A 70,046-nucleotide genomic window follows, 5' to 3' on the forward strand; every position below is an offset into this window, starting at 1 on the left:
TGTAGAAAAGAAATCTCAATGCTCCTCACGTGGTGCTGTGTGTAGACTCCATCTCAGTAACAAGCTGTCCTTAGCATAAGATTCTTCTGCATCTCATTTGAATTCAAACACCTCAAGGAGTCTTGGGCTTCCTGAGCCTTGAGTTACTGTTTTCTTGGAGCTTTCAGATGGAGCCGGTCAAGCTGCCTGTTTAATGGCTCATCTGATGAGAATCTGGCAGTATTTTACTTCCTCAAGAGGTTACATTTGGGGCTTATGCTCCCTGCTCTGCCATAACTATTTAACGTTGAGTCCTTGTTGGATGGAATTGTGTGTGCGAAAAATGTTGTCGCCTTTGTCAAGCTGGCAAATTGGAATCACTAATTCTGACATGGGGCACCTGGCTCAAATCTTAATTGTAGTCTACTTAAATTTCACTCTTCAGATAAAACTACTGATCATTCATAACAGCGTAGTGAAATACATTAGGAGCTGGCAGAGGGCAGTCCAGTAGCTTCAGATGCAGGATGCATTTAGTAGCATCTCCAAAAACTCTCGTGATAAAGTGACTCCTGCAAATAAGGCTCCTGGTATGTGGCTTGTCTGCACGTTGGAGCCTTCCTCATGGCAGATATTCCTGTTTGCTGTGAAGTAATCAGTCGTTCCTTCAATTTGGCCGCGTTGCTGTCTCATAAGGAGTCTCAAGAGACTCATACTGGCAGAAGTAGGAGGTGCCTTTGGTGCTGTCTTCTGCCTCTGTGTGTCTGCAAGTCCAGTCTTGCTTCTCCAATCTGTAGAAAATTAAAACGCATAAATGGTGCCTTATCCAATCTCGTGTTTGAAGTTTTGACCCTTGCAGCACTTGCTAATTCCTTGGCAAGGCTGCAGGAGAGCGCAGCACTGCTTGCTTTGACGGTAAGCCTGGTAGATGCCAAACACAGGTCTCTGCTTAGGGAAGCTCAGGTCGGGCTTTATACCAGGCCAAGCTGAAACTGCTCTCTAAGCTTTCCCCCAGCTGGGTGTAGAAGCGCAGCCTCAAGCCGTGCCTTGAGAAAAGTTGGCCGTACCACCTCTTGAGGTCTGGTACACAAGGACAGCTGCCGGCGTGGCCAGGCGTGGCAGACATTGGTGTCTCCTGCTTGAACAGAGAGCCTTGGTTGGCCCTCAAGGCCAAACTCCACGTTATCGAGTGATGTTTGAAACACTCAGCAGTTCTTACCCGCTTCTCATACTCTCTGGCAACAGGAAAAGCTATTTAGCTTGTGAGTTCTGACACAATACCTTGTTTTTAGGCTTAATGGGCTTGTTTGAGAAACGCCGGTTCAGGAAATTCCTAGTGTACGTCGCCAACTTTGATGAGAACGACCCCCGAACTTTCGAAGGCGTTGATCCCAAGAAGACCACGATGCGCGACGTGTATAAGAAGTTTGACCTGGGGCAAGACGTTATAGACTTCACGGGCCATGCCCTCGCACTCTACAGGACTGACGAGTAAGTGTGGGTTCAGTTGCTCCCCCGAATCGGCTGGGGTGCTGGGTGCTTACAGCACAGGCCTTGCAAATTGAGGGTAGGGTGTCTCTCAAAGTGTGCCTGTCCCCGAGTGCTGCGTGAATCACGTGAATCTTGAAATACTGGCTGCTCTGCTGATGGGATATTTAAACTTTGTGGGTTCCTTCCTGGGGTTAATGAAGCATCTCCCTCCTAAATAAAACCCCTTGTGACACTAAGTGCTTCTAAAAGGGAACTTCCAGGGAAATACTTGCCAGGAGCAGCTAGAGGGTGGGGAAGGAAACTTCATGGGAAAGTAAATATTTTGCTCTCTCAGTATATTCTGCTGTAAGTCTTGGTTTACGATGTTGCAAATCATGTAACTGCCCTCTCCAGCTATCTAGATCAACCATGCCAAGAAACAATCAACAGGATTAAGCTCTACAGTGAGTCGCTGGCTAGATACGGTAAAAGCCCGTACCTTTATCCCCTCTATGGCCTCGGAGAGCTGCCCCAGGGATTTGCGAGGTGAGAACTTGGTTTTGGACTCCAGTGTTTTCTCAACCCTGCTGTGGGGGATCAGGTGTGTGGAGTCAGTGCTTGGGCTCCCAGAATGTGATGCCACATAAAAATACTGCGGTCATTAATAGTTCTCTCGCTGTCTTAATTGAGAATCGATTCCTCCATGTGAGATTGTTTCTTTCCGGGCTTGTTTACTGTGATTCCTGTTAGTGGTGATAATTCTGGGTTTGCTCAGAGATACTGTTTGCAGCATCTTGTCTATGAAAGAAGTCTGATTTCCCTACCTGGTGTAGCCTGCAGCTCTTACGCTGTAGGACTGTCTGGGTTGTGCCAAGCAGATTCTTCCTAGCTGGATCTAACTGCATCTATAATTTGCTCCAAATACCAGCTGATGCCTTGCAGAAAGACCAGCAGACAGCATCTGCTGCCTTAGGCATTTAAGCAGCGTATTTTGAAGAGGTTTACGTCTAATGTGTGGTTTCTCCAAGTGGAACAGAAACAAGGGGCTGGAAGGGCTGTTAAAAACCAAACAAGGGGCTGGAAGGGCTGTTAAAAACCAAACAAGGGGCTGGAAGGGCTGTTAAAAACCAAACACACACCTCTGGAACATGCTGAAGTGGCTTTACTCTTGCAGGCTAAGTGCTATATATGGAGGCACCTACATGCTGAACAAGCCCATTGAAGAGATTGTGATAGAAAATGGCAAAGTGGTTGGTGTGAAGTCTGAAGGGGAGGTACGGTACCCTCTACTTCTTTCCTTGCTCCCCACCCCACATCTTGCCTCTTAAAATTGAGGCTAGTGGTCATCGATCTGAACAAATGCAGTAGAAAAAAAGACCTCATCAAAGCCCTAGGACCAAAACTGCTTAGCCGGTGCGTTTTTTTTCCCCCTGCCAACTCATGTTGATGTTTTCATGGTGAGGAGTACGGTACAGTAGTCCTACTCCAGGAGTTGAAACGAAGTCTCCATGGGGTGGCAAGGTTGTATTCTGAATAAATCAGGCTGGCTAAACTTGGAAAGGAGCTGCTTGCGTCTAACCCGGGTATGGAACCAGCTCTGCCCTTGACATTAAGTACTAGCTGCTCAGACAGCTGGCGCGCAGCCTTTCTGCAGCTTCTTCTCAACCTGGCAATATAAAACTACAGAGAGTGCCGCGAGCTGCTTGGAAGCTATAAATGTGCTCCCAACTAGAGCGGGAGCTTTGCGGGGCAGTTTTGCACTTTGCTGGTAGGGTAACGTGTCCCTTCTGGGTAGGGGATGACATGTCCTGGCTAGCAGTGGAGGTGATAATCCATGCTATAGACTGATGTGCCCAAGTGCAGGCTGCCTGGAGGCTTCAAATGGGTCAAATATGAAACTATTACTGTAAAAATGAGTTCTAATGCAAAATGGTCAAGTCCTACCTGTTTGGTTCAGTCTTGACCGCAGCAAGTTATGGTCCTAGACTGGAAGGACTGGACTCTGTAATGGTTAGAGCTTAACTGTGTAGTGAATGACAAGGAGAAGATGTGATCGATCACGCAGCTGTGTGGTCTTTTAAGAGTAACGCACCAAGATTTCGATTGTCCAAGCTGAAGCGTGCTGCTGGCAGTGAAATAAGAACCTGATGCGGGAACAACGGCCTCAAATGGCTCTTGTTTTTTCCCAAAATGGGCTAGTTCCTCACCTCTGCCTGTGTACGCACCTCTGTGTGGTGGTGACTCGAGACCCGTCTGTCTTTGCAGGTCGCTCGCTGCAAACAGCTCATCTGTGACCCCAGCTATGTCTCGGATCGCGTAACGAAGGTCGGCCAAGTGATTCGGGTAATCTGCATCTTGAGCCACCCGATCAAAAATACAAATGATGCCAACTCATGCCAGATCATCATTCCACAGAATCAGGTCAACCGAAAATCAGGTGCGTGGAGAGCGGGGACTGCCGGGCCGCGTGCAGCTCTCATCGCGCTTGGCTTGGGGCCCAGTGGTCGTTAAACGGCCTCACACCAAACACGCGCTCCGACGGTCCAGTGAGAGGCGAATCAAACGGGGAAAATGCGCTTACTGCCGCTTCTGTGGCAGACTTCACGTCCTCATCCAGAAATCCTTTAGGCCCCAGCGAGGCTGTGCTTTAGTTTAGAGTGGCAGTGGGGAAGGTGGGAGAAGCTGGGGTGCCTGTGGTCGGAAAGCCATGTGAGGAACCCGCCGAAGGAAGTGCCCCAACCTGGGAGAAGTGGGTGAGGAGCACAAGGGTGCTTCGGGAGGGGGGTGAGGGCTGAGTGCAGGAGAGGAAATGTTTCCTCGCCCTTGAACAGGGGGGTGGGCTGGCTGCTGGGGACCCCGCTGGCTTTCGGGAGCCGTCCTAGCCACAAGAAACTGAATTTGGAGATCTCGCAGGGCTGCTCGTGTCCAGGCCCCTCAGCCAAGAGACTGAAAGCACGTAGGACTGCAGGGCAGGGACAGAACTCATTCAAGCGTGGTCTTAACAAGACAAGGAGGTACGAAGTGTCAGGGGAGCGGGAAGAGGCGCGTGAGCGTGCAGGCTAGAGGAGGATTTTGGGATGAGGCAGGCCTGACCGGGGCTGTTGGCTCGCCTGGCACGTACTGACCTGCTGCTGTGATGTGTTTCCCCAGATATCTATGTCTGCATGATCTCCTCTGCACACAACGTGGCAGCGCAGGGGAAGTACATCGCCATTGCCAGCACTACTGTGGAAACTGCGGACCCAGAGAAGGAAATCAAGCCGGCCTTGGACCTCTTGGAGCCCATTGAGCAGAAGTAAGCCCTCGATGAGCCCCCTCTCCCCCTCCTCACCTCTCTGCTGCAAGCACTCAGGGCTGAGGTGTGAAGGCAGAGGGGATCTGAGGCTGTTTGGCTGCGCAGAGGTGTTGAAACTGAATTTCCTCGGCACCTTGACTGCTTACGCACTGGGCAGAACAACGCCCTTTAATTCAGCCGTTTTCACACGCGTACTGATCCTCAGCGATGCTCTAAAACCATTCTGAAGCTCTTTTTCCTCCTTGCAGGTTTGTTAGCATCAGTGACCTGTTCGCGCCCACCGACTTGGGAACCGAAAGCCAGGTTAGTAAGCGCCAAGCTCGTGTTTGAGGGGGTCAGGAGAGACACTCGATGCTAAACCACCGCTTCTCTTTGCTAAACCACCGCTTCTCTTTCCAGATCTTCATTTCTCGCACCTATGACGCCACCACTCACTTTGAGACGACGTGCGATGACATCAAAGATATTTATAAGAGGATGATGGGATCAGAGTTTGACTTTGAAGAGATGAAACGCAAGAAAAATGATATCTATGGGGAGGAGGAGCAGCAGTAATGAGAATCTCTAATTAGGAGAAATTTAAATCGGCTAATATGAATATATAAGGAACTTAATGAACACTGTATGAAATTCAATATTGTAAGGCCTGCTTTTGTAATCCCATCTCCGAGAGATTGAAGAGTACTGCACTGGTAATGTTCCCCTTTTGGATATCATGTGTTAATTATTTCATTCTAGTAGGGCTGCTGTCCAGAATCTGGCAAATTACTGACTGATTTAATGACTAACCTCGTAAGCGAAAGGCAGACTGAACCTTTTTTTTCTTTTTTTGCAGACGTAGACGTTGGTGCAGATTTGAAATAACTCATTGACAGCTGTGTCTTACCTTGTATTTTTAATCATTTGTAAACATCCTTCACAATTATGTGCTTCTGGTGAGCTAGTAGACGTGACGGTTGTCACTCAAACCTGATTATCAAGGAAAATAGAAACTGAGCACTCCATTATTGTGGACAGCATCCCTAAAGTCTCTTCCCATCAATCTAACTCTGTGGCAAGTTGTATTATGGACAAAGCCCACATCTATTGTAGCAGCAAATGTTGGCTTAGTTCTGGGCACAGAACTTAACCTCCACTTAAGCTTCTAAAACTGTTTACATCGGTTGGGACACAGCTGTGCCTAAGGCTCCTTTGTGTTTTAATCTTAATAAAAATTGAGAGAACAAATTACAGAGCAGGCAAGATGTGGAAGTATTTTCTGTACCCTGGTGGCTTCTCGGATGGACCAAACGGCACTGCGGTATTGATATGACAGAGCCTGTGCTTCTCGTGTCTCCTGAAGGCTCCAAATGATTTCTGTACTGCGAAGTAAAGCCAAATTCTGGAAACCAGTCCTGTGCTCTGGTCTGATTCACTTCAGTTGTACGAGCAGCATCTCCTTTCCGAGATCCCTCGGATCTCTGCCCGCCAGGTGAGTGGTGCAGAGCATTTCCTAGTAGAAAACAGGCTCAGATTTCCTTGGTCGGGCTTCCCTGCCCCTGCTGCTCTCAGGGCAGCTTTTGGCAGGGGAGAAGATGCTGCAGCACAGGCCCTGTCGCTGTGTCTCAATCTGTGGGTAGGCACAAGCCTGCTCGCTTGCTGCAGCCACCCCCTAGTGCCGACAGCCAGGAACAGCACTTGCTTGAAGCGGTAGTAAGTAATTCTTGCAGGGCATTCATTGATCTCACTCTGCATAAGAGCTGCTCCTCTTCAGAGTGAGCCTTACTGATTCCCCCGACTCACATCTTGCAGGCTGAAGCAATCCTGCTGTTGGGCAGCAGGCGCACAGCAAGGAGCGGGGCTCGTGTTTAGGCACAGCCATGCCAAGCGCCAGGAAAAATGAGAAAAGGCTTGGAATGGCTTTATCCTGCTCTTGGCTGCTGTGCTTGGCCAGGTAGGGTCGCTGGTAAAGGGTTCAGCCTTCTCTTTGGCTGTAGCTGTGCTGGTCTTACGCTGCTGCTGAAGAGGAACTGGGTCTCTGCCCAAGTCTCGTTCACAAAGCGGTGCTGTGCTAAACCTGGCTGTGGCTGCCCCTTTCCTTCCTCCCTCCCTGGGGTTAGGGGCTTTTGGCACTTCCTCTCCCCGGGAGCTGGTTCCAGGAACCACCTTTCCCTTTTAAGCTGCTGGGGCCTGCTGGGAGCCTGCTGCCCATATTGCCAGAGCAAGGCACAGGGGTGGCTGGGGAAGTTCTCCCTTGCCTTGTGCTTCCTCTCTTGAGCTGCTTCAGTGCTCAGTATCACAAAGCTGAGCTTTTTTCAAAGGCAAGACAGATGTAATTCATGTGGAAAATGAGCTTCTGTTACCCCTCTCTGCTGTAACCTGGTTCTTCCTCTGGCTCCTGGTACACCTCTCCTGCTGGGAAGGAGGAGGGTGTTGATCCTGCAGCCCTGAGGCTCCATGAACCAGCCACTGTTGGAACCAAGCAGTCCAGCTCACTCTTTCCTTCCTGCATGGGCTTCAAAGTTGGGGCTAATGCAGAACAAAACTGATTTCTGATCTATGTGTGAGCTGGGAAAGCTCTGCTGCCTTCAGCCACTGCTGCTGGGAGAGGCTGGGTGCTGAGTGGGAAACCCCTCTCCAGCGAGCAGTGGTGTGTGAAACTTAGTTTTTAGGATTTATTAATCAAACTATAAAAAAATCATCCTGTACACAATGTCTCACATCCTTTTATTAAAATAAAAAAAAGAGGACAACCCTGTCCTTCACATCCATAGGTAGGGTATCTTACAAAGGTCTTTAATGTGGCGTTTTCGTCCCGGCACATGTTTGTCTGAGCTACCATAAATAAGAGCTTTTTTTTTTTGTTCCTGCATCCTGTCATCTGGCTATTTACAAGGCTTCCATGTGCTGGAACACGCTCAATTCCCAGCAGTGAAATGGTACCAAGAGGCAACACGGGCGAGTCAAAATGTAGTGTAGAGCAGAGTGCCACAGGCTCACCGATGCTCGTTTAAAATGTACACCCACCCCAGCAGCTAATGCATGCATCTTGTGTACAGTACGTACAGCAACAGCCATGTGGAAAATGCATTTATTATTGTGAACTCGTATCGCTCCTAACCTTCAAGTAAACGGCTTATTTATTTATTTTCCTATTTCTTCCACTGTCAGCTGCACTAATCACTTGAAAACACTCCAATAATTTAAAACTGTGTAATGTTAAAATAACCTCTTTCCTATATGCAACTTGATGGCAGGGAGTAAATCCCCAGGAGGATTTGCATTAGCCATCTTTAAATAATTTCTATATACAGAACTAGAGCTAACCTTCCCCTGTCACCTCTCCATGCACAGCTCCTATGTGCAGCACCCAAAACCCACCAGGATGTCGGGGCCATCCCCCAGGGGACTAGGATGCCCAAACCAGCGCCTCGGGGAGGAGCCGTGCCACGGCTTCGCTTCGTCACCTGCAACACAGAGACGTGGCCCAGGTTATTCCTCTGCTACCCAACTCGCTCCAGGCAGCACCGATGCCTTGCAGAGCTTCCCCAGGGCAAGCGCCGGCGGGTTTCCCAGTGCCGGCGGTGCTGAGCACGGCTCTGCCAAGCACGGGCCTTCCTGACTGCGGCTTCAGGAGTCGGCCCCAAGTGCAGGACAGCCAGAGCAGATCCTGCAGCCAGCCCCTGGGAAAGGTCCCTGCTCTGCTGCAGGAGCGGCTGGACCCCAGCACCCTGCCTGCCACCCCACAGACAACCCAGGAGCTGCTCCTAGAGTTTTGGGGAAGAAGAGGATGATCCTGACCTCCCCCCCTTACCAGTAGCTTCTTCTGAACGGGGCAGCCGCTTTCTGCACCGTCCCAAGGAAGGTGTTGACGTCGGCCACGAGAATTCCTTTGCTTTCAAGGACCTCCCTGCTGACACTGGGCTTTTCTGCAAAGGAAGAAACAGCACCATAATTCAAACAAGCAAACGAGGTTCTTCTGAAACCTACAGAAAACATCCCCAAATCCCACTGCAGTTATTCTGTTTTGCAAATGCGAGCAGATTAACAGCACCGCTTTGCAAACAGCCTCAGCCCAGCAAGGCCAGAATTGGAGCATGACGTAAAGCCATCCGCAGGCTCGAAAAATTTGCCAGAGCTCAAAAAATCCGTTCATTTTGCCTTTTACTGCGCTGACTCGCAATGAATCAACTCACATCTTACCCGTGATTCCACGATTCTAGCAGAAATGGGAGCAAATAATGGGGTGTCCCTCCCAGGCCAATTTAAGACGGTGCTTATGGGGGTTGAGGGTACCAGCACAGGGCAGCGTCCAGAGTCCATCCTTACCTGTGAGATACACAGCGAACCTGGCGCTGATGTGCTGAACCTGCAGGTTTAACAAGCAGTTGATGTACTCGGATTTGGGGGATGACCCGGAGTCGCAGGTGTGGTAGTGCAGCACCTCGATGAGATCAGCTCCCTGGCACGATTTGAGGATCAAGTGCTTCTTGCGGGCGTCAGCATCCACCCTGCCGGGACAGGGGCAAGGTGAAGCAGAGAGGGGTAACAGAAGCTCATTTTCCACATGAATTACACCTGTCTTGCCTTTGAAGGCATTCCCCTCCCAGGGAATGAGCAGGTATGATGGGACCTGCCTCTCCCCGATGCGTGTTTCTTCCAGCCTCATGGGTGCTTTTATGCTCGCTACCCTGCACTAAATGGCGATGGCAGGAGAAAGCATCACCGTACAGATCATGCATGCGGCAAAAAAAGAAAATGACCCCTTGCTCGAGGCAGCGCCAGCAGACCGTGGCTCATTATCCCACCACAATGCAGTCAAGAAATGCTACGCCGGTGCTGCTGATGGAGAACAAGGAAAACACTTGCTCCTCAGTGGCATCTGCTCCGCACAGGTCGAGTCCTCATCTCACAGACTGCGATGAAATACCCGACCCCGAGCTTCTGTGACATCTCACCGCTCAAGGACTGAAAACCCGGTCTTCAGAAAGATTACTTTGTGCTATCACCATAAAGGCTGAGTGTGGAGAGGATCTGAGATTTCTCCCCCTTTCTTGTAGCATTTTCTGCTGAGGCAGAACAGAGCAGTTTCCTCTTTGTTTGCAGGTCGTTACTAGAAAGCCGTCCTTTCTGGCCTGTGGTCTGGCACTAACAAAGGCAGCCTGCCTGATAAAAACATCCCTCTCTGAGTTCAAGTGTGATAAAAGCAGGACATTTCAAAGGATAGTATTCGCCGTCTTTTCTTTTTTCAAATTGCATCATTTAAACACATGTTGTTGCAAATAACCTAAAATAAGTAGCAAATAGCAACAGAAGTTCTGCTTTTCCCAGCAGGGTTTGATTTTACACACCCCTCACAACACCCCGGTTCCTCTCCCACATTATAAACTGAAGAGCTCCTCATCACTCGCCCAAATCACACACATGATGAGACAGAAAAAGAAACAGCGAAGAGACAGAGGGGGAGAGAGGGACCCAGGAAAGTACCCCAAGATCCTGGTGTGTGTGCGCAGGAGCTGGGGCGAGCTGGTGGGAAGGGAGCTTGGTTTGCAGAGGCAGCTTTTGGAGCGTGCAGCTCCTCAACTGAAAATTGTGCCTTTCCTCAAGCCCCTTGCAGGCTGTAACGCTCACAGAGGGCATCTCTGCCAAAGAGAGGGGGGGAACTGCCTTATGGAGATACAGCGGGGTGCAAGAGGCAGCTGCCAGAGCTCTGCCTCATCCAGGATCACGTGCAAGACACACCGTTTCAGGCCATCTGATCCTCTCCAGGTCCCATGTCCTGCTGCTCCATCTCGTATAAAGTATAAAAAAATCCCTCTATCGCACTTTACTTGCTAGTGCGCAAATGCTGACCTCCGGCAATTCCAGACTTGAGGCACAAGGTCTCTCAGTGGTAAAAAAAGTTCTTATTTAAAGAAAAATCTTCAAATTCATCTTGTAAGAGGCCAAAACGCAACCAGAGGCACCTAACTCACCCTGTGTCCCTGCACTGAGTGTACAAGGGGACACCACACTGCACCACGGTGGGTACGTCCTTGCTGTGGTGATGAGGACAGCAGGGACGAGGGAGCTGCCACCACAGAGCTGTTACCTGACGTCTTCTCTGAGCTTCTTGCTCTCCTTGTAGTGAAGAAGCCACTTCCACCTCCCGCTTCTGTTCAGCTTCTCCAGCACCTTCACCACCTCTTTCAGTTGGCCTAGGGAGACAGCAAGAGCCGGAAGTTATCTGAGGGTGGAAGGGGTGCCTGGGGGGTCTCTGGCCCAACCCATGCTCAAAGTTGGGCCACCTGAGGTTGCTCAGGGCTTTGTCTAGGTGAGGTTTGAATATCTCCAAGGATGGAGACTCACAACCCGGGTTGCGAAACCGGGATCCTGTCCTGGTGTTTGAACACACTTGCTGTGAATTTTTTCCCCCTAATATCTAAAAGGGTAAGTGCAACTCGTCCCCGTCACCTCTTGTCCCATCACTGCACAACTCCAGGAGGAGTGTGGCTCTGTTTTCTCTGCCGCTTCCCATTAGGCAGCTAAGGACAGCATCAAGGTCTCCCCTTTGTCCTTCCTTCTCCAGGCTGAGCATCCTTGTACAATCCCTGCTCCAGCCCCTGACCATCTTGGTGGCCCTCGCTGTACTGAGATGTTTTTGGAAGCCCGCACCTGGACCCACAATCCAGATGGGGTCCAAGGTGTCAAACAGAGGGAAAGAATTGCCCCCACTAAAGCAGGAGCAGAGGACACCAACGGCAAGTTTTTGGAAGGTGTCGGCAAACCGCAGACAAAGCTGGGAGCCGACACTGTGTGTCTGCATCCAAGCGAAAGGCCGCAGCAAGACTCACCTAGTGTTACCGTTTCCAACACCTCATTGTCTGACACCACAAAGCCCCCGGTATGAAACAGCTCCTGGTATGTGCGACCTGTTAGATCTTCAGGGCTGTCCACTCCGGCAAACACAACGTTCGGACAGTGCTTTAGCTTCAGCAAGCACGGGACCTGCTCAAGGGAGACATGCTTTTGCACACACAGCTGTGTTTCAACAGCATTTGCACCTCTCTGCAGCTCACATCTGCTCCTGGGAGACCTGGGGAGCCCACCCCGTCCTCTGCATCACCCCGACACTCGTGTCTCCATAGCCTGACCCCAAAGCTGTGGACGGTGATACGGGGAGCTACGGGTGGCTCAGTCTGCTGCAATACTCACTGGAGCCCTCGAGCCAAAGCCTGGCTGAACTGCTCCGTTACACAAGATAAGCCCAGCCTGACTCCTTTGAGCTGGGCTGCTCCAAGTGATGTTATTCAGCGATCAAAAATGGAGAGAGAAGAAAAGCAGAACTGACAGGCTTCATGTTTTTGAGATTTGTTTTTAACAGTTCTTCATGAAGCACTGTTCTTTCAGTAGAGAGTACAGTGTATCCGCAGAGACTGACAATTAAATCTACAGCTATATATAGTGTAAAATTTAAAAACCTTTAAAATGGATCCTGATATTCAAAAATGGTGCTGGTAGGAAAAAAGGATGGACTCAGGCCTTACGTTGTGGATGTGCGAGGAAATGTCCTCGTTCCTGATGACAACAAGCAGCCTGTCGGTGTCCGGCTGTTTCGCTTTGCAGAAGCTCAGAGGTTCGATCTCCACGCAGCTGTCTTTCTTCAGCAAGGTCTGAAACAGAAATAGTTTAAGAAGGTTTGTACAAAGAATATCTTCTCAACAGCAGTGCCACGCTCCCGGCACACACGTGTCTGGGGACAAGGAGGGAGGAACAAGACAGCGACCCCAACCAGGCACCCCTGTGGTGTCCGTCTGTCAAAAGCACAGCGTGCTCCAGGCCGGGGCTCCAGCCAGCGGTGGAGGAAGCAGCCATTTACCTTTGTTGGCAAAAAATTTTTAGAAAACCACCTCGAGCATCTCACCATACCATGCATCGGGCCTCTTTGCTATTTCAGAGTAGCAAGTCCTCCCATGCAACCACCCTCCCTGAGTTTCCAACCCTTTAGTGACAGCTCAAGCAAAAGACACCTTGAGGGGGTTGAGTTTGGGCTGCTCCTGCATGAAATCCCAACTGTTTTGGCCCGGGGGATGTTCAAGTGATAGAACAAGAAGAAACGGCCTCAAGTTGCATCAGGGAAGGTTTAGATTGGATATTAGGAAAAATTTCTTCACTGAAAGGGTTGTCAGGCATTCGAACAGGCTGCCCAGGGAAGTGGTCGAGTCACAATCCCTGGAGGTATTTAAAAGATGTATAGACGTGGCACTCAGAGACATTGTTTACTGGGACTTGGCAGGGTTAGGTTAACGGTTGGACTTGATGATCTTAAGGGTCTGTTCCAACCTAAATGATTCTGCGTTTCGAATTTCTGGTGGTGGGAGCCGAGATGAAATAGCAGAGGTGGCTCCTGGCTTAAGGGAACCAAATGCCATCCATGTCAGGTTGAGTAAGCTTGCCCTGCGCCTGCTCCTGCTGCCCTCGGTTCTCACCCCAGGGCCACCTGTCCCCATCCAGGGCAGCAGGACCCGCCATTACCTTCACTCTTGCAAAGAAAGGGTCCTTGCCCGTCTCCACCAGGTAGAACATGCCGGCACGGCCACAGGCCTCCTTGGCCACGCTGTGCAGGCGGAAACGCAGCGTGCTGCACAGGTCCGTGATCATCTCCTCAAAGGCGGTCATCCTCCCGGGGAGGGATGTGCACATCCACTTGCTCGCGGCCTCCCTGTGCGCTGGGACTGGCCCTCTACCCTCGCTCCCCACGTCAGCCCTGCTCAGCATCACCCTGTTGAACTCGGCATACTCGTCGAGGATGACGGCAATATCCCCCCGTGAATCCTTTAGCTTATTATCATATTTGAGCTTGCTGAGGTGGAAGGGAGCCGCACGGTTCTGGCTTGCGGTTCGGGATCTCACCCTGCTCCTCTCATCGCAGAGGGTGTCCTGCCACGGTGTACACAGGTCCCCATGCCAGCCGCTTTGCCGGTGCCAGCCGAGCCTGCCCGGCCACGTGTCCGAGGGCAGGATCGTCACCTGCAAAGGGCTCCTGCTTCTCGGGGAGAGTGGGATGGGAGCTTCTCGCACAGGCAATGTCTCAGACATCACCTGGGGAGAAAAATCTTTTGGAAAGATGCTTTTGGAGGTAGAAAAGAGTGGTTTCCCACTCCTTAGGATTTGTTTTAGCTTATAATGGAAACGGAGACACTCCATGTCCAAAGTGTGCTGGGTGATTTCCTCAAAACCCCTCCAAGTCCCCATCAGTGACCTTAACAAATGAGACTGCCCCGCACAGTGGCTGCACCTCTTCGAAGGCTGCAAATTTCCCATCCTCTCCTGGCGCTTTTTGGTCACCACAAAGTTCCGGTAGTCCTTTGCGACTCCCTGGCTGTCCCTAATATTGACATAAAGTGGAATGTGCCCGCTGCTGGTTTCCCCCAGGCCGATCGGCCAGCTGCGCTCAGCCCGCAAGCAGCTCCCCTCCGCGCCCAGCGAGCCCCAGTCCTCACTGCACCCCTCCGCGTGCACTGAGCTCACGGAGGAGGAGTCGCAGTTAGTCCTTGTGCCTGCAGCATCCACGGATCTCGTGCTGTTGGAATCCCCGGCTGTACGCAGGGACCGTGAAGTCCCCCCAAAATACTCCTGGTCTGAGTCGCCAGAGGAAGTCTCAAACAGACCTTCAAAGGTCAAGCCCACGTGTCTGTCTTTGCTGAGGATCTGCTTTGCCCTCGGGAACATGTCTGAAATGTCCTCAGCATCACTAAGCTCCCGGCTTTCTCCAGAGAGCCCCCTGTGCGCATGTAACGGCAACATTGGGAAGGGGAGAGTGGGGATTTCTTCCTCTCCCACCTCCATGCTGGCATGGTGGAGATCAGCAAACACGTCAGATCCCTCAGCCTCGTGCTTGCCCTGGTTGCACACAGACTGGGGCTTGCACAGTGGCACGAGCAACTCCCCTGCTGAAAAAGAGGCAGGACTGGCAGGAGTGACGCTGCTTCCTCCTTCTGAATCCTCAGACAGGATGGGTTCCTTCTCGTGGCTCCCTACCGCATCCGCTGCTTGGACCCCAGGGCTGGCACACCTGGGGCAGGTGCCCATGCAGCAGGACCATGGGGCACCGTCTGGAGCCAGATTCATGCCAGGAGAGAGCACCTTGGGGTGTACACTGAGGACCAAGTCAGGCTCAGCGCTTTGCAGACCTGCCTTGTGACCATGTGGAGGAGAAGGAGGCATCGATCCCGGGTCACCTCCCACAAGCACATCCGTGGGGGAGCTCTCAGCCAGCTCTGCATGGCACAGACTCGTGTCTTTTTTCACCTCTTCTGCACATCTGGGCTTTACGGAGCCGTTCAGGCTCTCGGCAGCCACACTCACCTCTGCAGCACCTACTTGCTTGCAGGGCTTCCCGTGTTGGCACAGGACAGGCCCCTGATCGGTTTGCTCTAACAAGTGGTAGTGGGCATCTGTGTCTCCGCCACAGGGGAGAGGGTCCTGCTGGGGGGGAGAAGCAGGAGCTGAGCCTGCGCGGATAGGTGGGGACAGCCCATTTGGGGAGCTCTGCTGCTGCCTGGCGTGCTCCTTCACGGCAGACATCCCCTCTCGCACTGAGGAGGAGGGCTCTGATTCCAGCATGTCATGAAGAGAGGTCTCTGGTTCCTGCAGTGTGTTAGCCATCATCCCTGTGTTCATTTCATCGCTCCCAGGGGACTTCGCTGCACTGAGGCACACATCATCGCTCTCCTCAGCTTCAGAGTCACCTGCTAAGGCTGTACAGTTGAAGGCGAAGCCCTGGCCATCACTTGCTCCTGAGGACTCATCCAGCACATCTGTGTGGTTGACAGGACGGCTGCTATGCTTTTCTTCCACCAAAACCTTGTTCCCTTCTTGGTTTGATTCACCAGTACTCAGCGAAGTGAGGTCGGCATAAATGTCGCCTCCACACCTTTGGGAAAGGCAGCTGCTCCCTCCTAGGTCGCTCCGCGATGGAGACTGGATGCTTGCCATGGCCTCCTGGTCCTCTGGAGCAGCCCCAAGATCTGTTGCTCCATCAAGAGATGTCAGGCAGACAGAGCTGGAGTCAGGGGACAAGGTTAGTGACAGTCCCCGGCCACTCAGCGACTCGAGGCCAGCTGTGCTGGCAGCTCTGCTCACAGCAGGCACTTGCATTTCTGCAGAGGGCGCACGATCCTTGTCTTTCTGCTCCAAGCCATCCCCGAGCATCTCTCCAGCAGGTCCCACGTAGCCTGTAATACTGTCTGGCTGTGTCCCACAGACAAGGCTCAGGTCAGATGGTAATGGCAGCATCAACCCGCTGTCACGGGACGACCCCACATCAGCTGGACTGCCTGCGTGAGCCAAACCAACACAGTTTGTCTCTGCATCTGGGGTGGCCAGAGCTTCCCAGGGCTCTTGCAGCATGTCCAGGCTTGGTGCTGTCTCACCAGGAAACCCTTGAGGGTCAGTCTCAGTCCCAGTCCCATCTGACAGCACTGGCGTTGATCTGCCTGGGCAGGGGGAAGCTAAGGCAGCAGGGCTGGGCACAAGGCCCTCTCCAGGAATGCCAAAGTCCTTCAGACATGCCGAATTCACTGGCTTCTGCTCACTGCGTTCATGCTCCATGTCGGCATCACTGCTTTCAGAAAATGCTAAATCAACAGGCCCCAGGACTGTGCTTTCATATTCAGAGTCCTCTTTCTTTTTTTCTCCCTCCTCCACCTCTTCCTCTGGATGTCCGAAGGGGTCTTGTAATTCCCTCCCTTCCCCACTGGCTCCATCAGGCTTTGCATTTTTGGGACGCGCTTCTAAGGTCATCAAATCACAGGCACATTGCGGTCCGTCGCTGGTGGCCCAGCTGCCGTCCACAACATTTGTACAGTGCCCAGTGTCTCCCATGTTCTCCTTTTCCTCCGGAGGGCCAGGGCCACTCCCTGACCCTGCTGCCCACCCGCTCTCTTGCTGCTCTCCACGTCCACACAGCACACTCAGTGCATCACTCCAGGGAGCTGTACTGGAATTCGGGGCTTGGCTGCATGGGTTTTCCCTGCCCAGCGCAGCTGGGAGCGTGCTGGCATCGCCAAGCTCATCAGAAGGGCTGGGGGTGATTGTAGGGTCTGGCAGTCCCTCCTTGGGTGGCTCCTCCTGAAACAAGACAATTCAGAGGTTAATCTTCAAGGGAGGGAAATGCAGGAGCTGAGACACCCATGCACGAGGCCATGGATATTTTAAATGCTCAAACTTTGTGAGTACAACCATTCCAACAGCATCTCAGGACATTAGTTTGAGTTTGTCTCTAAAATAAGTCCAGGCTGAACCCTTACCCCACGTGAGCTACTACCATCCCCACTGCAGCCAGCAAGCAGAGTCCCACAGACAGCCAGGGAAAGGTTTTGAAACTTTCCACCTTCTTTACACAATGAAATGGCTTAAAAATAGGCCAAACGGTGCAGGGACCATCAGCCGATGCCCAAAGGTAATGTATGTAGCAGCATCCTCTTATCTCTGAGTTGATCTGTCCAAGCAAGCTATATGGATGCTATGAACACTGATCCCACATTTCCTCCCAAAACACTTCTGCCTGCTCCATAGCACTAAACCCAGGTGGTAAAAACCACTGGGATATTTTTTTCCTTTGTGCAAAAGTGTTGGAGCCCTACGGCAGCTGCCCGTTTGTTCAGAGCAGAAGTTTTAAAGGAATTACTTTAACTCAGGCTTGAAAAATGTCATCAGACACACATGTTTTAATTTTACCCAAGTACCTCCACTCCTGACCATCTGTAAACTGTAGAAACTATAAAAAATAATTTAAAAAATGCTACCCAGAGTGGAATATTAGCTAACTTCACCAGAGGGACGAGGGAATGTTGCAAAGCCCTGCACTGCTATCTGTGTGAGGGAAACCTCTCCAAGCCAGCAAACCTCAGCTCTCCCAAACCAGCAGCGGAAAGGCTGTGCTGTGTCCCGTGACACGTTTGGGCTGCTGTGAGCATGGGCAGAGAAATGCAGTTGCCCACAGGAGACAGGCAGGCTTCTGAGTGTCAGTCTGGGGTGTTTGTGGTTCTTCTCCTCCCTCAGTTAAGTGCAGGTCTGAGACCTTGGCCAGGCTTGCACAGCTCGCAGCCGAAACCTGGGACAGATGCCGAGCTCGACACTTTCCTTGCTCTAATTCTTTGGGATTCCTCCCCCATGGAGAGCATCCACGTTGAGGCCCTGCTCCCTTGGACAGGGATAGATACAGCTCGTGCCAGAGCCCGGGAATGCCAGCTCAGTCCAAGAGGACATCCAAACCTAGATTGAGGCCTGAAAGCTTCTTTTTTATGGTGACTCTAAGCACATCTGCACGGCGGTCACTTGGGGCAGCTAAATGCTGGGGGACATTTCTCTGTCCTGCTTTGGGGACCCCCACTACTTGGCTCTAAGAAAGCCCACAAGGACATCTGCTCCACTCCTCTCAGAAGATCCTACTCCTATAAGCGCAAAACACATTGTGTGCCCTGTAGACTCCTATCACCCAAAACCCAAGCTCTTACCGCAGTGACGGTTGAGACGTCGTGCACACACTCCTCAGGAATGATCGCCGTCTGCCCATCTTTCACAGCCAGGCTCTCATCAGCATGTTCAGCAAAGGAAAGGCTCTCAGGACAGCTTGTGGAGGAAGGCTCCTCCTCCCCACAGGGCAGCTCCCCTGAAGAAGATGATACTGTACTATTGACAACACCAGGAGTCCCATCAGCATCAGTCTGAGAGTCTGCAGGGCTCTCCTCTGGGCGGAAAGGTCCCTGGCAGTGTGTGCTGTGATCCAGAGAGCTGCTGGGAGTCTGGTCAGCATCTGACCGAGAGTCTGCAGGGCACGTCTCCAACCCAAAACAATCCTCACCATCATCACTCAGCTCAAGAAAGTCCCCAGTGCTGTTTATTGAGACGTACTTCTCGGGGTTGCTGTGCTCCACCACCTTCCTCGTGCTGCTCAGGAGTTTGCTGGGTTTGCTGTAGAAGAGAGCCACCCACATATGAAGTATCAGCTTCATCTCTTCCACGTCGTCTGGCAGATCAGGGTCCCAGGGCCTGGAAGGGAAAGCAAACACAGCCTGAAACATCTTCATCCTCCCTCCAGTTGACCAGCACAAGATAACTCATCTCCTGGTTCCCGAAGGTGCTAAGCCCCAGTGCAGGGGGGCTGCAAATGCCCAGCTGCAGAGACAGATCACTTGGTGCTGTGTCCAGCTTGTTGAAAAAAAGAGAAACTCATGGCTGCAAAGGAGGACTTCTGTTCATGGCTCTAGGTACCAATTCTAGCTGCAGAGCCACGGGAATCATATAATGGTTTGTGTTAGTAGGGACCTTTAAAGATCATCTAGTCCAATCGCGCCCTGCCATGGGGGAAGATGCCAGGGACATCTTCAACTAGATCAGGCTGCTCAAAGCCCCCTCCAACCTAACCTTGAACATTTCCAATGATGGCGCATCCACAAGTTCTCTGGGCAACCTCTTCCCCATGTCTCACCACCCTCATCGTAAAACATTTCTTCCTTATGTCCCATCTAAACCTTCCCTCTCTCAGTTTAAAACCACTGCCCCTTGTCCTGTCACTACAGGCCTTGGTAAAAAGTCTCTCTCCATCTTTCCTGTAAGCCCTCTTTCTATATCAAAAGGCCACAATAAGGTCTGCCTGGAGCATTCTCTTCTCCAGGCTAAACAACCTCAACTCTCTCAGCCAGACTGGGTCGTGTCCAATTTGTCACCCACCAGTATCCCCAAGTCCTTCTCTGCAGGGAAGACACACCAGCTTTAACACAGCAAACTGGGCATCTGAGCATGGAGAAGGCAGCAATTATCATGCAAAGCAAAACAAAGAAGAAGAAAGAGAGCCCCTCCCAAAAGCACCCCAGACAAGAGATGTCCCCTGCAGACAGCCTTCCAGACTGACTTACCCGTGCAGGGCGCGGATGACTGTTTTCTCCAGGGCATCGTTGGTGTACCTGCTGTCCAAATTGAAGAGATACTCTGCCTCCCAATGGCATGTCACCTTCATGGACTTGCCGCAGATGTTCACTGCGTGGGACTTGGCGAAGTCCTCCTTCAGCCTAGTGGGGAGCAGGCTGCTCCTGCGCCTCATTGCCACAGCCTCGAAGGGCCGCTGGTGGTGGGTGCTGTTCTGCTGGTGGCGGAAAGGCAGGACTTTCCCAACCAGGGGTCCTGCTCGGGCGTTCCTGGTCCCGTTTCTGGAGGGTGCTGGTCCAGGGTAGGGGGCACCTCTGGGATACATGTGTTTCTTTGAGTGCTCAGGCATCTGCGAGGCATACGAGTGCTCAGCAGAGATGAAGGAGTGCTTGTTCACCTCGGCAGCTTCTTGAGTCTCTCTTGGAGGCAATGCTTGGGGTTTTGCAGGGCTGGGGCTCGTACTGTTCTTCTTGCTGAAAATCCCGGGGCTTTTCTCCCTGGGAACAGAGGCCAAGTCATTTAAGTCTATTTTTTCAGCAGGAGGAAGCTTCTGGTTTGGCGATGCTTTGCTAGGAGAGGTGGCTCCCTTTGCAAGCTTGTCTACCCTGTGGTATTCGTGGTCAGAAGCAACACGCAAGGATTTTTGCTTGCGATGACTCTGCTGCTCCTTTGCAGAGTCGCTGGAGGGGCCACAGGACACAGCGATCATCCCACTGTCCCTGGGGATAAACGAAGGAACACAAGAACCCAGAGCCAGATCAGCCAGCAAGTTCAAGGCGTGGGACTCATAGTCATTCCCCTTCAGATTGAAACTGGGATCAGCAACCCGGCCTGGGTAAATCTCACTCGTCTGGCTATCCGCTCCATGGCATTGGGAAGAAACTTCGTTCGAGAGGACAGAGAATGGCTCCTTCCACTCTGCATGAGAAAAACAAAGTCAGAGGATAAACAAAGGCCACACAGCTCTGTCTTGAGAAGGGGTTCAAAGCAGACTTTCAGTTTGGCAGGAAGAAGGCATCTCTCCAACATGGAATTTGCACACTTTAAAAAAAAAACCAAACCCACTTACATGCTACAAAAGGATCCAGAGTTGGGATCTATGCGACTTCAGGAAGGGGCTTTATCTTCAGAAATAAAAGGCATGGGTTCGAGAGTGAACAAAATTTCCCTTGGCCTCTGCGCATAGGGTAGTTTGGGCACTTAAATACAACCTGAGATATTTTAGGTGTTTCCTTAATCCTTTTTATTTTGCTTTAAATTTTTTTCTAGTTTGAGTATTTGCAATCTTCTCAGATAAAACCATCCGCTATGCTTTCAATAATCCACAGCTAGAAAAAAACCTCCCCTCTAAACCACAGAGAAAACCCACCCGGCCCTCATGCTTCCCACTGCACACCCTCTCAAGTGCATAACCTGCTACTGAGCTGTAGCTCAGAGCACACACAGAAACCCGGGGGCTTCCAAAGGCAGCCAGAGCACAGCAAATAAGTGTTCATTTAGTTTTCAGCGTTAAAAATGCCCCTCACCATGGCTCGAGGCCCACGATTGTAAAAACAGTGTGAAGTCATTAAACAACGTTAATGCCTTGTACTAAAAACCAGCACAAAAATCTCTCTTCAAGTAAAACCTTATTAAATTACGTCTGTGCTAAAGTCCTATGTGTTACATTTGATTTCCTTGGGAATGGCACAGTAAGACATACAAATTGAGTATTTCTTACTCCTGAACACTCTTATTTTGCATTTTTGGCAGATGCTGGCGTTCAGCGGGACCCATCTGACACCCTGCCTGTGTGACAGCACTGGCCAGATCCGCTCTGGGAACACCCATGTGCCAGGGGCAATGAGGGGTGGTGTTCGATACACACATGCTAGTGAAAAGTGCCACGTTTCAGAAACATGTGGCAATAAAAGACCAAAAAGAATGGATAAACTGAGATAAGGTGGCTAAACCAGTCTCCAAAGCCTCCATCCTGCCCCCAGGAAGGGGAAAAAGAAAGACCAGAGACAGATCTGAAAAAGGACATCAAAGCATGAGTGTGAGAAAACACGACAATTTAACAGAAAATTAGTCTCCTGTTCCATCATTTATTTTGGCACTGTAATACTGGTTCTCAGTTTAATAGCAGAATCCCAGCCAGCACCTGCAGACGCTACACTCAGGGGCTGTCTACACTACCTCTTAAATCCACTGCAGTCTGTCTGCGAAGGCTGCGACAATTTGACTCTTTTTAAAATGACCAGATTTACAACATAATGGACTAAAAACTTAGGTGACGAGCAGAGGTTATAAAGCTCTGTGCATGAGCTGCCTCAATGCAGTTTCAGAGCTCAGCAGTTAAACATCAAGCATTTTAAACTATCCCAGCAGTTTGCCAAGGATGCAAACTGAAGGCTTAGGAAAGGACTCAGAAGAGACCCCGTGTGGTTTGTACATCCTGTAACGGTGATTTTCACAGTTGCCTTCATGTTTTACACTATGAGTGCATAACTGGGAGCCTGCAGGCTATGGGGCAACAGTACCCAGACCCTACGCAAGACCCTCAGCACTAAATGTCGTAAGGCCAAACGTGCTGTTACTATCATCTAGTCATGACCTGACTGTGCCGTTTGATGGCTCAGCTTTTAAAGGAAAAATTTCCTCAGGGAACAGCACTCTTACCACTTTCTGCTTGCTTTTTGGCTTGAGGTTTTGATGGGCTGTTAGCCACACTTTTTAGCATCTTGCTTTTCACTGGCTTCATGATGGTCTCAGCAACAGGAACCTTTTTCATGTCTGGGTTCTTCAGTGTCTTTGGTCTCTTTGTTTCCAAGCCAGGATCGTCAGGAGCTGAAGTTTCCTTCTGAACAGGTTCAAACTGTGTTTTGTGCACAAATTCTGCAGACAGGACCTCTGCACCTGGGACAAGGAAAAGGGAGGGCATTTGTTTTGGTTTGAGACATATTCAGATTAAAAAGGAGTATTTTCAAAATATCCAGTTAAGGAATGTGGAAGGACTGCTTTAGAAGTGATTGGCAGCAGCAGAGTAGTCTTCAATTACTTGATTTATGCATCTGATCTTACAAATGGGTTTGTTACTGATGCGAGTGATCAGTAAGCAGTTATTAAAAATAAAACATCACTTCTTAAGCTCATTAAAAGCTTGCTTTCCTGACCTAGAATAGGTGTTCTCCTGGGATAAGTCACTCTAATTCCTGCCTGGCACGCTTGCATCCTGAGGGTACTTATTCACCTCTCCAAGAAGCACACAAGAACCTCTCCCAGATCCATCAACAATGTCCCCCAGGTCCGAGGCGACGTGCCCCAGGTCAGACCTTGATGGACTGTGAATCAGAGCTGACTTCAGCCCACAAGCGGGCAGATGCCATGCCACCCCCTGTACTACATGACAGCCCATCTCCGCAGTCGCTGCTGCTACTTGTGATGTGTGTAAGTGCCAGGGGAGGTTGATGAGTATGACACCGCCTTTGTAGGCAGGTGGATTCTTTAGGTGTTTTCAGCCACGTTTTGTCACCAAGGTTGGGATTCTTCTCAATCCACTTTGAGTGTCTCTGCAAATCAGGTGGAGGCTCAGGCTGGCTCAAAAGGACAGGCTTAGCCTATCCTCCGCAGTGAGACAGGAGCCTTCAGAGGACAATTTACGCCATTGAGACACCTCGCACGAGCAGCTCAGGCCACATACCAGCTTTCTGCAGAGTAAATTGGGTGCGATCAGTCTCACACTTCTCGTTTCCTCAAGGCTACAGCAAGAAAGTTGACTCTCAGGGAGTCACAATGTGACCATGTAGAGTGGCTGGTTATCTAGGCAGCCTGTAATGACCATGGCTTTGGCAACTGCTCCTTGCCTGAGCCATCAACAGCTTGTGGACAAGTGATGAAATAACCATGACCTGGCTGATGTCTCTGTGCACAGTCACCTGTAAGCAAAGGAAGGCAACAGCATGGACCACTGCACTGGGTTTCAGGCAACTTCACTGAAATCCACTATCATAGCCTTGGGCTCCTTCCCACGTTGAATGAGAGACTGTGGCGACATTGCCACAACCCTATTTGGATGCTCTCAGGAGGTGCATGCTTGCTCTGTGCACCCGGGGGGATGGCGAGGGGACATGGCTCCTAGGGAACACTAAGTATCCCAGCTGGATACCCCAGAGAACCAGGAGAAAGTCAGTCCCATTTATATAGCACTTACCTCTTTTCCTTCTGTGTGGAAACTGCAAATTGGCTAATTTAAGCATGGGCTCGTTGGTATTGGCTGTGAGCCCTGGCTTTTTAGGAAAAGAGAAAGCGATGTTGATTTTCTTCTTCTTGGTTGCTTTCCTGTTCCTGCCGCTCTCCCCCATCGGATGCATTTGCATCTTGAGGGGTGACCATTTCTTCCTGGTGCTGGTCACAACGGCTCGGCTGGACTTCCTCCTGCTCTGCTGCACCCATAGCTTGCTGGCCGAGTTGACGTCTTTTGTAGGTGCTTCACTACTCTCGTCCAGCCCCACAGTGGGCTTTGGGTTTTCACTTTTGACTTTTATTTCCGCTGCTGTGTTGGGAGGAATAGGGTCCGGTGGCACAGCTGAAGAGAAGTCCACTTTACGATCAGCCTCTAAATTGCAGCAAAGAGACTGAACAGCACCAGTCAAACATCCTAAGGCAGCCGACATTTCCAGAGTATAGCTGCTGGGATTGGAGAGGTAATGCTGCAGCTGGGAGAAGGACTGCTCCGGGTGTTTTTTGAAGGGATTGCTACATTCATCCTTGGTTGGTGAGAGGAGAGAAGAAAGGGGAACTTCACTGGTTTGGCCAGAGGTGGGCTGTGGATTTTGATCAAGCTTTGTGTATTCCTGGAAGTGCTGTTTGATACGTACGCTGGTACTGACTGTGTCCCCCCATGAAGAATGGGTGGCTTTCTGTAAGGCATAGCGAAGTCCAGGCAAAACTGAGGCTATTTTTAATGAGATGTCACTATCGTCACTATCTTCCCTTTCATCTTTTGGATCGTGCTTTTCAACTGCTAAAGGAAAAGAATAGAATTTTACTCTTATCAAAACAGGATTAAATCCCCCAAATCACCTCACTGTTACATGCTAAGAGAACATGAAAGCTATGAAAAAGTCCCAGAAGCCAACCTACAAAAAGCTAGCCCCAGGGGTGATGTCCTGGTTTGATGGATGCTTGTAACTGCTGAAAGTAAAAAAGAAATGTACATGGGAGTCAAAAGTGGATTAAACTAAGATGAAAGACTGCTGTTGTATCAGCTAGCCCCATTCTGCAGGAAAATACAGGGTGAGATTGCACACATGGTAGTTTAAGTCCCTTCATGCCAGCAATTGTTGCTAAATCCAACATTTAGGACAGCCAGAGCTCTGAAAATACATGGGGTTTGTTGGTTTTTTTTTAAACCTGTTTAAATTCAGGGTTGCCCATGCAGAGTATTTAGACTAGCACCATTTTCAGATCACGTGTGTTGTTTATGTCCCTGTTTAGATGCAACTTCCAGCAGCTCCATCTCTACCTGTTGTCAGTGTAGGTGGACGCAGTTCACATGAAGACACCACATTAGTGCTCTGGAGTGGCATGGGGAACACAGACTTCCCCAAGTGGACGTGGGGACTGTATAAATAAAGAACATGAACCCCTGGGTGATTTTCTAAAGCTGAAGGACTGATCCTACTGAAAACAGTTGGTGTTTCTCTTTTCAGCAGGACTAACGCCCTACCACAATGCGCAGTATCATAGAAGTTTAGTTCATTTTCATCCCTATTGGGAGCAAGTCCCAAAGCTCAAGGGTGCCTGCCCTCGCAGATGTCACCATGGAACAGGTTCTGCTTGGCACAGCAGCGTCCTCTCAGTGTCTGGAAACGCCTGGAGAGCCTGTGTGATATGCAGAGCCTGTCGGTGGAGCTCCCTTTCCACACAAGCCAGAGTTTTCCAGCTTCATCCACTGCAACCCAGCAGTCTCATGCTGGCGCTCTGCACTCGCAGGCTTGGCCCATCTTCGTGTTATGATCTGACTCCGAGGTTTCTTTTGGCTTCAGTGCCAGGCTGACAACCCCAGTGCCCCTCCCCATCACATCTCTTCCCACCAAGGCAAAGGCGTTTCTCTTCCCCTCCCAGATGTGTGATTTTCTTCGCCTACTGGCCCTGCTGCTGCCTTGCACTGGCAATGCTGGTCCTTGTTACCGGCAAGTCCAGGCATCTCTGCGAGCCAGATCCCAGCTGCCTGCTTCCGCTGCTGGCTCAGGAACGCTGCGGCACGTCTGCACAGCGGGCTTGTTACGCCTGCCCTACATTCCTTCCGACGGCTGTCTGGACAGGAAGGGAACAGCTTCAGAGGCTGCTTGTTTCAAAACGGGAAACATTATTCATGCTTCGAGCCCGAGCTGAGCGACTTTAAATGCATACGTTCTTCACCCCCCTTTTCTCTTTGCATCTCCCCTGCACCCCTGCCATCTTCGGTGACCGTCCCTTTTCAAACCCAAACCCCTGCACAGTTCTGCTTGTCTTCATAGAAAGGGGAAGCCCTAAAGGAAAAAGGGCTTATAACCCCAGTGAAAAGAGGTCTCAGACCCAGGGGACAGGCAGGGCTGGCTGGGGTAACGCTGCTCGTGTAGGCAGAACGGGACAGCGTGTGCAGGAATCCCGCTGGCACCAGAGGGAAAACATCTGGAAGCCATCAACGTTCAGATCACAACACGTAACAACATGGAGTGTTTGCTCAATGTTATCCTCTCTCCCTGCCTCTTTGCTTTCCAGCAGCTGCTCTCTGGCTGCCCAGGCTTTGCCTCCTCTTTAGCATCGCCACCAGCCACAGGCAATGTCTGATACAGTCCCAAACCTTCCTACGAACCGGCTGCTTGTACTGTCTTTGCTCCAAGATGCTCCTTAAGCCTGGTGCCCTCTCCTGTCTCCACCACCTTCTTCCACAATAACCTTCTTCAAGATAAATACCTCCTTGCCCTGTTCTCCTCTCCCCCAGCATACATTGCTCACACCCAGCCTTTCAGGAACAGATCCCTCTGCTCCGGAGGGTATTTTCTGCCTGTTGTGCGGCTGGTCAGCAAGATCTCAAGTTCCCACCTCCAGTCTGCTCTCCAGGCATTCTTCCCCTTCACATCACCCAACTTCAGGCCCTTGCTTCAGGCATCACAGCAACAACCTGATCCCAGGTTTGACCTGTCACTTTGGATCTTCAGCCTGCCTCAGGAGGAGCCTGTCTCTCTCCTGTGCCTAGAAAAGAAACTAGAAAAGTTTCCACGCTAACGCAGCCACCAGCAGCACGTCCTTAAAGTTAGACTGACTGAACTCAGGCATCAAAGACATTCACATCCCACACTGCCAAGTTATCATCACATCTTCACCCGACTTACAAGCCCACTTCGTATGCGGATCCTGAAGGAGAAAGTTTATAGCTGGAGGTTAAACACCAAAAAGGACAAAGCAATCCATGCTCGGATGTGCTGGTAGGTCCTGTCAGCCCTTCTGCCAATTTTATCTTCTGGGGAGGGGAGATAGGTACGTCCTGTGCAGCTCCATCGGCAATGCCAGCCATCACTCGCACAGAGGCGGACTGAAATACCAGTGTGTGCTGGCATAAACAGTCTCTTGGCTTGTCCCTAGGATGACTCAACAAAAAGCAAGCCAGAAGTTACGCAGAGCAAAAGGACCCTGTTTATATGTTGCTTGGGGATCAACAAGGCTACAAGTATTACTGGTGGAGTGGATGTAATGAGATGCACGGATGAAGCTGTCCAGAGGAGGCAGAGCAGTAACATTCTTTATGTCCACAAGAGGAAATTGTAGTGTGAATATTTCCACATAGTGCAGCTAAAAGTCAACAGATACAGAGAAAATTTGAGGCAAATGCAACAGAGGTTGAAGCTCATTCTTATTTCAAGATCTGCAGGTTCAAACTGTGCAATCTTTATTTTCTCTTATTTAGTACCTCTGTGTTCTGCATGTAAAGAAGCGTGTTTTAGGGATACAAACAGCCTGGACTTACCTCCCAGGTCCCAGAGCTGTGACACACCTTGATGGCAGCAAAGCACCATGGCTCTGCCCAACACCATCTCCCTGCCTCCCTCCCTCAACTGTCACGCACCCTGACCAGTTGTCACAGCCCCACTACCAGCATTTACAAATCCCACAGCAGAGAAGTCACACAATACAGCTGAGCCTCCAAACCCTCACTGCTCCTTAGGGAGCAGTGCCCCTTCCCCCGCTCTCTCCAATCCCTCCCCATGCCAGCAGCAACCTTTCATGGAGCCCATTTTACTTGTTATCTCAGCAAAAACCAATTAACTTATTTTTTGGACAGGCTGTTTTCCTGCTGGCTTAGCAAATCACATCAGCTCCGTGCAGTGTCCAGAGCGTGCCATGTGTTGTTTTATCCCCTGAGCACACCTCCAGCGCACCTTTAGAGATGTAAACCAGGCTCTGCAGGAGTCAGATTCCCATATGCACACATAAGACAGTTCAGTGAGTGGATACCGCTGAAAACTGACCGAGAGGGAGAAAAGTAATTATTTGTCACCCCCATCAACGTCCTGCAAGGAGCAAGGGTGTGCAGTGAGTATAAGAGGCAGGGAACCTGGTTTAGATCAGCTTAAAATGCAGCATAGCTAGAGAGTTGGGATTTTTCTCTCCTCTTTTAACACCCTTTGTGCTAAAGCTGTAGACAGTTCTCAGCAGATAAATCAGCTCTTCAAGAGCAATGTGTCTGTGAGGACCCTCTGGTGAGGATCCCACACCCAAAACACAGTGTCCGAAGCCAGCAAAGGGAACCTCCCTACCTCTCAGGCACACCGACCGGGACGAGGCGAACAGAAACAGGGCCAGGAGGCTGACAGGCTCCTTAGGGTCGAACCCTATGGAAGAAAGCAACAGGTTTTGTTTAGACTGAGGGTGCCTGCCCTCTGTCTCTAAAACAGAGCAGGATGTTGGTTTCTACGTAGCCATGTCTTACCATCATCTCGTGCCAATGCAGAGGACGTGAGGAGGATAAGGACTCCTTGATCTTGTAAATATTTGATGATTGCCTATAACAAACACATACAAAGTTAGAGCAACCACTCCCTTTCCTCCTTAGCACACTTTGTATCACTCAGCGTGACTGTCAACAAGCCCTGATTGCTGCTGAACACATGCCAACACCACCAGTTCATTCCCTGCTGAGGAGGACATTGTTCGGTCCATGCCACTTGGGTCAACTGGGACCTGTAACCCAAAGTGTTCCATTTATGCTGTTATTCAGCTCTCAAATTCCTCCTATCTGTGCCTTAAAAATTAAATATGCTTAGCCAAGCTGGCTGCAATTAATTAACAGGTTAATAATTTCAGTCAAGTCCAAAAGTCCCTGGGCATCTCTGCCAGGAACCGCTCACAGCAAGCCAAGGGGAAGTTTTTCCCATCAGGGAAAGCAAAGCTGGACATCAGCATCTGACAAAATACAACTGACAGTTCCAGCCACAAGCCTGACTAAAGTTCAGGCCATGCAGCTTGCTTATTAGCAGCATCAGTATCAATGAATATGTGAAAAAATATTTGCTGAGTCTAAGAGACTCCTGCGACTCTGTCTCAGAACTGGATGACCGCATGTCTGAAAAGATGTGTGCACTTATCGAGGCTTTTCTCTTGTTTGGGTGTTGCTTGATGCCTCATCGTAGAGCTTGGCTTGGACTGCCTTTCCCTCCGTGGGGACACCCATTTGGATCTCTTTCTTCCATGCAGACACATCTTTTCAGGAAACGTACACGAACTGAATCACCCTATGGCTTCTAATGCTCTGTGAAACTTTGCTGATCCCATTCAGTATGTTCAGACATAACAGAGGACTGGAATAATGCCCACAGCCTCATTTCTCCAGGACAACAGAACAACTTTGGAAATGCTGAATAATTTCAGTGTAATATTCACTATTCAGAACAGTAGCTCCCTGCTTTGGTTGTCTCCAGCCAGCAGAGCAGAAGGAGTAAGAGCCAGCACCTCCACTGCATAAACCCAGCTCAATAAAATAGCTGTGGTTTCTCACTGACACAATGATTTTCAGGCAGGTGAGGAGGAAAGCCAAGCCATAAGGCGGCAGCCACCTGACACAGAGCTGAGAGACATCACTCAGCACCCAGAGGAGTGCAGCTGGCCGCAGGCAACCCCACCTAGCCCCAGCTACCCTTTCATTTTCTTGTGGGCCCTGCACAAGGTGCGTGCCTGGCCCATGCACCACTGAAAGGGAAAGGATACGGAGGGCATTTTTCACTTGCACTTTTGGGAGCTGCCTCCAAAGCAGATTCACCCATGGGTCATTCAACAGCACGCTAAGGGGAGGAAGAAGCACACCCAAAAGGGGCTGTGGCTGTTTCCTCGCTGAAATAAGGGACATGTATTAACGCAGTTTGACAGACATATGAGGGTGGGGAAGCTCTAGGGGAAACGATGCTCCTGATGGCTTTCAATACCAAACTGCTCATGGCCACAACTCAACCATCTCATCTTTGCCAACCCCTCCAGAGAGCCCAGCTCTGCTGGGCTTTAAAGGATGCATGTTATAAACCTCAGTGGCTGCAAACATGGCGTAATGCACCAGAACAAGCGGTTGTCATGGATCCCGGTAAGACAGGCGCTTGGACTCTCTAAAGTATTGATGAAAGTATCTTTTATTGGTGAGAACAGGAGAGGAAAAAAGGGATAGCATAGATAAACTTATGTCCCTTCAGATGTTGGGAACCTCAAGATGAGCTGCAGCATGGACAGATCCGTGCCCCGACCAGAGACCCAACTCATGCTGCACACTTCAGGACTACCTGCAAGTGAAGGGGCATTAAGATTGTCTTTGCTATCTCCTTTTCTCTTCTCATATTGTTACCAATAAAAGATAGTTTAATCAATACTTTAGGGAGTCAGAGTCATTTTTTTTATAGCGATCCACAACAAACACTTGCTCTAGTACGTCAAATGTGGGAAGCTGCACATTGGTGGGCAGCTCTTCAGCAGTGCTGCACAGCAACAGCACTTCCAGGCAGTTCGTGGGCCACTGCCAACTTATAGTGGGGGAAGGACGTGCCCAGCCAGCTGTGAGTTTGTGGCCATGAATTTACAACCCTGAATCTACAGGAAGCATCAGATGTGAGAGAACAACCATCAGCAGCAAAGCCAAAGCCAAAGCAACCACAAATCCCAGCAGAGACGTAGATGCTGTGTGCCACAGGGGTGAAGATCATCCCTTGGAGTCACAAGGAGATGTGACTATCACACTGGGAACAAAAAGACCCCAGTGTGCTGGAAAAAAGCCTTATCAGGTAATATATCGCAAGGGAAATTCCCCATAAAAAAAGGGTAAATCTCAACATCTTGAGAGCTCCCAGAATCCCATGAGGTTTCGGCAGCATAACTCTGAATATCTACCTGAGTAGGGGCTATTTTTCAGCCATGAGGGAGGAAGGCAGGCACGTGACAGCTTATGTCTTTTGCTTAGTAATTATAATTTTGGCATTGGGGGACTTTGCTTCTGCTTTCTTAATATCTAAGATCCCCTTGCAGTCCTTGTCCACCATGCTGTTTGCAATGCAGGGGGGAAATCATTAATAAAGACAATAAAATAATCCACCTGGCATAAACATAGCCAAAGAAGAGGTTTGCCTGGTATAATGCCTTCTGCTCAACAGGGCATGCTCACCCTAGAAATCAGTTCCCAGCTCATAGTGGGTAATCTTCAGTCAAGTTATATACAGGAAGACTAAACTATGTTTGAGAATAACCAAGGAGAAAAATAATAGTTAAAGCAGGGAAATTAATTCCATTTTGCATTAGTTCAGAATCTGTGAATAATGTTACCAAAAGTTTCAAGAGATCATTTAAAAGGCCACTTTCCTCCCAGAATGACAATGTTTTAAAATACTTACCAAGTCCTTTTCCTTTAGATTTTCTACTAACTGATCCATTTTATATTGATCCTTATTTGATATTTCTACTTCATATAGACTGAAGTAAACACCCTGAAAACAGACTGCAGACAAAAGAGAGAGAATTTGACGTTGAAATAGTGCCTCTTGCATGAACTCTGAACAAACAAGTGCTCCTGTACCAGGAAGATGGGTGTGCAATTGGTGGAAGCACTGGGTTTTGAAAAAAAAAAAACAACCAAAAATAACAACTTACGAAGATTTCGTAAGTTGGTATATGCATTCATATCGCAGTGAGTTTCCTCTTCAAGACATGGTTCAACAGGAGATGTTTCCTATCTTATCTCTGCAGCTAACAAAAGCTATTTAACCAATGCTGTGTGCTTCAACAGAGACAGGGAGACTTTCAGAGGGAAATACCTCATTCAGACATGCCATACTCTCTCCTGCTATGGAGTATCCTTATTCTGCACTCTGATCCCCAGGGCAGTTTAACAAAGGAAAGATCTCGGTCCCACCTTACCCCCCTGAATCTCACAGCAAAATTCTTCTGTTCAAGTATTTCGCCTCTTTCATCAGCCGACTGTAAGACTGTGGTTCTATGGCACGTTCCTCAAGTGTTGCTGTGGCCTCCCCCACTTCTTCCGCCTCCTCCCCTGCCCCTGGCACTATCCTGTGTCCATCTGCACTGTAAGCTGAATGCTAACCCCCAAAACAGGCTTGGCTGTCAGCTGGTCCGATCAGTGCTCCGACCTGGCTCAGCAGAGCTGAAACACAGATGGGAGGCAACACTGCAGCAGCCCACAGTTATTTTGGTGCAAGATGACATGGAAATGCACCTGGAGCTTCTGCAAATCACATTCAGAGCTCTCCGTGTGCAACCTGTGGTATCCGTGTCAGTAACTGTATGTCTGCTGCAATGCACAGCCACTCACAGCCATCGGGATCTCAACACCTTGGGGCTGAGGGCTACCAGGCTTGTCAAAACTCCAACCCAAAAATCAATCCGCAGTATGAACCCCAAAGTGTAATTAGACACAGGTCCCCTTCTCCCCAACCTGCATTGACCAGGACAGAGAGTGGTTGACTATAGGCAAGTGGGGTCTCTTAGCACCACTAAGGGGACAGTAGAGCCCTTCTCTCCCTTCCCCAAATCTGTGCTTTTATTTGCTGATTGCTGAGCACTCCCTGCCTCTCCCCAAGGTTTCTGGAGTCCTCTCCCCTCTCACGCTGCCATTCATTGTCAGTCCCCTTGAAGTGACAAGTAGGCTACCCGTGACCCAAAGCTACTGCAGGCAGCCACATCTTTTGGCTCTGGCTGGCAGCTACCCCCATCCGCGCAGATGCGGGAGACACTGAGTCAGACCCCAAGAGGCGGAGAGTCCCACACCTCGTAGGAAGATCATGTAGGAAGGGGAAAGTTTGTCTCCCTGCATTTGCTCTCAGTTGCACCATGTTTGGCACCTTGCAGGATGGGAGCCCAGGTCTCAAAACAGGGACTCCCACCCTGTCCTGTCCCAGGAATGGGCTGATTAAAAGGCTGCTTTGGGAAGAGGATTATAACACACCAGGAGACCATAGGAAATGTGGACAGAAAAATATCCCTGTGCTGCCTTGGCATTTTTCCTCACTTATCTGCAATCAGCCACCCTTCAAGACAGGACCTAGTGCTACGTGGACTTGAGCTCTGATCCCCCACAACAATTCCTACAGCACAGCACAAGCAGATGTTACCCATCACGCCAGCAAGTTTTGCACTCACCTTCATTCTCAATGTAATTCCTTTTTCCAAATGCAGCTTCTGGTAGCTTTTTCTTCAAGTCGGACAAACCCATGACATGGTTAATGTCCAAGTTGGGAGGCCTGTGGGGATAATGCAGCAGAGGGTGAGATCACAAGCATAAAAGGCTCTCAGGACTAAGCATAGCAGAGAGTCCTGGTTGCCCTGTCACTGTGAAACCAGAGAAAGCAGCTCTGCAGAAGGCTTGCTTAGCACTTTGCTGATTGAGGATCCTGTTTGGAAACACCTCCAAACACTGGCTCTTTCAGATTGCTGCCTGCTGGTTGGCTTCTGACTCCTAAAGATTTTAAATATCTCATTTTTTTTAAATGCTAGTTACCCCAATACTTTATTTGCCATCATGCCGATCTGTAAACACAACTGGCTGATCGTACATGCACCATCAGGAAGCCCACTTCTCACAAGGAGAAAAATCCCAAGCAGGAATAATTGATTTAGAATAAACATCCCAAAGCAGTTAACAAAAAGCGATGACAAAACACAGCCGTTTCCAGCTGCAGTTCAGGGCCTGATCTCATGTCCTCATCCAGCTGTTGCTGTGACACTGCACCGCTGCCTGCCCAACACCACTTTCCTGACACTGATGATTGCCCCGACAGTGCAGGTGGTAAGTTGGTACAACTGCAAGAAGATGCTGATCAATGAAGGGATGGGGCAGGAGAGACAAAACTGGCTTTCACTGATACACGGACACCCAAAGGTGTAATGCTTCACACTCCACAAATTGCACAGAAAGAAGAAAAGGGGCAACTTACAGCTGGGCTGGAATCGTGGAGCTGTATGGGGTCCTCAGGGCGATGTTGCATACAAGCTGGCCCTGGATGGACAGCTGCCCCCTCCATGGACAGTACAATGCTACAGGCAAAAGGGAGAATGGCTCAGAGAAAGCAGGAGAGGAGAGGAGGGCAAACAGAGAAAGGTAAGTTTATAAAACAAAACCATCTACCAGATGCTCCTACCTTTGTGGTTAAGCTCAGGTCTAGAGAAAAGGGAGAAAAAGAGGAACATTTAGCAATGGGAAAAGGAAAACAGCCCACAAAAGCAACCGGGTGTTTTGGAGTGGTAATAAGTTGCTTACAGGCTCTCTATAGCTAAGACGGGCATTTCCTTCGGCTCCCTGTACTGGCAGGTGATCACTATGTATGGGCAGATCTGCCTGGGCCGCTCGGCAGTGCTGCCATCAGACACTTCATACACGTAATACTGGGGTGAGAAGGGAAACACAGATGAAAAAACACGTTGAGGAACGAGCGAGGCACCTGGGCCAGCGCTGTGCTCCCCTGCAGCCCGCAAGTGAGCTGTCTGCACAGTCCTGTTGCAAACCTATACCTGGCTCTGCTCGAAGGCCTGGCAGTGGCTGGTCTTTGACGGTACATTGTTTCTGCTCACGGCGACGTGGCAGTCATAGCCAGGAGACGGGCAGGTATAGCTGGTTGTGTAATTCTCAGATACCACCTTGACCTTCCCCTGTGTCAGAAAATTTACCAAAAAAAAAAAAAGAATACATAAAATTGTTTGCAGAAACTTATTTTAAAAGACCCCTGAATCCTCCTTTTCCTCAAAGACAGCGCTGCTGGCAGCCCCACGTTCCCCACTGCGAGGGTCTGTGTGCATTTGCATCCTTCCAAACAGGAGGGCCTGACTTGGCTGAACTCTGCACGGCAGACAAATCAGCACTGCTCAGGAGAGCCAACAGGAGCAGTTTTTCTGTGCCAGCTACAGAGAGCAGGAGCACGTGGGGAGGGGAAAAAGGGGCCACATGCCAGCCCCATGGAGGAATAGAATGGGGCTGTGATCTGAGCCACCTTAGGGTTCCCCCTTCAAATCTCCAAAACGCAAAAGGTGACCCTATGGGGAATTTCTGATCTCAGCGGCGGAATTTGGAAAGTCCTCTGAATCCTCTGCCCCCCTGCAGGCCTCCAGCCAAGCACAGTCTGATCTCTTGCTTTCTAGTCTGACACATCCCATGGTCAAAAGTCCTGACAAGCTCTCAGAGCTGATTTTACACCCCACCCCACCACAGTTATGGGTGACAACGTCTCCTTAAAAACTGCTTGCACTGTATAGTGGCTTCTGAAAACCACTCCACATAAAAAGAAAGATTTACATTTTACCTTAATTAGCTTACAAATGACAATATAGCCTGATTTTCCATGATACCAGGGTCTCGGATGAAGACAGTCTGCATACTTGGAAATATAAACCCCTGTGAAACCAGAGCAATGTAAGATAATGTGAATCATCTGTTGAGTAAAGCTGACTGCCAAAAAAACCCTGTAAAGAGGATCCTCCTCGAGGAAATGGGAATCTCTGCAGAGCCAGTGCTGCAAACCAGAGTAGCACTTGCTGCCATAAAAAGGGTGAAACTCCTTCTGACTCTTTTCCTTTTTTTGACTGCTAGTATGCAACAGCATTATATGTTCCAGGGTCAGCTCTAGGAAAGGAGTTAACCTGGGTTTCTCCTGGGAGAAGTAGCCCAGCTAACGTTAGTTTTGACCACACTACATGAAAACATGCCGAGCGAGGGCTTGTCTCTTACAGGAAGATCTGGTGAAGGGCTTCCAGGTCAGACTGCAAGAGGGGCAGGTACTTTGCTTGATTTGGAGTCATGCAAAGGCAACATGGATGTTTATACATGGGGAACACATGCTGCAGGGGCACAAGAGCAAGCCCTTGGCAGGGCATAGGCACTCCCAGGACCCTTCCTTGGCTCTTTATGGTCCTTCAGTGTCCCAGATGCCAACATGAACCTTCTACCCTGTGACAAGGCCCATTCTGACATGGCTTATTCCCATCCCTTCTCCATGCTCAGGGCGTATCATATGCAGATTTATTGAGGGGGTGTTGGCTCTTCACTCCTGCTTTATATTTGTAGACAAGATGTGTAGAGAAGTACACAGGGGGGAAACAGGGACTGGGCAGGGGACGGGCTACAAAGATACACACCATAATATTCATCTCAGTCCATCAGGACTAAGATATACAGCCAGATAAATAAGCAGTTCCTGCTCGGTTTTGCATTCACTGCCATTGACTGTTAAATAATTAGGTCTCTTGGCCTGCAAAGACTTGCAGGATGAGCACTGGGAGACGTTCTGCTTCTGGCAGAAGGATTTCTTTGAGTAACGTGTCTTGAGGCCCCAGACCTTTGGGCAAGGAACAAGCACAGACTGAAAAGGGCTTCAACACGTCATGATCTGCTCTGGTTATTAACAAGACTTCTGGCAAAAGCTCAGCAATGGACTCTGAAGAGCAAACCAGTGGGGAAAGCTGCCAAAAAGCCATTTTGGTGACAAAGGTTGTTATTAACAAGGGAAAACAACCTGAAATGGAGAGGTGAAAAGACGGTAACATTCTCTGGGGAACTTCCCATCCTCATCTGGTTGAGAAGGCAGAAGGAAAACTGCTGCTTGCTTGATCCAAACAAATGCAGTTTCCCATGTAAGAAACACGGGAGCTTCTGTGGATCTTTGCAGTAAGTAACAAGGCAATACCAGGAGTTTGTGTGGGCTTTTGCTTTTAAAGGAGCTGATACCCCCAGAACAGCGAACAGGTCTCTTGGTCCTCTGAATGGAAATCTTACCTTTTGCTGGGTCACCAAGCGTGGAAATAGAACTGCTGTTTACACGGAGGCCTGTCTGACACACCTCTTTTGCCTTCAAAAGAAGAGACAGCCTCTTTTACCATCTACTTTCAAAGATAAGGGACACAGCTACTGAAATCCATTGCAAGTATTTTACCAACAGGTGAACACCTGCTGAAAGTCTATTACAGGTTGTTACAGTCCCAACACACCCGTGGCGTAAAGAAAACTAAACGCAATGTCCACAGGAAGAATCAACAGGAAGAAAACTTGATGTTTCAGACACTAAATACTTGTATTTATCATTAATTTATGTTGTTACAAAAACCTCCGTGGAAGCAAAAGCTTAGAAGAATCTGGAAAAAATCCAGCATCTCCAGAAACCACTGCAAGCGCAAGGCTGGACTTTGCACTTTCTTTATCTGCGTGGGCAATTTGTGGAAAAATAAACGCAATAGGGCTGGCATGAACGCAAAAGACATTTGCTACTCTGTGCTCACTCCGCCATAGGCACAATGACCGCCTTGGGAGCATCTCACCATCTTTGATTTAATCCACGTCCAAAGCAGATTCATCAAAGTGTGCAAAGTCCAAATGTGAATTGACCAAAGAGTGACAACAGGAGCAGTTTGAACTCATTGTGGGTGAGAAATAAAAGCAAATCAGTCAAACTGTACTCAGTCCTTTATAAGCAACACTGGGAACTCATCTCGCCTAACTTTTGCCTCCAAAAAGGCAAGCGTCTAGCTTAGACTAGCCAGCTAGACTTCCCCTCTGAACAATGGAGAGAGAGGCACCTCCAGAAAGCAATTTAGCCTGAGGATTTTAGATGCCTGCATTAAATGAGGTCCAGCTGTCCTCTGGAGAGCTCCCTCTTTCCTGTACAAGGATCTCAGTCACTTGGCACACACTATGCTAAATTTCAAACAGCTAAAATGAAGTGGGACAATTCTCACTCCCAAACTGAGACTGAAAGTGGTTTATTTTGCTGTAGCTCAGTCCAAACTGAACAGCACTAAACTGCATTCAGGCCACTCTCATTCTGAACAAAACTTCCCTTACAGTGATTTAGCATGGCATCATTAAATCACGTTAAAAGAATTCCCACTAGATTCCCTGAGCATCCTTGTGTAAACAAACTCTTCACAAAATCAAAAGCATCCTTCTGAAAAATGGGCAGGAGTAACTATCTCCCAAAAGCTATGTCAGGCTCTCTCTCCACCTAGCTGGCAAAACCAAGTGAACTTGCCCAAAACCACCTGACAAACTCCTTCTTCTGTCACAAGGGGGTTTTTCTCTTCTAAGTGCACATGAAAGGTTTCACCTGCCTGTACTTGACCATAAATCCACTGGGACAAAGGGACACTCCTTCTGTCTCCCTGCAGAGGGCAAAAGATGCAGCCAAATCTCAAACAGTAATCAACTGGAGAGACAAAAAATAAGATCCATCACTAAAACCTCCCAGGAGCTGCTTTCAGAACTTGTTCTGGACTATTTATACAGTAGTAATTGCACTGGCAACTGGGGTAGGGAGGGCACTTCAGTCAATAGATCTGCCAGGGTTGGTGGGATGGAGCACATGTGCAGGCACTTGGCATCAAACTTCTTAAGCTGAATAAACATTTCAGGTTACCTCTTCTTCATTATCAAACAGGAGAAATGCAAAGGTCTCCTCCAGCTCCTCCTGGCTGTATCCGGCAGCTTCCTTTGCTTGGGCAAAAGCTTTGAGCTGCAAAAGACACAACACACTTTGTTGTAGTCCATTCGTGCCAGAGCCAAGTGACTGAGCGGTACAGGTAACACATGGTGTGAGGACAGCGTGTCCCATGTACCTTTAGCCGTGGCAAATATGAGGCCAGCATGGGGCAGCTGCGAGAAGCTAGGTGATGCTGAACCAGCTCATGTGCCCACACATCATTCCCTCCCCCAGGCACATATACACCCAGTCTCCCACCACAGGGACCCCAATCCACACATCTGTTTCTCCATCTGTCTCTGCCTTTCTCCCCAGCAGAACATGTTCAATGTCCTCCAAAGGACAGCAGGCACATCCAGCCCCACAGTGTCACGCTGTGCTCATCCTGGGGAAGTCCAGCCTTATTCCACCTAGAATAAGAAGCCTAGACCATTTGACTAAAGGGCACATGCTATCATGCAACTACAGCTCAGAGGGTGTGGCTACAGCCAAATAACAGATTACTCCAATTTCTTTTGTCTGATAATTAAAGCAGAGGATGTTCTCAGTGCAGACAGGGAAAACATCATGGGAGCAGAGTTGGGTCTGAGTCCATGATGTTTGGGGCTTTAATAAAAGAAGTTGTAGAAGGATGGGGTTTTTTTTAAACAGGGTTAGAAGATAAGAAAACAACAATCTCATCACTGCTTTTGCTTATTTTGGCTTTAGAACTCACAGGCCAATCAACATATGACTGGATACCTGCTTTCCCAGTTTTTTATCCAGCTCCACAGTGACTATCCCAGATTTAGGCAGCCAAAAAGCTAAGCTCTATTTAATTCATGACAACAAGCAGACTGGTCATCTCCAGTCCCAGAGAAGACAGCCTGTCTTCCATGCCAAGGACAGTGGGAGTGTAGGAATGAAGGCATTTTAAAAGTGGTTCTGTCCACGCCCCAGTCAGCTGGAGAAAGGGAAATGGGGTTAAAACTGGTGTCTGCACAGGTGTGAGGGCAGACAAAAGAAATACTACATGGAAATCTGCCTTGCTGTGAATCAGCAGAAGTACAATAACATTAAAGCTCTCCTGCTAGGTATCAAACCAGGTTTTCAACCTGCCCTGAAGGCCTGCTCCAGGAACTGCTGCTGAACGTTTGGCAACACTGGCTGAATGGACCTTTTGTTCCTGATCACACTGGGAAGGAAGAAGTGCAAGAAAGCAAAGCAAAGCCTCCCTTCAGTCAGGAACTCCAAATGGGGCTCTACAATGCAGGCAGATCAGCCTTTCCTGCAAAGGAAAGACCTGTCAATAAACGAGCATTTACAGATGTCTGCAGCTCCCAAAGAAACGCCACCCTGCCAGCAACACCGTGCTCCCCCACCAGCCTTACCTCACTTAGGAAAACATCATTTTCCACCAGAATTGCTTGGCTGTACTGAAAACCGTCCTGAGATGTGGAGTCCAAGTAGGAGCTCTGCAGCACTGAAACCGCTGTCTGCAAAAGGGAACTCGACTCTTCCGATTCTGGATGAAAACCTGGAGGAAGAAAGCAAAAAGTAGGTGCAAATATTAACTCTGGGCATCCCCAGATGAGTATGGGGCCTCAGCAGAGGCGGATGGCAGCTGAGTGTGACTCACGGCGCACAGGCCTCATTTATCAAGCCCAGATCTCCATGGAGAAGAGTAGCTCAGGGGTTCCCACCGGGAGCAGCAGCTCCCCTCCAGCCATGCAACCCCTAAGTCTTTGTCTGCAAATTAAATCGCCCTTTGGCAGGAGGAATACAAGCTCCCTCGTAAGCCCTTGCCAGTAAGCCCTTAAAGTTTTTCCTTTGCAACAGGGAAAAAAAAAAAAAAAAGAAATTGTTAGCAACTGCTAGAAGCAAAGCCTTGGGGTAAATTAACTTTACACTCTCTGAGCAGGTCAGAGTTTTCTCTTGTGCTAAAAAGTTACTTAGATTCATTGTGCGCTCTTTTAGGGTGTGAGAGTTGATGGCTGCACACAAGGAAAATCTCGGTGCACGTTCAGTTTCTCAGGGTTATCTGTTTTACTATAAAGATCTCCAGGTCTTGAGTGAATGTGGTTTTCAATACCATGACAGCAAGCCTTTCTTCAAAGCCTCAACAGGCAGGGTTTTCTCAAAGCCCAAACTCTCTCAACATCTCCGAAGGAAAACATCCTAGTAAAACACTTCCCAACAGCATCCCACCAAGAAGTCCCAAAGCAGTTGACAAATTAAATATGGACACAGAAACAAAGGAAAGCCCTGCAGTATTTGTGCTCTTGCAGCTGTTAAAATCCAAATATTAAATAAAACAGCCGCTTAGAAACACAGGAAATCCTGGGCTCAGTCTCTGTTGCACATTTAAAAACCTTTATTACTGGTGGTGATTCATGAGCTACGAGATTTCAAATCCCAAGCTGAGTTTGCAACACAGACACATTGAAAAGGTTTATTTCTTCTGACGCATAAACTTTAGAAAATAAAGCAGTCGTCTACAACAAAAGAAATGTAGAACTGCCGAACCCCACCCGAAGAGCAGGTTTTGCACGCTGGTCACTCTTTAAGAAAAACCTCACCAAAATTTTTGAGAACAGATAGATAAGTTCTCATTTTAAGCTCTAAAGCAGAAAGGCCCACATTCCTCTGGTGATGAGCAAGACAGCATCTGTCATCACCCTGCAACCTACTTGGGGTTTTGACTCCTATTTTTAAAGGGTAAGTTTTAATAATTTTTTTTTCCCTCCCCTCAATTAAAAAGAAGAAAAGAAAAGACAGAATCATTCCCTACGTCACAAATCTCGTTATTCCGCTCAAATTACTCCAGAGCAAAAAAGGACCTAATATAAAGAACAGGAAAAATAACAGTTCAAATTGCGTGTATTACACTCATTCAGCTACACTGCTCTAAGCCAGTTCAGCCAGCCTGCACTACGAGACTTAACAGGGGAAGGGAGACAGCGTCTGCATTGTGCCAAGCAAAAGAAAAGCTGGACAAGGCAAAAAGTGGGGGGAAAAAGTATAAAAACAGCTCTAAAAATGGTTCTAAGAAAAGCATGTAGAGGGCAGGCGGGAATGGAAATTGGGAGCACAGAAAGGAAAGTCTTTAAAAGTACTTTTGCCTCTCTCAACGTTGCTCTGGGGTCTTTTGTGCCCTCTTGTATTCACTTTCTAAACCTCCCACTTTCAGGTGATGCCTCTGTAATCACTAGAAGCAGTAAAAAAGCAGGTGAACACAATTTGGCTCTCAAGCACAGAAAAATGAAAAATAAAGAGGTCTTCCAGCTCTCTCTCAGTATTATCGTCTTCTCTCTTTGAGCTTAATGAAGATAGGAAAGGGTGTTAAGTTTGCTCACTTTTTTCCTCACTTGTCTCTCATTTTGCTTTGTGTCTCTCGCACCCTGTGGATCTCAAGGAAGCAGTCAGGGAATTCAGACTCCTCCATGGAAATCAGATCCAGGAATTACATCCCAGCTCACAGCTCTGCTCAAAGGCTTGGACCGAACATAACATCCCTTTTTGCTTCTTGCTGGACCACCACAATGCTTGTGTCCGGAGCCATCCTCTGAGGAGAGACAGCCCTGTCCTCAGCATCTTCTCTGCCAGCCTTAAAAAGCCCAGCTCCCTCGACTGCTCCTCATGTCCCAAAACCACAGGACTGCAGTGGGTGCTATTTAATTTCACAGCTACTGCACCAAACCATCTCACTTTTCAGGGTGTGATATTCTGCTCTTCCTACCGATAGCGCCTCACAACTGCTGCACCATCAACAAGTTTGGGGTCTTGGAGCATGAGAAAGGCCATGTCTGAACGCGCAAGCTGGGAGCCAGTCATGTTTCCATGTGGAGTATGGGAGGCACCGAGTTGACAAAGAGCAATTATGGGGTTAAAAGCCCCTCCGGGTGCAGAAAACATATTGAGGGTGCAGGGTGTTAAATCAGCAAAAGCACTGGATATTCCATATCTCTCAGGGGTAAAAGCTGAATGCTTTAAAAAGAAAAAAGCCTGGGAAGCTCTTGGAAATGCAACATAAACAGCAATTTTGCAGGTGATAACTCAAACATTTGTTCTTCCCTGCAAGTTCAGCTGCAGTGTAAAAATAAAAGTCCAAAAGGGAAAAAGTTGCTGTAGTAATACATAAATACACAAGATGAAACAATCACAGAGCATGGCACCAAGTCCGGCAGCTTGCTGTGACCCTCATCTGCCCTTTCAGATTTAAGAGGCTCCTTCAGATCTGTTCCCACCCTAAGGAAGAGACTGGGCTCACAGAAATACATGCAAAACCCTGATACATCCAAGTTTCATTTGTGGGAGCAGAAGGCCCTTGACAGCCTCAGCGCAAGCTGTGAGGAGGTGAAAGTGAAAGTGCCTAAACCAGAAGTAAAAGTGAAAGTGTCCATTCCCCTCTGAGCGCGTCACCACGCAGCATCCACAGGGAACGGGACCGACATCTCGCACAGGGTCGGTCAGACAGCAGAGATGCATCGCAGGACCGACAGCTGGAGGAGAGTGGGAGAAACCCAGCACAGCTCTGAACCCACAGCGGGTGTTATCCGTGCCCTGAAATCCTTGGGGAGGGGATTCACAGCCTGTCCTGGTGATTTTCTACCTTAATAGCAAGGGAGAAAAACTAGTCGCTCTTGCAGCTATTAACATCAGTTGCCAATGCTGCAAGTAAAACTGATCTTTCCCTCGTGCTGTGGTTGTGCAGAAGTCATCCTCCAAGAGCCTTGCATTCCTTGGAAGGCTGCTAACCTACTTACTCCTTCCTCCTCCTTTTCTAGACTTAAAGCCAGCTCTTTTGACCTTTCCTGCCCAATCACGCCTGCAAATGTCTCGACATGCCCTGTTCTGTCCTCTGCAAAGCATAGGCTAAAGCCAGCCTGAGTGGACGTGCCCCACGGGCAGACACACATGGCCCGTACACATCCCAGGAGCTGCATGCCTTTGTTCTCCTTTCCAATTCAGGGCTCCTGCAGGTGCTGGATGACCATCAGGAGGGCCAACCGAGGCCAAGAGACACATACGTCCCCAAAACCAGGATCCTCTTTCGGCTCATCCATTTTCATGCGACCTCTGGATGGCCTCACCACACAGAGACTTCCGAAGTCAGCCCAGGAGGAAAACCCATGGCTTTCAAACTACTTACATGTACAGACTTGTACAAAGGTTTGCTTTTCTGCCCTGTCTTTTTTTTTTTTTACCTTAAATTTTAGTAGCACTTGCTGCAGACACTGGAATGCTGTCAAATCTCCAAAAATCTGCAAGCCAGCATGGCCAACGCACACTGCACACAGCCACACTGCTCACCTACAGGGCTTTCAACCTCCCCATAGCACAGCTGCTCCTGCATGGTCCCTTCCCACGGCCCTTCTCCACCTTGCTGCTCTTCGACCAGGATTTCCTCCATTTTCCTGGCTTGGTCCCATCGTCAGTATGAGCTGTAACAGCAGGCATCACTGGCAATGTCAGTGCTGGCACCACCACATGCCACTTTGTACCATCAACAGTTCATGTAGTGCCAGCTGAAACTCCTTAAGATCATCCTCCCCACTTCTTCGGCTCTGGTGAAGTCCACTTTCTCTCTTCTTTTTATAATCTCCCATCCTGATTTTGCTGCTCTCACTCTTTAGTTTTACCTTCTAATCATCTCTAGCACGCAGTCATAACAATTATATGAACTGTCCCTTTTAACTCTGCGTTATAAAACTCATGGTACTACGCGCTTGACTAGTAACCGCAAACTTCTTTTAGCTACAGCCTGCTGATGGAGCAGCCACAAAGGTGACCTGGTAAATATACTGACAAAGAAGGATGTCTCTTTTTCCAGGAGTACTGAAACATCCCTGATAAGCTCAGCCAAAACCTCCTTGATGTGGAGCAGTGGTAGAACAAAGAAATTGAGATAAGAAACTGACCTTCCAGGAAAACAAAAGTCAGCCAACAGCTACTCTGGGCACTGATGTCCTACACCCACTTACATCTCGACACCAAAAAGATATGAAAAGTAACTCGCTACCTACCCAAAATGAACTTCCCTGTATGAGATCTCCCAGACAGATCAGACCCTCACTGGGGATGCCTGGCTGACTCCGGACTCGGTGACACGGATCATCTTTGAAGTGAGACTTTTCCATCGCCGATTGGCCCCACTCCTGGGAGTGGTTTGGTGAGTGTCACACTGGTGACACCTCACACAATATATTTATAGCTGCACACACAGGTAAAGGTTCATTAAATATATACTTGCTTTGCTAGCTGGAATTCTGTAATAACTTGTAACATACATATATTTGCTTTACTCTTGTAATATATATACTTTCATTCCTAGTGTAGTGACTTGTAGTATATATTTATATATGTATATATTTGTTTTTACTAATAGTAGCTTGTAGTAATTTGTAATAAAAAATTCTCAGAAACTCAGCCCTCCATGTCCTTACGTATTGCAGAATCCTGAGAAGCCCATGGGCAAGATCTTTACCCACCTGTGGTCAGGTCACCCTCACAGGTCATCACCATGAGTGCTACACCTGCGCAGCCCAACTTTTATAATGAGTCTTGGCTCATTACTGCTGAAGCACAGAAGTCACTTTCCTCTTTCAGTTTAAGCCAAAAAATGAGCCAAATTAAGCCAAAAATCACTATCTCCCACAAATATCTAGGAGCAGGAAGGTGTCATGCCTGCACACTAACAAGACGTTGACTACGGCAGATGCTTTTGACTGTTGTAAAGTATTTTCAGTTAATGACATGATGTAAACTAAGCTTACATTTACTCTCCAGAAGTAATCGGGCTAGGAGACGTAGCACAGACCACACACACAGAATCATTAAGGTTGGAAAAGTCCTGTGAGATCATCAAGTCCAACCATCAACCCAGCACCTCCATGCCCATGAAACCATGTCCCACAGTGCCACGTCCACACGTTCCTTGAACACCTCCAGTGATGGTGACTCCACCACCTCCCTGGGCAGTCTATTCCAGTGTCTCACCACTCTCTCAGTAAAGACATTTTTCCTAATATCCAGCCTAAACCTCCCCTGGCGCAACTTGAGGCCATTTCCTCTTGTCCTATCACTCGTTACATGGGAGAAGAGACCAACACCCACCTCTCTGCAACCCCCTTTCAGGTAGTTGTAGAGAGCGATGAGGTCTCCCCTCAGCCTCCTCTTCTCCAGACTGAACAACCCCACTTCCCTCAGCCACTCCTCATCAGACTTGCGCTCCAGACCCCTCACCACTCGCATGGCCAGCTGATATTAGATGTATTTGCAAACCAATCACCCAAGGCAGACCCCAGAGACCGCTCCGTGCAGCGCAGCAGAGCTATCCCCACCACGGAGCAGGTGTCCTATGCCCATGGGGACCGGTCCAGGGCCCCGTTAGCATGGCACCGAAGCAGAAAATTATTTGCCTTGGCATATTCGAGCCTCTTGGGATTTTCTTGTGGTTTAGCATGGTTCTTCAAAGCCTTTCGATCTCAAAATAGACTTTCCTACACCAGACAAGTGCCTTGTTCCTGGTGCTCCTGCCATTATCAGCAACTTTTACAGCTTTGCTGCTTGCCAGCATCTTTTCCTTTCACTTTCTCACCTTTTTCCTTCCCGTTTTTTCCATTCAGAGACACAGACAACTATTCTAACCTTGTATTTGTCAGGCTGCTAATAAGCAGAGCTGGCTGAAACTGCCATGCGGTAACGGATCTGATCTAAACCGTGTACAACAGAGCCAACACAGCCACGATATTACATGTACCAGAGGCAGATGTTGGGCATGGGATGCATTACCAGGGCAGACTTGTGCTCATGGTCCAGCCAAAACAAGGCCTCTGGCTTAAACTGGGCTGCTGGAGGCACCCATTTGCAGAGATGAGGAGTGAGCGTGTTGGCAAATTAAAGGGGAAAAGGCCTCCCACCGGAGATGGAAAAGGCGGCACAGGTTGTATCACGGGCTGTCTGGCAGAGCCAGGAAGGGCTCTAATAACAAGCAGTATTTCCTGAAGGTCTCACCATGGGTTGCTGCAGATGAGTTCAAAGATCAACTGGACAGATTTGTGGGGGGAAAAAAAAAAAGATCTATTAAATGCAAAGGAAGTCCCTGAGCCACAAACCTGCGCAGCTGGCATGAGTTTTCAGAGGAAGAGCACTGTGCCTTTGTCCTGTTCACGTGCTTTTCCCTAAGCAGCCACTCCTGGAGTTGGGATACCAGCCAAGATGGATATTCGGTCTCAGCTGGGACAGCCTATGAAATCAGCACAAGGTTTTACCCCTGTTCCGATGTGCGTGGAGCCAGGCTGACACCAGATGATGGATATGCAGTGCCACATTAGCGACCATGATAGGAAGCATCTCTTACTCTATGCGGTGCTTTCATGGGCAAGACCAGCAGCTTATTGAGTCAATTATCCTGCAACTGCTACCGGCCTCCTGCAAGTATATCATCATAACACATCATTACAAACCACCTCTCTGCAGCGGATGTTTCCTTGTATTCTCAGAAAGAGAGCGGTTGGCTCACATGGAGGTTCAAGAGCTCTCGTAACTGTGGAGCTATTTTCCCCCAGAAGAACCAAGCATTCAAATTGCTGGGCAGGGGGGAATTTTTGGGTGGCACAGCTCTCTAACATTTGCAATTAGCTGAAAAAAGTAAGCAGGCTGATGCAGCTCCTCAGCCTTAAACCTCGGAGTTATGTCCCTGTTTGGGCTGAGATGCTATCTTTTGCAATCTCCTGGTTTGATGTATTTAAAACACGTTTTCATAGTGAGACAAGGTGATTGCTGTTAAGCTGGAAAACCCAGGTGCCGGATTGTATTTTAAATTACCTCTGGGATCAGGTAGCCCGGGAATGCATATATCTAGGCTGCAGGAGCTTTTTAAATGCTTTTCATCTCAATATCAGAGACTGCCAGTATTTATTTAGATCACTTTTTGGAGTCAGGCAATACAGGGAACCCCTGGCACCCTCTCAGGAGAGCAACCACTCTGCCCAAAGGACAGGCAACCTTTACGCAGACAGCTCCACTTGAGCTCTGCCAACACAGATTTAATCTCACAGCGATAGCTGAATGCATCTAGTTGGTCGGGGAGAAAACACTATTAGTTTCCTCACAGGTAGGGAAGGTTATGTTCCTACACTATGTAAAAAAAACCCTGTGTCATAAGAAATTTCAGCAAACGTGGTTGTTTCAAACTGTGCCCCAAATTCTTACCCAGAGAAGGCAGCCCCAACAAGACCATACATAATTACACAGAAAGCAAGGGAGATAGGCTTGTTTAGCCCAGGGGAGAAAAGCTGGGGAGATCCAACTGCAGCCCACAACTCCCGGATGGAGAGTCACAAGGACGATGGAGCCTCTCTCCTGGCACCGGCAGATGGAAAAAATAAGGGGAAACACCTCAAGTTGCACCTTGGGAGGTTCAGACTGGACGACAGGATGAATTTTTTCCCCGGAGGGTGATGCAGCCTTAGGACAGGTCGCAGAGAGGTGGGTGTCCCCATTCTTGGCTGGGCAAAGCCACAGCTGCCCCACTCTGATGTTGGTGAAAAATATACTCGGAGTAGAGTTCTACACCAGAGAAACCTTCCAGGTAACACTTCTTTGATTTTATAACCTCCCTCCTGTTACTTTCAGCTGCTCATGTAATTGAGGATGCGGTTATTATAGGTCTTCCCTCATTAACTCATTGAACAGACAGTTGTTGCTGTCTATCATCTCAGCAGATGCTCCTCAAAGCCCCATCCTGCCACAGCTCCCTTCTCCTATCATCTTATACAGGGTTGCCACCTGTTGTGGATTCACTCAGCTGCAGGTGTCTGCATTGACTCTTCCCAAATCTAGCACCAGCACAGATATTTGAGCACTTGGACAACTAAAGACAACACTTTCTTTGCAAACCAGCCAGCCAAGTGATTCTCCATGCGAGTGCAGTAGCCCCATGGCCTAAGACAGCCAGAGTTGATGTGCTTTGACCTTGTGGGAGAGCTGTAGACAAGTGCCCAGCAAACTAAAAACCCACTGATGACAGGCTTGCCTTTGCTAGGTTACATTTTGAGATCCTTTGTGTGCAGCCCACAGACGCTATGTCGAAACCCACATGTTGAAACCCAGCCAACCACACAGGACCTGCAGAGCAACATCCAGCCCTCCAAGAAACATCAGCCCACCGCCACACAAACTGGAGTTCATCTGCTGCCTCCTGGAACCCCAAAAAATTGATGCTAGGGACATCCTGGATCTAAAGCCCACGCGCTGTCAAGACGACTGCACACGCTGCAGTGACATCCAGGGTCTCCTGACACACAGGCAGCCTTGTGAGAGCAACAGCAATGGTTTGCATGTTAAAAACATCCTCCCCAAGGCAGAACTCCCCCATTAGGGAAAAGAAAAAAAAACCAAAACCAACAAATTGTTTGCGCTGGGAGAAAGCGGGTATACAGTTCCCCTGCCTGAAATCCTGCAGCTGCATTCCTCCAGACTGCTAGTTACTTACTCCTTTTGCCTTTGAGCAAGCCCAAAAACCTCCCAAACAGGGATATATCCTTCCTTAGGCGTGGTTTGTTGCATTACTTTTGCTCTCACTACAGATGCTCTCCTTTCAGCATTGACTTTCTTTCTCCCGGTCTCTTGTTCTGCTTGATATGGCAATAGAGCTCTAACCACACGCTCTCTATGGACCCTTTGGATGCGGAAATTACCAAGACGTAGTTTCAAATAAAAACAGAACCAAAGCCAAGTACTAAAATCCCCATACACCCGCACACTCACTCCACACACCCAATCAGAACTAGTGGGTAATTAACTCACCACCAAAAAACCCCCGCAAAAAAGCCAAGCTGCGAAAACAGCATTTACCAAAAATAATAAACATTTCACTTTCTTGGCTCAAAGCGATTCTAACCAAGAATAATCAGTTGGTCACTCTGGCAGGTGCCAGCGTGACCAACATAGATATTTCATGTAATAAAACCAGATCATTCCACCAAAGATGTAATCCCACATGCATTTCGGTGGGTGGCTACAGTGACCTATGCTAGCCCTTGCCCAAGTGCTCCTTCTCTTCTCCTCCTGGCACAGCTGGGGCTGTGCAATGAAGAAAAACAGCAAACTGCAGCAGAAAATAAAGTAAAAGAGGCTATTTTTAATCCAGATAGGCTCAGCAATCTGTATTACTGCATGACTCCACAAAGAGTTGTGCCAACACAGCTTGAAGTCGGGTGGGATGCGGATGTTAGGGGGTGTCGGGGGTGAGTGTCTGGGAATGGGGAACACTTAAGCTAGCTCTGCTACCACCAAAACCACCAGGTTTAAGAGGAACACTAAAAATAGACCAAACTAGTACGTAAAACCAGTTTCAGAGCTGGGTAATACAGTCTCTGGTCCTAGGTGAGTACTTACACTTCTTATCAGAGCAGATAGGAAATTCTCTGACAAAATGATTTTTCGATTGGAAAGCAACAATTTCTGTGAAATCAGACATTTTCTTGACAGCACACTATATGTAATAAATTTGTTCAAGTGCAGACCAGTAACTTCCAGACTCAACCACAGGATAGCTAGTGCCAGTAGAGCCCCATGTTTGTCACCAGTCTCTTACAAGCACTGTAAAGAGATCTATTGAGCAGCATTGACCAAACGCTTACGGTAAAACCATAAGGTTAATATTCTGACTTGAATCCCCCACAGAGCAGAACTTCACCAGCATCTCCTGCATCCACAATGAGCACCAAACCACTGGGCTACTGATTATTCTGGGCTAGAAAGGCTTTCTTGCACGTTTTTTTTTTTTAAAAATAAACTTTGTTCCCATGGAGTAAGGAACATGTTTTATAACTATTTTTGTGCTGTCCACCCTCCTACCTGCTCCATCTATCCCAGATTATTCCTGCTTAAGGAATGCAGACCCACAGCTCGGCAAACCCCGCTCCTAACTGAGCCTCTGTGGGAAAATTTTTTTAGGAACAATCTGGGAGCAGAACCGCACAGGACCAGAGCAGAAATGTATTTTTCCCCCTCTTCGAAGGCCAATTTCCAGCCCTGCAGGGAAGCGCCGTTGCTCCAAGGGGAGAGCAAAGAGACCTTCCAGCCTTCAGCTCCCCACGCCAGTTTGAGAGAGGGAGCAGCAAACAGCCGATCTGTTTGTATTTCTATATCCTGCTCCTGAAGGGCACCTGTATTGACCAGCACAGCTCCCCAAGGACAGACCAAAAGCGTGCGCAGCCACAAAACCAAGAAGGACGGCAGCTCTCCCAGCTGCATGGGCCTTGGGGTCAGCTACTGGCGCAAGTGGGAGCTTGGAAAAGTCAATGTGTCCCCAGTGAGCCAGTCGAAATTAAGTAAAAAAGCTGCTTTCTAGGTGCCCAAGGCCTCCAGGCGCCCAGGGGCTCGGGGCAGGTGCATCCAGCCCTGGCCCGGGGGCTGCTCCCCCTCACCCGGCGAGGAGCAGGCACCTGCCTCAACCTCGTCCCCACGGGGCCGGTCAGCCCCAGCTTTGGAGAATGAGAGGGGCAAAGCCAGCTTGGCCTCTCCTCCCTAGACGAAGGGTGCGATGGAGCCCGCCGCCCTCCCCGTGGCTCGGTCCCGGCCCGCCCCCCCGGCCCTGCTCACCCGTGCCCGGCCCGCCGGTCTCCTCGTCCCGCCGCTCGCCCATGGCCGAGGCTCCCTCCTCGCCGTTCCCCGCCGCGCCGGCCCTCACGCCGCCCGCATGCCGCCCCGCCCGGCCCTCGGCGCGGCTCCGCTCCCGGTGGGGCCCCGGGAGGGCGCGGCGCTACCGGGCCGGGCGGGCCGGCGGGCTCAGGCGACGCGGGGCGGCATGCGGGGCGGGAGCGCTGCGGCCCGCCGCCATCCGCCGGCCCCAGGAAGTGGAAGGGCGCCGCGGAGGGATGGCGCGGGCGGGCGGGGAGGCAGGGCCGGGGCCGGGGCCGGGGGCGGGCGGCGGCAGCGGGGAAAAAAACAGAAAGTGAAAACTGAACCGGAAAGAGAGCGCGGCCGCGCCCGCGGCTTTCCTCTTCCCGCGGGTCACCGCCGCGCCGGCACCGGCCTTCGGCGGCCCTTCCCGCCGTCCCCTCAGCGCCCCCTCCCTCATCGTTCACCTCCTGCGGCGGGCACCCTCCCTCGCCTCAGTCTGTCCTCCGGCCCCTGGGTTTGGGCTCACCTCAGCCCCTTCCCTGCTCACCTCAGCCCCTTCCCTCCTCCCTCCAGTCTTCACCTCCTGCCCTGGGCCCCGTCCCTCACCTCAGTCCTTCCCCCGGCGCCTTCTTTTGGACCTTCCCTCAGCCCCTCAACCCCTTTCCTCCTCCCCTCACATCACACCCTGGGCCCCTCACCTCGGCCTTTCCCCCTCAACGCCTTCCCTCAGCCCCTTCCTTTGGCTCTTCCCTCAGAGCCTTCCCCCATTTTTCTTTAGCCCTCCTGGCCCCTTCCCTCATCTCCTCACCCTCTCCCTGTGGCCCTTACCTCAGGGCCTCCCTTCAGCCCCATCCCTGTCCCCGCTGCCCCCCCTGGGGTGAGGTACCCTCGGGGCCCCTGGCAGGGTGGCTCCAGGCCCCGCTTCATGGCAGCAGCCCCTGGGCAGTGGGGTTGCTCGGTCACCCCTTTTAAATAGGATTTTCCACAGGGTGTTAAAAGGTGCCCGGTCCCCCCAGACACTCTGGGTTCTGTTCCTCTGTTGAAAACGTGTGTGGCCCAGGGGTAGATTTGCTTCAGGAGCAAGGCGGGTAAATGAATGTTTCAGCAGAAAAAGTAGATAAATAATCCAGTTGTTCTCCACCACCTGGGACCTGTCTAGATCAGCCCGGCTGGGAGACGGTTTATCACTTGAGTAGCTGCATGTAAACCACTAGATCAGGTTGCTCGAAGCCCAGTTCAACCTGACCTTGAACACTTCCAGTGATGGGGCATCCACAGCTTCAATGTCTCACCACACTAAGCGCAAAACATGTCTTCCTTATGTCCAGTCTAAACCTACCCTCTTTCCGTTTAAAACTGTTGCCCCTTGTCCTGTCCCTACAGGCCCTGGTAAAAAGTCTTTTTCTGTCTTTCTTATAAGCTCCCTTTATATACTGAATATATATGTATTGATTAGATTGTAGCTTTCTAGCTGCACAATGGCTTCCAGCTCCTCCTTGTTACCCATGCTGTGTGCATCGGTATAGAGACACTTCAGCTGGGCTATCAACCGCAACATCTTTTTAGAGAACATGCCCTAATTCCTCTGAGGCATTTCACTGGTGTTTCCTTGTTGGTTCCTAATGCATCAGCAGCCCCTGGCTCTTCTCTGTTGCTCAAAACTCCACCCCCCTTCCTCGCCAAGTCCAGTTTAAAGCTCTCCTTACAAGTCTGACCAGTTTGTTACTGAAAACTCTCTTGCCCCACTTGGTCAGGTGAATCCTATAATTTCTCTCCTCCTTCCTAAACCACTTCCTCTGACTGGGAGGATAGCGGAGAATACCACCTGTGCTCCAGATCCTCTTAATGTTGCTCCAAGGGACATATAGTCTCTTTTGATGATTCTGAGTTGCCTCCTCACGGTATTGTTGGACCCTACGTGGAACAGTAGGAGTGGATGATAATTTTTAGGGTTCGCCATGCTCAGCAGCCTCTCAGGGACGTTGTGAATGCAGCAAATAGTCAATGTTGCAGTAGATGTTGGAGCAGGGAACAGGGCGATCTGGGCGTGCCTAACCTCTTGTGCAAGGGGTTCTGTGAACACAGCGTGCCAAATCATGGGTCAACGGTTGTGTTGCGTGAACGCCCGTTTCGCCATACCGAGCAATGAGTCTGGTGGGTGCTTGGAGGGGAGCCCACCCAGGATTTCAGGTACTTGTGGCAATGAGCCATGGCTGACGGTTTGGCTGGAGATCTGTGGCTCTGTGTCTGCACAGCAATGTGCGTCGTGGACGCGCTGTGCTGTCACCCAGCTGAGCTAAAAAATTTATGGAGAGGCTGATTCCCGATCCTTGCTGGTGTTTCCACAGCCTGATTGGGTGCCTCTGTGCTTGGCTCCCCAGCACCCAGGCTCTAGTTTAGCTTTGCTGACCTCGTCGGGTATATTTTCGCATGCTGGGGTAGTCATAGCCTTTGCAGGTAAGATTGACAAACGAAGGAAAAAAGGAGAAAGAACAATGAGACGATGATGTGACAGCTCACTTATAAGTCACTTATTACTCAAAGCAATGCTGCAGGTCAGTAACGTTCAGTTACAGATATTTCACCCATCCTAAGAATTTGCTACTGCAGCAGAGAGTGCAAATTGCAACTACCCAGTGAAAAAAACGAAGGCACAGGGAAGAGTAAGTGATTTTTCTGGTGTCCTACAGTCAGTAAGGGCAGCGTCAAAAGCAATCTTGTGCTCTGACCGCATAGCAGTGTGTCTCCAATTTGCCAGATCTGCTGATTTTTCTAGCTCCTGATGATATATCAAAGACTGGAATTCTTGCTGGTGTTGCTGGTCCTAAACACAGCTAGCCTAGGAGTAAGCAAAAAGGCTTTCCGTGTTCCCATGCCATAGTACTTGGGCAAGGTGAGACGGAAATATCCTTGCAGGGTCAGTGTCCCTGGTTGCCCTGTGAGGGTGGAAGATAAACAGCCCCGTGTAACTCTGTTCCTCTCCTAGGAGGCAGGAGAAGGGCTCTGAGCTTCTGTGGCATCTGTAAGGAAGAGGAGATCCACAGTCAGAGCACCTGGGTTTCCACCTCAAGTGCGACTGTTCATCTGCCACCACAATGAAACACGAATATTTTACTATTAGGAATTATTTCTGATGAGGAAATGTAGAATTTCTGGTGAGAGCTCCTTTCTCAATGATCTATTCCCGTTTCATCTATTAGAAAAACAAGGAATTTGAGGGAATTTTGTCATCCTTTTGCTAGGGAGAGTAACTGGAGCCTCTGGAGGTCAGACCATTTCTAACTGGAGTTTCTATGTCGCTGTTTGGTGCCTCACGCCTTTTCGGGCGGTGGCACGTGTGGTCTGTGCAAGATGAGAGCCCATGATCTAATTGTGGTGGGGACCTAGTTCCTGGCAATACTCTATTTTGGCTTTGAAAGAATGACTCATAAAGTTCTGGCATACTTGCAAGTCTAAAATAAAGAAGCAGTCATTTGAAGATCTATTTCCTCTTCTATTCAGAAAAAAAAGAATGATGCCTGCGGATGCTGTCAGTCACTCTGTGAAAGAAAATAGTTGCAATTAAATGAGTCAACTGGGAGGTGGAAGCAGCAGTTCCTGAAAACGACAGTGTCCTCCTGCTGAAAGACAACACACAACGATAAAGCAAATAATTAGGTTTGAAATCATTATTGACTGTGTGGGGCAGCATCAGGAGTCCCAGTTGCTGCGTGAAGTGTACAAACACAGCCTGCAAATGCCGGATGGCATAGGACCTGCGGGATCCCTCCACTTTTCCTGCCATATGTGAATCATGGGACAGCAGATGACACCAAAATACATGGAAACATTGAGTTTCTCTTTGATTTTCTCCTATTTCCTTATAATATGTGGCATGAGAGATTGGTTTGGTTTTTGCTTGGTTTCCTAAGGAAATGAGACTTGTGATCGTACTATTTCTGTCTGTCTGTCTCTTCCATTAACTTTTGAAGCTATTAGACAGTTTCAGCCCAATTTGACAGCAAGGTAGTGGTTTCACAGACTGTTTTTTTCAATTTTCTAGAAAATCAGTGGGCTGCTGGAGGACCCTCTTCCTCCCCTGCTCGTGAGAACATCCAAAGGTTGAACCGTTTCCTTAGCTGTTGCGGAGGGAGTCCACATGGGAGGAGGTCACCAGTGGCTCAAGGTAATTCTGAATAAATATTTGGGCTTGTGTAGACCTCAAAGCCAAATAACGAACCCCATGGCTAGCTGATGCCCAGTGTGATTGTTCTTTCATTGGCATGGCTCTTGGGACAGATTAAAGCGGGTCTAAAAGGTAAAATGCAAGCACATGAAAAAAACATGGGTGCCTTTTTGGAGGGTGCTGAAAACCCTGGTGTTCCTCTGCTGCAAAGATTTTGGACAGATGTGTCCAGAGGGGAGAGGGACAACTGCAGAAACCAAGAGGAACCGCAGGCAAGTGGCTACAGCAGGGAGAAGAGGCAAGATGGGCTTCTGTCGCAGCAGGATCCTAGCATGGTTTTATTTCAGGATGAAGTTTCCCTTCCCAGGTAGTGTTTTCAGGAATGAAGCAGAGCAGGACTGTTCCTGACTGATCTTTTTGTACAAGTCTGCACCAAGAAATTGCCTGGTTTTGAAAAGAAATGAGCCTGAACCAGAAGCCTCCCTAGATGCAGCATCACCAGGCCAATCTGGAGGGTCAGATAGGCCCCAGCATCTGTTATTTGAGGAACTTCCGATGTGGTGTGGTAAAATATCAAGTTTAGAGCCATTTGGCTTGGGAAGTGTTGGCTCAGGACCTTAACTGAAAGTGGGGAAAGAGAACTTGTGGGCTTGTTTGACCTCTTTGGTAGCCCGTTATGTTTGGTCATTCCTGCAGGTATGCCCAGAAAAACTGCAGAGCTCTTTTTAAAGGTGTCATGTTCAGACCATGAAAAGTTTATGCAAAGACTTCTGGGCACCTGAGAAGAGGTGGGAGCAGGCAGCTAGCTCAGAAATGGCTGCTGCACACCACCACAAAGTTTGAGTCCTTCTGATTTAATCCAGGTGGACAGAAAGAGGTTTGCTCCCACTCATTTCTGCTCTACTCTATTTTCTGTAAAGGAGTGTCAAAGCAAACTGCAAGGAAAAGCGTGAAAGGCAAAGTCAGGAGCTTCTTGACCCAAAGGTCTACTTTATTCTACAACAATATCAAGGTGTATGTCATCCCCCATAAAGCTGTCTTGCCCCACCCTTCACTTGATTCCAGCAAAACTCCCATAATCACTTCGGGATCTTGAAGCAAGAGAACAAAATTTTGCCCAAGACCTTTAGTTTTGTCATGTCTTTCAATAATAGGGGAAAGTCTTCAAAAATACCACAGCCGATACCATCTACAGCTCTAAACAGATGCAGGAATCCTCCAGCACGATGATGTATGTGTGCGGTTTCTCTGAGAATGAGTGTAAAGTTTCTCGCATGCTTTCCAAGTCTGCGGGTGACAGACAGATTGAGATTAAATGCAGAGGATTATTACTCCCAGAGAAATAGCTGATTGAGTCTTCTCCCTCAAAATCTTCCTTCTTACCTTCCCAGCATATGCTTATCTAGATAGGCCAGCGCATTTTCCGAGCCTACCGATCTGTCAAGACTCTTCCATCTCTTCGAGGAAATCCCAAGTAACTCTCCACGACATGCCTATTAGTGACATGCTGCTTCTTGCGTTTGTTGGAAAATGAGTTGTATTTTTTCACTGCCATTGAACTCTGGTGTTTGCTCACGGTGTATTTGTGCAGTCTACACCTCTCACTGTAAAGCACAGTTAAGATTTTCGGTTTCTGGTTTGATTTATTCTTGTGTTTGTTTTTTTGGCTATTTTGGTATCTTGCAACTTCCTAAGAAACCAACTTTTTCTTTGAGTTGTGATGACAAACACTTAAATAGTTCTAGCTACACTGGGGAATCAGAACCAAAGGTGTTAAAACAAACAACCAACCCCCTACAAAAGCCTGTAACAAAACCCAGCTTGTTTTATGGTGTTTTCACAACCGTGTAAAACCACACACCGCACAGGCAGCTACAAGGTCCACTCAGGAAATGAGTCAAAGATGACAAGAATGTGACAAAGTGCAGATGAGCATTTTCAGTGGTGAGCAAGCGATTTTTTTTCAAGTCTCTGCCATTTCCCCCCCCTTTTTTTTAAATCATTACTGAAGTAGTTATTAAAAATTAATAGCTGTGCTGCTTACCCTGTATTTTTGCAATGTAAACTTGGCAATCTCTGAAGATAGAGTCTAAGCATTAATTATTACTCCTTACCAGGCACAAGACTGGAGCCAGGAGATAAAAGCTCTTTCTGTAACCAAAATGCTACAATTTGATCATGGCAAAACAAGACAGCGTGTTTGAGACCGTGCAGATCTTCTAAACAGAGCATCTTTTTCTTCTCTTGCAGTAATCCTGCAGTAATTAAAGAGAGGGAGCATTTGCAACTGAGCTGATATCGGCTTGTGTGAGGCTAGGGTTGGTCGTACCACTCTTATTTCAGACTATCTGCAGATGCAGGCGAGTGATCCTGTTCAGCTAAGTGATATTTACCGTGGATTATTTTCTCATAGATGGAAATTTAGATTGTATCCATGATCCTCCTCCGCAACTGCTTCTTTCCCGCTTTGACTGTGCTATTTCCAACCTCTCATCTATCTCCTTCCATGTAATCCTGCATTCTCCCTACAGAAGAGCCAGGTGAGGCTGAAGAGGTGTTGTCTGGTCTCAGAGAACAAAGTTTCTCCTGCCATGAGCCACATCAGCCCATGCAGTGATGCTTAAACATCCGTTTCTGCTACGGTGCTGGCATGCCAGCTCTTTGCATCTTTAGATAGGGAATGGAAACCCTGAAAAACTTAAAAGCAGTTACACAGCTATCTCAGCCTGCCTGTGAGGCTGGCATGAGTGGCTGCAACATACGGACAGAACAGATAACATCTGGTGTTTTGAGAGGTCCCACCCTGGGCTAATTCTCGTACTGTTGCAGCTGACAGGGTGTAGCAATTTTAGTTTTTATGCAGTTAGTGCAGACATACTTGATTTTCTTACTACGTGAAAGTGGCAGCAGGTCCACCACTGTGCTGACCAGAAGTTTCCCACTGGAGTTACTTAATATCATCCTCCAGCAAAGGAAAATTTGTTTCCTTCAAAATTAGTATTTTCAGGTGAAAAAATGTCCATGGCTGGAAAACATTGATTTTTCCCTCAAAGCAGAGAACAAGCACAGGGTGGATTTTCATTTTACAAGTGTAGTCACTGCAGAATAGTAAGAAGCAATAGAATTTTACATTTTTTTTTTCTAAAAATGTAATTTTAATTTTTTTTTTTTTAAATATGGTTTCATCCTTTATCCTGCTGTGGATGGAAAGGGGAAGCAGGTGTTCTTCAGCTGGCTGTGTACGCTAGAGCATAGCTCCCAACCACCTGAGGAACGCACATACACATGCAAAGCAGGTGGGCAAAATGAAAAACATGAACAGAATTGCAAATGTATGGCAGGAAGGTGAAGTAAACGAATCCTGCAGAATCCCTCCTCGGAGGAGCAGCTCTCCTTGCAGATCTGCTCCTGCAGAGATTGTTTGGGGTGAAGGGGATTTTTTTTGTTTTCTGTTTTTAATCCATTTCTTATGTCTCCTTGCTTACTTACTCCAGCAATTTGGGAAGAACGTCAGGGGAAGACTGCAAGACTGGGAGCGTAATAAAAGTAGGACACACAAGAAAGCTGATACATGCCTCCTCCTTCAAGACCTGGATGTAAATGAGAAATAACACTATTGCATGGCAGTTGCCCAAGCTGCAGGCAGCTGTTGACAAAGCTTGGCTCCGCTCGTGAATTCAAGGCGTCAGTGTTTTGGGCACATGGCACCTTTTTGAGAGTTCAGGAAGCGCAGAGTCAAGTTGCGTTTCTCAAACCAGCACCCAAATTTAACTCCTTGCCCACACAGACGCCAACCCACAGGTCTGGTTTCTCTTCGGGTAAGTTGCTTTGCCAAGGCAAAACAAACATATGGGCATCAAGGCCTCTTACAAAGTCCTCATAAATATCAGCTACCTAAATAATCTGATGGGAATTAGGACAGCAAATGCTTTGTATTTCTGGATGTGATTACGTGAGTGTGGGGCAGGAGGGGGAACCTGGCACACAGGGGAAGAAAATCCAGGGATGAATGGCAGATAACTGCACAGCCTGGCTTCTTTCCCCTACATTTCTAATGCAAAGAACAGTAATTTAGAGACGGAGGAGGAGGGGAAGGTGGAAGATGAAGTCTGTGCATTGCCTGGCTCTTTGATTTCAGTCCTAGGTGATAAGATAGGAGAAACAGAGGAGAATGTGGAAGATTTTAGGGCAGTTGCTGACATTTATGTTCGTATTCCGGTGTGATAATGTTCATGTTTGGCTCCTGTCTCCTGCTGTATCTTCTCTCCCACTCTGTGACCCTGGGTAACTGATCAGCAATTTGTTGATGAGCTGCAGTTGCTATGTAGGGCTCCCGAGCCAAGGAAAGGGATGTGCTTGGAGCCGTGTCCCTGTGGCAGGTGAGCTGATGTGATGGGGACTGGATACCTGAGACACCAGCAATGCTGTTGATGGTTTCATCAGCATGATCAAGACTGGTATGTGGCTGTTTTCTGCAGGTCCTGCTGCTGCCTCCATGTGGGCACAGTTATTTTGGAAGATTTAAAATAAAAATTGTAAGGAATGCATCTTATGCCAGCTCCTACCCTGAGAGAGCAGAGATCTTGGGTAGACAGTGGAGAAGTGGCAGAGAAGGGTTGCGCTCTCCTGGGTGAATGAAGTGGGAATCAAGTGATTCAGGCTGTAATTTCAGCCTTTCACTGATTTGTTTTTGTAATCTTTGGCAAATCAGTTCACCCTTCTATCCTTCTGTTTCCTCTGTCTTACCTACTTGTAAATTTTGCAGAGCAGCCATCGACAGGACAACCCAGCAAAACCAGAGAGCTCAATCATAATACAAGTAACTAAGAAATGCCAGTCCTTACGGAGAGGCCAGGAGGCCCGTCTCCCTGCTCCGCGTTGCACGTCTGACGTGCTGTTTCCAGGAGGTCGTATCATCAATGACATAATTACCAAGGAACTCGCTCTGGTCCTGGTGACTCTGGAAGAGCAGCTTACTCAGCCCTGGGACCTGGGTGGACTCTGCTGCCATCTGGGACCCAGGGAAAATAGTCCCACCACATTTTTGGTACCTACATTTGGTACCAGTTCTAACCTCCCCCCGCCCCAGTGCTCTCTCCAGTCTGCTCCAGCACACCCCAAACCTCCCTTTGCCACAGCAACTCCCCCAAACACATTCTCAGCCAGCTCCTGCACCCCACCCATGTGGGTGTTGGTCTCTTCTCCCAAGTGACTAGCGACAGGACAAGAGGAAATGGCCACAAGTTGTGCCAGGGGAGGTTTAGGCTGGATATTTATTACGAAAAACTTCTTTACTGAGAGAGTGTTCAAGCATTGGAAGAGGCTGCCCAGGGAGGTGGTGGAGTCACCATCGCTGGAGGTGTTCAAGGAACGTGTGGACGTGGCACTGTGGGACATGGTTTAATGGCCATGGTGGTGTTGGGTTGATGGTTGGACTTGATGATCTTACAGGTCTTTTCCAACCTTAGTGATTCTGTGTGATTCTGTGATCCCACAGCCATACGGGTGGCCGTCCCAGCCTGTCCTTTCCCTCCGTGCTGAACCCCCTCCCCAGCTCCCCACAAGCACCAGCCCCCCAGCCCTTCCTCCCCCCAAAACACCTCATGTCCCCAGTTCACCATCCCAGCATCTCCCCGTGTCCCACACCAGCTTCACGGGCTCCTCCAGCCTCCCCAACCCCCTGTCAGCAGCCCAGTCTCTTCTCACCAGTGCCACCACTACCCCCTCCCTACACACACACCAGTGCCCCCAGTACCCCCTCCCACAAACACCAGCTCTCAGCCCCTCTCCATCTTCCTTCTCACATGCACGTACCCCAGTGACCCCAGCACCCCCCTCCCACACCCCAGTTCCCCCAAATACCCCCTGCCCACACACACCAGTGCCCCCAGTACCATCTCTGTGCAAACCAGTGCTCCCAATATCTCCCTCCCCACACACCACTGCCCATATACCACCTGCCCAGACATCCCGGTACCCCCTAAGTAATGCCCCCGGTATCCCACCTCCCCCTGTGCTGCCATTACCCCTTCTGCACATACCAGTGCTCCCAATATCCCCCTCCCCACATACACCAGTGCCCCCAGTAACCCCTCCCCACATACACCAGTACCCCCAGTGCCTCTCTCCCCACACCAGTGCCCCCAGTGCCCGTTCCCCCCATACACCGGTGCCCCCAGTACCCCTCTCCCCACCGGTGCCCCAGGTACCCCCTCTTCCCACACCAGTACCCCCTCCCCACACACACCAGTGCCCCCAGTACCCCCGCCTCACCCGCGCCGCCCGGGCACTACAACTCCCGGCGGCCGCCGCGGCCGGAGCCGGGAGCCCGGAGGCGGAGCGGAGCGGAGCGGAGCGGAGGAGGCCGGAGCCGGCGGCCCCCGGCGGGCCCGGGCCATGGAGGGCCCCGCGAGCAGCGGCTCCCTGCGGGGCGAGATCAGTGCGTGGGGAGCGGCGGGGTCGTGGGGTGGTGGGGTTTATGTGCGTGGAGGGGTTGGGTTGATCTGCTCCGGGGAGAGGCGGAGGCGTTTAGCTGCGGGGCCGGTGTTAGCGTCGTGTTTTGGGGGTGGGCAGGGTGGTTTGGGGATGGACAGGATGGTTTGGGGATGGACAGGATGGTTTTGGGGTGGGCAGGATTGTTTTGGGGATGGACAGGATGGTTTGAGGATGGACAGGATGGTTTTGGGGATGGACAGGATGGTTTTGGGGCGGGCAGAATGGTTTTGGGGATGGACAGGATGGTTTGGGGATGGACAGGATGGTTTGGGGGTGGGCAGGATGGTTTTGGGGGTGGGCAGGATGGTTTGGGGGTGGGCAGGATGGTTTTGGGGATGGACAGGATGGTTTGGGGATGGACAGGATGGTTTTGGGGGTGGGCAGGATGGTTTTGGGGTGGGCAGGATTGTTTTGGGGATGGACAGGATGGTTTGAGGATGGACAGGATGGTTTGGGGATGGACAGGATGGTTTTGGGGCGGGCAGAATGGTTTTGGGGATGGACAGGATGGTTTGGGGATGGACAGGATGGTTTGGGGGTGGGCAGGATGGTTTTGGGGGTGGGCAGGATGGTTTGGGGGTGGGCAGGATGGTTTTGGGGATGGACAGGATGGTTTGGGGATGGACAGGATGGTTTTGGGGGTGGGCAGGACGGTTTTGGGGTGGGCAGGATTGTTTTGGGGATGGACAGGATGGTTTTGGGGTGGGCAGGATGGTTTGGGGATGGACAGGATGGTTTGGGGATGGACAGGATGGTTTTGGGGGTGGGCAGGATGGTTTGGGGGTGAGGAGGATGGTTTGGGGATGGACAGGATGGTTTTGGGGATGGACAGGATGGTTTGGGGATGGACAGGATGGTTTTGGGGTGGGCAGGATGGTTTTGGGGATGGACAGGATGGTTTTGGGGTGGGCAGGATGGTTTTGGGGGTGGGCAGGATGGTTTGGGGATGGACAGGATGGTTTTGGGGTGGGCAGGATGGTTTGGGGATGGACAGGATGGTTTTGGGGTGGGCAGGATGGTTTTGGGGGTGGGCAGAATGGTTTTGGGGGTGGGCAGGATGGTTTTGGGGGTGGGCAGGATGGTTTTGGGGTGGGCAGGATGGTTTTGGGGGTGGGCAGGATGGTTTGGGGATGGACAGGATGGTTTTGGGGTGGGCAGGATGGTTTGGGGATGGACAGGATGGTTTGGGGTTGGACAGGATGGTTTTGGGGGTGGGCAGGATGGTTTGGGGATGGACAGGATGGTTTTGGGGGTGGGCAGGATGGTTTTGGGGGTGGGCAGGATGGTTTGGGGATGGACAGGATGGTTTTGGGGTGGGCAGGATGGTTTTGGGGGTGGGCAGGATGGTTTGGGGATGGACAGGATGGTTTTGGGGTGGGCAGGATGGTTTGGGGATGGACAGGATGGTTTTGGGGTGGGCAGGATGGTTTTGGGGGTGGGCAGAATGGTTTTGGGGGTGGGCAGGATGGTTTTGGGGGTGGGCAGGATGGTTTGGGGGTGGGCAGGATGGTTTTGGGGGTGGGCAGGATGGTTTGGGGATGGACAGGATGGTTTTGGGGTGGGCAGGATGGTTTTGGGGGTGGGCAGGATGGTTTTGGTGTGGGCAGAATGGTTTTGGGGTGGGCAGGATGGTTTGGGAATGGACAGGATGGTTTGGGGTTGGACAGGATGGTTTTGGGGTGGGCAGGATGGTTTTGGGGGTGGGCAGGATGGTTTGGGAATGGACAGGATGGTTTTGGGGTGGGCAGGATGGTTTTGGGGTGGGCAGGATGGTTTGGGGGTGAGGAGGATGGTTTGGGGCGCGGGTGGCCTTTCCCAAGGAGAGGGATAAGAGGAAGGTGAGGATGCTCTTGGGAGAGCCCCTGCTTCTGGGCATGGGGAATTATCATTGTTCCTCCACGAACGAACGTGCATGTGTGATGCAAAGAGGTGGTTTTGGGGAGCTGGAGGAGAGGGGATGGCTCCCTGCTTGGAGGGAGATGGTGGGTGGGAGCCATTCAACACACAGCGGGGCCCAAAGCCGGCTTCCCACCAGCAGCTGCCTGCCCGGTTCCCTCCGCAGGGCCGGAGGTGACAGAGCGGCTTGCACAGCTGCCGAGAAATCGGGCCCCTGGGATGGGGCACAGCGGGCTGGAACATCAGGCCAAGCCCGGCAGCCTGCCCTGCGGCTGGACCGCCGCAAAGACCGCAGTGGGTGCAAGGCTGTTCTGCGTGGCTGTTTCCCCTGGTAGGGATGCTCTCTAGTTGCATTGGGAACCGGCCGTGTTCCCCTGCGTTGCGCTTCAGCTGGTGAGGCAGAGCCGTAAGTCTTGAGCGATGCTGTGCCGCAAATTTAGGAGGTCTGGCCCTGGCTGCGGCCTTCCCTCGTACTCCGTAACCCCGGGTGCAGCTGGCTGGGGTTGTGGGAGCCCCAACCATGGGGACTGATGATGTTATCTCTCACGTGAGCCTGCCACATAAGGAACTGTGCAGTAGGAGAGAAGAAATTTGAGGAGCCTGCGGTTTGCAGGTTTGTGTTTTTTGGAATATATGATAGGTCTTTAAAGAAATGCTGCTGAGGCTTGTTCTTCTTCCCGGTCCTGTTGGTGACGAAGTGATGCTTCTCGGTGGCTGGCAATTCAAGGGCTTTATCCTCTGTTGGACTTCTCACTTCTCTTGACATAAACCACCACTGGAGAAGCTCCAGTGAATGAAAAACACCCTGCCCAGCGATATAGGCAAAGGGAAGGAGGATCTAACAAGGAAATAAAAAAGCCTGCACATACTGTGTGCTGTGAAAATGCTAGTACTTGTGAATCCCTTTCAGGGGGTGGTTTCAGTCCACCATATGCCTCAGCATCGTGTTATTCTTCGGGTCTGCTCCATCTTTCACAACCACTGGCTTGTGTTGGCATTTACTGCTTTATGCTGATAAAAAAACGCTGTGTTTAGGGATGGAGAGAGGGATGGTCAGTCCAACTGAAATACATGACAGGGTGTTTATTTTTTTAAAAATAAGGCAAATCATCCTTTTTCTCCCACTCCACAGATGTGAGTGCCTACTTTGAAACGGGGGTCTTATGGAGATGTATTCAAAGAGGAGGAACTATAGCTGTGAGGTCTGTTTTGCCGACAGTTGTTAGTATTGACCTGTATGCAGACAGTACCTTACTGCTCCTATAAACCTTGCTTTCGCAGGGTACCGAGGCCCGTGTTCTTACAGAGAGGATGCATTTATCTTGCTGAAGGTTGCATGAAAATGCATGGGGCTGTTCTTCACTCGTCGCTTCCCTGAAAGCAAAACTCACCTGCAAGGAGATGATATTGTCAGTTAATGCTTGGAAGCTAAGCCCAGACTTGCCCCATTTAAGTGTAGACGCTCAGTGAAAGCGTCGAAGCTAGAAACTTAGGTGACGAAGCTCTCTTGGCTTTTCTGGAAGATAATTTTTAGCTGGGCTGAGTTGCTTTCTGGAGGTGTCCTGTTTCCAGTGATTTTTAGATGGAGCCAGGAAGGACAGTGCTCCTAACCCTAGTTAAGAGCTCGCTGGGATGAATCTGGACCTAACGGATGCTGCTGGGGTTTGTACATGGATAAAGTTTCAAGCAAGTACAGCGAAGCGTTTCAGAAACGGTAAGGAACCCAGCTTTAGGAACAGTCCCTGAGAGGACAGCAGTCCATGGGGAGCCCACAAACGCAAAGCATCCAATTTAAAATCCCATACCGACTGAGGAATAAGCTTCTCATTCCCAGCTCTCTCTTCTAGCTGCCAGCCCCTGTTCTCCGTCTGCTTTTCTCCAGCACAGAAACTCATTTGCTCTGCATGTGTGATTTTATTTATTTACTTACTTATTCATTCTTTCCTCTCTAGGCTTCTGGGCCGATCGAACACCAGTTCATGAAGCAGCCAGGCGGGGAGAAATCCTGCAGCTGCAGCAGCTGATAGAAAGTGGAGCCTGCGTCAATGCGGTCACCTATGACTCTATCACCCCGTTGCACGAGGCGAGCCTGCGAGGGCAAACGCAGTGTGTCAAGCTCCTGCTGGCTGCAGGGGCCCAGGTGTGTATTCGGGTCTGATCCAGCCGGGAACGTCGTCTTGATGTCTGAAGTTATTTCTGAGATCTGGATTCTCCCCATCTAGCTTTTGGCTCTTCATCACCCTGGGCTTTCTGGGAAGCACCTGGAAGTATTTCTGTCTCTCCCTCTCTCTCTTCACTGATTATCGACAGAGCCCGGGGTGACTAGAAATCTAATTTAGATGACTCAAGTATCTAAAGCTAACTGGGATGACTCAAGGGGCCAGACGGGGAGCAGGGGACATGTAGCTTCCAGAGGGGATTTATATTTATTCTTTCTTTTCTTCTATTCCTTTAATTTTATTACAGAAACAAAAACCAGCCAAACGGAGTCTCTGGATGTAGCTGGCGACAACTGTCTTCAAGGGCTTGTGACTTCTCACACGCTGAAGACAGCTGTCCTCAGAGCAAAGCTGGTGAAGTGGAGCACGTTTGCGCTCCCTAGTCTTTGTCAGTGCGAAGTCAGCCAGCTTGGCTGAGTCTGCTGATGAAGCTGGGCTTTGCAGTAAAGCAGAGAGGAGTTGCATTGTGTTACTCCGCCGCAAGGCTTGTAACCTTCAGCAGGAAAGCGGTAGAAAAATATAACGCTGGAGATAACAGCCTAAACTCGTGACGTTAATGTACATCTGCGCACTGAGAGTGATGGGAACAGTGCGAGCCAGGTTGCTGGCGGTAGCAACCAACTCTTTCCTGAGTCCAGAGTATTTCCAGAGTTAAAAGAAGTAAAAACATAGGCAAGAGGGTACTGCCACTCAGCAGCCTGCAGGTACCTAACGTTTTTTTTCTGCCTTGAAGGTGGATGCCAGGAATATCGATGGCAGCACTCCGCTCTGCGATGCCTGTGCCTCGGGTAGCATAGAGTGTGTGAAAGTGCTGCTGTCCCACGGGGCCAAGGTGAACCCTCCCCTTTACACAGCGTCTCCTCTCCACGAAGCCTGCATGAATGGTAAGCCCACGTGGTCTTATCTTTGCACGGTTATTTGCAGCTTGGAAAAAAAAAAAACAGCAAGAAAAGCAGCTGCCAAGTATCTTAAATTGACCGTAAGCTGTTGTTGCTCATCAGACCATTACAGCTTGCAAATATATCAGCCTTACGTGGGCACGGCTCCCTTTGAACGCAGAATGCAAAGCACTGTGGTATCAGATGAATAAAGCCATCCCTTGCGTTGGGTGCTTTTATTCCACGTGACGGACACAGGATAAGATGTGAGGCAGATAAAGCACCAGCTTCTTGATGCTCTATTAGAAAACCTCAAGCCAAACCAGTAGCTTTGCTCTTGCAAGCAGAGAGGAGTTTGCATCCTTTCTCTCTGATCCAAGTTGAGATGGGATAAATTGCTCTGATTAAGACACGAGACCGTCTTAATCAGGTGGTCCCAGACCCCTCCTGGTTGTTTGGAGCTGCTGGAGGAGGCAGTCAGATGGGAAGAAGGTGTCAGGGACTGTTGGGCAGTGCTGCTGCCTGTACTGCTCCTTGTCCCTCTCACTGCCTTTTCCAGCTGGAGGGTCTGTCCAGGGAATAAGAGAAAACTGCGGGGGCCAAAATAATGTCCCAGCTGGTGCGTGCCAGCTGCTCTCTGCTCCCTCCATCCTCTACTCAGCCCTCTTCGGGATGTTTGGATCTGGGTTACAGAGCAGGAGCAAACATCAGGGGTGGCTGTGACAGCAGCAGAGGCGGGCAGGAGCGGCAGAGAGGTATTTAAGTGTCATTCCTCCCCTGAACTTCCACTTGCACAGACGCAACAGCAGGAAAGCCTGGATGTGAGAGCGGCAATGTCCCCGTTAGACGATCATGACCAAACCTCTCAATCATTTTGTGCCTCCTCAGTTCCCTCTTTGTAAGATGTAATACCTCCTCTCTCCTCCCCTTCACTGTTTTTGTTACACGCTGTCCTGGACAGAGTTTCCCTTTGACTATGAAGGCTGTGGGAGACAGCATTTTTGACAAATGGGTAGTTACTTAAATATGTAGCTGTGAGCTCTTGCCTAGCTTTTTCTTGTTAAGCCTTTTTCCCAAGGCTTGATGATGACTGCCCGCTTTCTGTTAAGTCGTATTATTAGCACTGGAAAAAGTAAAGCTGGAGTGATCTTCACAGAATCACAGAGTCACTAAGGTTGGAAAAGACCTATAAGATCATCAAGTCCAACCATCAACCAAAAAACACCACCATGCCCATTAAACCATGTTCCACAATGCCACGTCTACACGCTCCTTGAATACCTCCAGGGAGGGTGACTCCACCACCTCCCTGGGCAGTTTATTCCAATGTGTCACCACTCTCTCAGTAAAGAAATTTTTCCTAATATTCAGTCTGAATCTCCCCTGGTGCAACTTGAGGCCATTTCCTCTTGTCCTGTCTTGAAGGTGATCTAATCCACCCAGGGCAAGATCAGCAATACAACCAGCTCCATGAACAGCAGGCAATTTAGTGCAAACCCTTGAATTCAGGTTTGTTTGACCTGACGCCCTGCGAGACCTGTTAGCTCTAGCTCAGTGCCATGCGGATGTGACTCTTTTTCTTGTGCCCTGGTCTCAGTCTCGATCCTACACTGTATTGCGTTGGCTCACAAGCTTTTCTATTTCGCAGCCGTCACCCCAAATATTAAACAGGCTGTTTGTGGGTCAAGCTGATCTCAGCATGCTGTATGCTCCCATTTGAGCTGGATTCTTTCTTTTGACTCGGATCTTCCCTTTCTAAAGGTAGCTCAGAGTGCGTGCAACTCCTCATCGACGTCGGTGCGAACTTGGAGGCTCACGACTGCCATTTTGGGACTCCCCTACACGTGGCCTGTGCCAGGGAGCATCTGGACTGTGCAAAGTTGTTGCTCAAGGCAGGTATGGCAGCCACAGGCTTTGCTTCGGCGTGGGCAGGAGACGGTGGTGTCTGTGCGCAGCATTTCTCTTGGTGTTCCGCAGTGGCATGCTTGTTGAAGACCTTATTCATCCACAGCACAATATAGAATGACAAAGGCGAATGGGTTTGCCTTTACCTGAGCAAAGCTTAATGCTAAAGCATTTTTTCAGTGTGTGCCTGTCAATATCCAGTTTGTGATGTGCCCAGTGACATTCCCATTCTCTTATTTTAATAAAATTCTGAACTCTTCAGCCCCCTAGAGCAAAGTTTCAACTTCTTCCCAAGTACCAAAAGTGGTATCAACTGCTGGGCATGCGTTCAGCTTTGGTAGCACAGTCATATGGTTTTGGGTAGGTATTAGGGGGAGATAGTAGGGTTTGATGTTGTACAGAAAACCGGAGATGAAGTCACTTCATACCTCAAGGAGATCTGGTTAGTGTTATGCCCAGATGAGTTTGCTAGATGTCCAAGTCAATGTTCTGTGCTCCAGGTTTCACATCCCGGTTTTCTTGCTGCTAACTTCAGGGGCATTTGGAGTTGGACTTCTTGTCTTTGCCCATGCTTACCGGGAGGAGATTTGGCCCAGGGATGGGGATTTGTTTCACTGAACATTAGTTATCTAAAAATTACACATCTAAGCTAGCCTGCTCCCAGCCCCTCCAGTTCCCTGGCTTGGGCACCCTTTAACTGATTCCCCAGAAATGCCTGTTTCTCCTCATTAATTATAAGGGCAGTTCAGTGTGGCTACACATAACTAAAAGTCAGTTGTTAGGATTCAGTGAGGTTCATCTCACCTCTGCTGAACAAGTCAGTTGATAAAATGCAAGCGGTTGTGGGGGGATTGGAAGGACCTTTTGCTATCAGCTTATAAAAGCCAAACTTTCTTAGCAAAAATATCTGTAACTAAGACTTGATCCCGCAGTAATGTCTGATGGTGAGCTGCAACATCTCGTGGGGCTGGGGTATTTCTGTTAAAATAGTAAACAAAGATGTCACTGTTTGCCTTGAGTGGGAGCACTCCCTAGAGATGACTGGGAATGGCTGTTTGCTGGCTTTGGGCAGCACAGATTCAGGAAGCAATTCTAAACTTCACACTCAGTAGCTTGTTTACCCAGTAACATGGACTAAAATCCTTTCTCTGCAAGGAAAACGTAAGGCCAGAGAAGAAAACTCATGCGTTGTCAGCACCGAGAACTTGTTCAGCAGTTTGGTTTCCTGTTTGTGCTGTTTTGTTTGGATCTTGTTCTAGCTGCTCAAGCGTGTTT

General features: G+C 49.5%; 3 protein-coding genes across 4 annotated transcripts in view; 2 read left to right on the forward strand and 1 right to left on the reverse strand.

The window, feature by feature from the left end:
• The window catches only part of GDI2 (GDP dissociation inhibitor 2), a 16,669-nt gene extending 10,693 nt beyond the window's left edge, over window positions 1–5,976 (forward strand). For both annotated transcript variants that reach the window (XM_059816624.1, XM_059816625.1), the window contains 7 exons: window positions 1,272–1,470; window positions 1,864–1,995; window positions 2,624–2,723; window positions 3,715–3,886; window positions 4,600–4,744; window positions 4,993–5,047; window positions 5,144–5,976. In XM_059816624.1, coding sequence (XP_059672607.1) covers window positions 1,272–1,470; window positions 1,864–1,995; window positions 2,624–2,723; window positions 3,715–3,886; window positions 4,600–4,744; window positions 4,993–5,047; window positions 5,144–5,299 — 959 coding nt within the window. In that variant the 3' untranslated portion in view covers window positions 5,300–5,976. The remainder of the gene's footprint in view (window positions 1–1,271; window positions 1,471–1,863; window positions 1,996–2,623; window positions 2,724–3,714; window positions 3,887–4,599; window positions 4,745–4,992; window positions 5,048–5,143) is intronic.
• A 2,557-nt stretch (window positions 5,977–8,533) lies between these two features.
• TASOR2 (transcription activation suppressor family member 2) lies at window positions 8,534–51,235 on the reverse strand. Its single transcript, XM_059815997.1, has 22 exons — window positions 51,193–51,235; window positions 39,972–40,117; window positions 38,539–38,634; window positions 36,906–36,978; window positions 35,437–35,528; window positions 34,401–34,525; window positions 34,282–34,301; window positions 34,078–34,177; window positions 33,284–33,384; window positions 31,522–31,625; window positions 28,590–28,662; window positions 28,417–28,491; window positions 23,826–24,638; window positions 22,295–22,531; window positions 19,624–20,551; window positions 18,223–18,757; window positions 13,238–16,834; window positions 12,250–12,375; window positions 11,557–11,710; window positions 10,815–10,920; window positions 9,053–9,234; window positions 8,534–8,652 (listed from the first exon to the last, which is right to left on the reverse strand). Exons 1-22 carry the CDS (start codon window positions 51,233–51,235, stop codon window positions 8,534–8,536), a joined length of 7,845 nt encoding a protein of 2,614 aa, XP_059671980.1.
• A 10,539-nt stretch (window positions 51,236–61,774) lies between these two features.
• ASB13 (ankyrin repeat and SOCS box containing 13) overlaps window positions 61,775–70,046 on the forward strand; it is a 10,701-nt gene continuing 2,429 nt past the window's right edge. Inside the window, exons 1-4 of the mRNA XM_059816645.1 lie at window positions 61,775–61,817; window positions 65,722–65,909; window positions 66,722–66,872; window positions 68,628–68,762. Of these exons, the coding sequence (XP_059672628.1) occupies window positions 61,775–61,817; window positions 65,722–65,909; window positions 66,722–66,872; window positions 68,628–68,762 (517 nt within the window). The remainder of the gene's footprint in view (window positions 61,818–65,721; window positions 65,910–66,721; window positions 66,873–68,627; window positions 68,763–70,046) is intronic.

Source organism: Gavia stellata, chromosome 4 (genome assembly GCF_030936135.1).
Source record: "Gavia stellata isolate bGavSte3 chromosome 4, bGavSte3.hap2, whole genome shotgun sequence".
Classification (NCBI taxonomy): Eukaryota; Metazoa; Chordata; class Aves; order Gaviiformes; family Gaviidae; genus Gavia; species Gavia stellata.

What these genes read in the sequence shown, in the direction of transcription:
- TASOR2 (XM_059815997.1), bottom strand. Translation starts at nt 51,235, where the DNA reads ATGGGCGAGCGGCGGGACGAGGAGACCGGCGGGCCGGGCACGG. An exon ending in CTTTCTTTGCAAGAGTGAAG is followed by an intron (nt 12,376 to 13,237) that starts GTAATGGCGGGT and finishes TTTCTGTTTCAG; the next exon opens with ACCTTGCTGAAGAAAGACAG. An exon ending in GTTCGCTGTGTATCTCACAG is followed by an intron (nt 8,653 to 9,052) that starts GTAAGGATGGAC and finishes CTTCCTTTGCAG; the next exon opens with AAAAGCCCAGTGTCAGCAGG.